The sequence below is a fragment of the Monodon monoceros genome, unplaced genomic scaffold, assembly GCF_005190385.1.
Source record: "Monodon monoceros isolate NGI ecotype Baffin Bay Population unplaced genomic scaffold, NGI_Narwhal_1 Super_Scaffold_8, whole genome shotgun sequence".
Lineage (NCBI taxonomy): Eukaryota > Metazoa > Chordata > Mammalia > Artiodactyla > Monodontidae > Monodon > Monodon monoceros.
In genome coordinates, this window is record NW_021703785.1 from 71,976,538 (window position 1) to 72,048,079 (window position 71,542).

A 71,542-nucleotide genomic window follows, 5' to 3' on the forward strand; every position below is an offset into this window, starting at 1 on the left:
GGTTAGCTTATAAGTCTCGGGGACTCCTCCGTTGGTACTGTAACTGGATTAAGTGACCTGTTTGCGTAAGTAATGTGATAACGACAGCAGAAAATACTTAATCTGGTAATTTTTACTGATCCAACTTTTTTAGGGAAGGTTAGAATTTAGGGACACTGGTGCACATAGAGGTCCTCTTAAATTGGACCCTATGCTTTATGAACATTAGTAAGAATAAAAATGAGTCTCAGTGAACAAAACTCTTCTCCTTTATAGTGTCTATTCATTTCCCTTGAGTGAACCCACCCCTTCGTAGTGACAGAGGAATTGGGGCTCTTTGTTATGTTGTAGTTCTCACCAGGGGGAGAGCTAGCAACAGAGAAGCAGATAGTCTGGATCATTTGCATCCTGTGTGTGGTGTCCAACTGGGGCTTCTACTCAGGCTCTGCTACTGCTGCTAACAGGACATCTGTTCCCAGGGCTCCTCGTGTCCATTCCCATGCACAAGACCTTCAAGTTGTGATGTGCGAGATCCCCAATAAGAGTGCCACATCGCCACCCCATCATTCTGTAGCAATCCTGGCCAATTATCAAGCTCTCCAACAAAGATTGTTCTCAATTAACATTTTACTACTTGAAAGGATGATCAAAGATGATCAGATATTAGAGGAAAGTTCTGACATGAAAGTCAGAAGCCAAAACAACAAACCTAGAAAGAAACCTTGAGGGAATGGAGATAATTTGGGAAGCAAAAACAAACAGTCAAACAAATACCTTATGTACCTAGAGAGATGAGATCCACAAAATCAGAACAAGGTGATAGGAAAAGAAAACAAACAAACAGAAAATGTATATAAACAAAAAGAACTCTTGGGGCTTCCCTGGTGGCGCAGTGGTTAAGAATCCGCCTGCCAGTGTAGGGGACACGGGTTCAAGCCCTGGTCCAGGAAGATCCCACATGCCGCGAAGCAGCTAAGCCCGTGTGTCACAACTACTGAGCCCGCGAGCCACAACTACTGAAGCCAGTGCGCCTAGAGCCCGTGCTCTGCAACAAGAGAAGCCACCACAATGAGAAGCCCACGCACCGCAAGGAAGAGTAGCCCCCGCTCGCCGCAACTAGAGAAAGCCCGTGTGCAGCAATGAAGACCCAACGCAACCAAAAATAAACAAATTAAAAAAAAAAAAAGAGCTCTTGCTAACATTCCAGTAGGAAAAGGCATACCTAAGGCCCAGATCTTGGATTCTAATATCATTCTTCAATAAAAGAACCAGAGCTCTTTAGAGAAATAGTTAATTCTAAGGGCTGGGGTGGGAAAGATGCAAAATGAGGTGGGAGCTTCCTGTAGCGCCAGAAAGTAAGGAAGTGCTAAAAACAAACAAAGAAAACCCCCAGTATTGATGGGGGTATGTCAAAGGGACAGAGGAGCCAAGTGAAAGAGCTGCTAATGGCCAAAACCGGAACAATTTGAGCACGAAAATAAATGAAGAACTATCAGAATATAGCCTGAAGTATAAAATGAATATTCATGAGCCCATACTGATACAAACAAATGATGGAGTAAATAAGAAAATGGGAGAGAACAGAAAATTTTCTTGTGCAGAAGAATTTCAAACAACTTATGTAGAAACTCAGCCCTCAAAGATGGGGAGTATAACTCCTTCCTCCTTAAGTATGGACTTTGAAGAGTGAGCTCCTTTGAGAGAGGAGAGGATAGAAATGGGGGAAAATAGTAACTTTACAGTGGAGAAGCTTGACAAACACGACCTCAGCCAGGCGATCAAGCTGTACAACGACAATGATAAGTCATATTGACAATATGACTTGATATTGTTATGATGTGATAAGAATGGCATTGTATCTGTCTGGTCTTCTCCCGCAAAGCCCTTAACCCGGGTCTAACTATGAGAAAAACTTTAGACAAATTCCAGTAGAGGGGCATTCAACAAAATACCTGACCAGTATTCCAAAAAACCGTCAAAATTGAGTTTTCTGTTCTGTAAACAAAGTACATCTCTCCATTTATTTAGGTCTTCTATGTGTGTGTGTGTGTGTGTGTGTGTGTGTGTGTGTGTGTGTGATATCTATCCACCTATCTATGTATCTATCTCTTTAACTCTCTATCTCTCCATCCACCCATCCTTCCATCCATCCATCCGTCCATCCATCCATGTAATTTTATAACATGCTCTATAGAGATCTTATACACATTTTGCTAAATTTATTTATTGATATTCTTTTTAAGCTGTGGCAAATACATCTTTTTAAAATTCCATTTTCTCCTTGTACTAACTTGGAACTTATGTGCTGTTTCTATATTTTAGCAGTTACCCTAGAAATTAAAACATATGTAAATATAACTTTTTAAGGCTAAAATTAACAAACACTCCTACCATCTTCCAAGAGAATACAAGTATTTTAGAGTATTTTATCTCATGCCTAGCTCATATATTTGAATTCTTTTCTTTTTAAACTTCTTAAAACTTTATTAAAATTTTGTGCCATCAATATTTGTTTACATTTACTAATTTCTTTACATTAAAAAAACTTCAGGGCTTCCCTGGTGGTGCAGTGGTTGAGAATCTGCCTGCTAATGCAGAGGACATGGGTTTGAGCCTTGATCTGGGAGGATCCCACATGCCGCAGAGCAACTAGGCCCGTGAGCCACAACTACTGAGCCTACACGTCTGGAGCCTGTGCTCCGCAACAAGAGGCCGCGACAGTGAGAGGCCCGCGCACCGCAATGAAGAGTGGCCCCCGCTTGCCACAACTAGAGAAAGCCCTCGCACAGAAATGAAGACGCAATATAGCAAAAATAAATAAATAAATAAACTCCTACCCCCAACATCTTCTAAAAAAAAAAACTAAAACAAAAAACTTCATTTCTTTTTTATCTTAGATCTTCCATCCGTGATCATTTTCCTTATCCTTAAGTATACTTTTGAATAATTTGCTTTAATATGGGTCATGGCAAACTCTCTCAGTCTGTATTTTTTGTTTGAAAATGTCTGGGTTTTTTTTTTTTCATCTTCATTTTTTGAAAGATAGTTTGGGAAGAGAATTCTAGATTGTCATTGTTTTCCTTCTGCATATTGAAGATACTATTCCAATGTTATATGGCTTCCTCAGTTGCTGAGAAGTCAGCTGTCAGTTTAATTGTTAATCAACTGGAGGTAATTTGTTCCTCTTCTAGTCTGGATGATTTTAAGCTCTCCAGTTTTGTCTTTGGTGTTACCATAGTGAATTCACCATAGTGATTGGATTTCTTTTTATTTATTCCTCTTGGAATTCGTTGAGCTTCCATATTCTGTGGATTGGTGTCTTCCATGCATTCTGAAAAATGTCAGGTATTATATTATCTTTGCCCCAGTCTCTCTCTCCCCCTTCTCTTCTCATGAAACTGTGGCAAGACTTATGTTAGACCTTTTCGTGCTATCCTCCATTTCTCTTAATTTTTGTTTCCTATTTACAATCTTTTTGTCTCTCTGTATTCCTTTCTGGGTAATTTCCAAAAGTAACTTCCAGTTTTCTAATTCTTTCTTCTACTGTGTCTAATCTGTTAAACCCATTCAGTGGGTTTTCCATTTCAAGTTTTGCACTTCATTTATAAAAGTCCTATTTGGTTCTTCTTCATGTCTGCTCATTAAGACACTGTTTTCCCCAAACGCTGCAGATGTTTTCATCATGTCTCATTTCTTTAAACATAATGAGCATTGAGCATAATTGTTTTATAAACTAAGCCTGATAGTTATAAAAGCTCTTATTGCCACTCATGCTGTTCTTGCAAACTATCTCTTGAGAATTGTTTCCTTGTGTGCTAGTTATCTTTTATTGTGACTAACAATTTTCCTTGGAAAGTTAATTGTAAGAATTATTTAAAACCTATTGTAGAGTGGCATTCCACCCAGAAAGGATTTGAGTTTGCTTTAATAACATTCCTAGGCACTACCAATCCCAAACTTTTAAAACTATATTCACAACTTGAAGTTTTTCTGAAAGTGTTTTAGGTGGTATGAATCTAGGTTGCAAATTCATCTAATAACATTTTTGTGGTTATAATATTGGCAAGACAGGAGATTATTGCCCCCCTCCTGTTTCTTAACGTCAAGGGGAATTTCCCACAGTATTCTGGGCGTTGGATTGGTTGAGTTTCCTTCTGGCCCAGGCTTTATGTAGGGAGAGTCCCCCATTGTACTTCCTCCATGCGGTGGGTTCTGGACTTTAAGTCCTGTGAGAACATCAAAACAGGTACTAAATTCACCTGGTTTGGAAATGGCCCTCTTGCAGGAATTTCCGTATCCTGCTTACCTTTCTGGGTACACACTTTCCCTTATATTTTGCACTTGTGAGTCCTCACTCTCTTCTCAGTTACATTATAGGTGCTTTATAGGACTTGATTTTCTATTTTATTTTAATATATTTTATTTATTTATTTATTTTATTTCTGGCTGCATTGGGTCTTCATTGCTGCATGCGGGCTTTCTCTAGTTGTGGTGAGCAGGGGCTGCTCTTCATTGTGGTGCTCGGGCTTCTCATTGCAGTGGCTTCTCTCATTGTGGAGCATGGGCTCTAGGTGCATGAGCTTCGGTAGTTGTGGCACGCGGGCTCAGCAGTTGTGGCTCATGGGCATAGTTGCTCCATGGCATGTGGGATCTTCCTGGACCAGGGCTCAAATCTGTGTCCCCTGCATTGGCAGGCACATTCTTAACCACTGCGCCACTAGGGAAGCCCTGATTTTCTATTTTAGATACTATTTTAGTTTTTAAAAAAAGCAGAGTCATTTCCTAGCCTATCATATTACCATAACTGAAACTTTTATATGGATTTTGAAAAACAAATCAATATAGAATAGTACTAAGAATACAGAATCTAGAGTCAGACTGTCTGGCTTTATCTCATGAATCTAGGCTTTATCTGCTGTGTGATATTGGGCAAGTTACTTAACTTCATTGTGTTTCACTTTCCTCATCTTTAAAATGAGGAAGGTAATAGTATTTTCCCCATAGTACAGGTAAAGCACTTAGTACTCTTTCTGCCACCTGGTAATCATTTAAGTGTTAGTTATGATTATTATTACCCTTCTATGAGAATTGGTAAAAGAGACAAAGTGAGAAATGATAAGGGACGAGGGAGATAATGTTGTGAGGATAATGTGTTTGGGGATGTGGAATGGAGAAAATGACAAAAATCTGAGGGAAAATAATACAAAAAGAGGTTTTATCAAGGAAGTCTTGATGTATGTTATGCAATATAATTCACCCTTTTCTGCTTTTTCAGAAGATCTGCTGGAAAAGACCTGCTTTAGTTTTCAATTTTTTTTTAGCCGGATTTGTGTCTTTTGGATGTGATACTGTACGAGGCTGTTTTCTAGGTCGTGCAATCTTATCCTCATTATGTATTCCCCGTGAGTATCTCCATTGCTTTGAAAATCTGTCTGAAACATAGCCTGCACTCAAAACAAAGCAACACCAAGACGACTTGAATAAAATAAATGAATGAAACACTGGCAAAATAAAACATAATTTTTAATTAGAAAAGAAAATCTAGAGGGTAGAGAGGTCTTTGTAGCACCAAACATAGTAAGAAAGATGATGTAAAAATGGTGATGATGTTTTAAAAATAGCATTTTCTAGTTACAACAGAGTGAAGCGGCTTAGGACAGAACACTTGGAGAACATAGAGCAGGGCTCCTCCGCCTTGGCACTACTGAGATCTTGGGCTGGATAATCCTTTGGTGGGTGGTTGGGTGCGGGGTGTGTCTGGTGTATTTTAAGGTGCTCCCCAGCAGACCCAGCCCCTACCCACTGGATGCCAGTAGCACCGCCCGACACACACTCCTAGTTGTGACAACCAAAAATGTCTCTAGATGTCCCAAATGTCCCCTGGGAGCAAGATCACTCCAGGTTGAAATCACTTCAGCATGGCTGAAACAGAGGGATTACAAAACTCACCTGTTATCCTAACCATCTAGAAATGTAAGTATTTCGGTTTGTTTTTTTTTTTTTTTGCGATACACGGGCCTCTCACTGTTGTGGCCTCTACCGTTGCGGAGCACAGGCTCCAGACGCGCAGGCTCAGCGGCCATGGCTCACGGGCCATGTGGGATCTTCCTGGACCGGGGCACGAACCCACGTCCCCTGCATCGGCAGGCGGACTCTCAACACTGTGCCACCAGGGAAGCCCCAGTATTTCGTTTTAAATAAATAAAAATGACCCAACACACTCACATTGAACCTACCATTCTATAGCCGCTTTATTTTTCACTCAGTAATTCAGCATCAACACTTTTGTTATGTACTGTTCCTCTACAGCATAACTTGTTTTTGAAGTGTGAGTACTTTCTAATAAACTAATCTTAGCTTCTCCCTCCCGCCCCTTGTTTCACTGTTGTCATTAATTTCACTTATATGTAAGCATTTCACAGGGTACGAAATTCTAGGTTGGTGGACTTCTCTGTTAACCCTTTATTTCACTCCCCTCTCTTCTTGCTTGCACGCTTTCGGATGAGAAGTCAGATCTGATTCTTTTCCTCGCTCCTCTATAGATAAGGGTTTCTCCCGCCCCTGCCTTCTTCAGGATTTCTGTTTGTAATCTTTGATTTTCCATGGTTCGAGAATGATTGTAGTTTTTCTGGCATTTATCCTGCTTGGTGTTCTCTGAGGGTTTGGTGTATGACATTAATTGGGGGGAAATTTCCAGTCATTATTGTTTCAAATATTTGTTTCTGTTCCTTTCTCTCTTTCCTCCCCTTTAGATATTCCCATTACATGTATGTTACACCTTTTGTAGTTGTCCCACAATCCTCGCGCATTCTGTTCTGTTTTTTTTCAGTCTTTTTCCTTTCTCTTTTTCAGATTTGGAGGCTTCTATAGAGGTATCCTCAAGCTCAGAGATTCTTTCCTGCGTCACATGTGTTCTACTCATAAGCCTATCGGAGGCGTTCTTCATTTCTATTGTAGTTCTTTTTACCTGTAGCATTTCTTCTTGGTTCTTTCTTAGACTCTCCATCTCTCTGCTCACATTGCCTGTGTGTTCTTGCGTTCTGTCTACTTTACCCATCAGAGCCCTTAGCCTATTAATCCTAATTGTTTTAAATTCCCAGTCTGATAATTTTAACATCTAGGCCATAGCTGAGTCTGGTTTTGAGGCTTGCTCTTTCTCTTCAAACTGTGTTTTTGCCTTTTAGTATGTCTTGTCTCCTGGATAGTCGGACACTATGTGCTGGGTGAAACGACCTGCCCGGCACTGGTTCCCAGGGAGGTTGCTGCTGGTGGGTTTCTGCTCCCATAAGGTGTTGTTCTCTGTACTTGCCTGTCTGTCTGTCTCTCTCTCTCTCTCTAATTTGGGGGTCAGTGGTTTGCCCTGTGACCTCAGTTCTCTCATAGATCTAAATAAAGTTGCTGATTTTTTAGTTTATTCAGCTTTTACTTTTAGTCACATAATTTTTAAATAATTAATTAATTAATTTTGGGCTGTGTTGGGTCTTTGTTGCTGTGCGTGGGCTTTCTCTAGTTGCAGCGAGCGGGGGTTGCTCTTCGTTGTGGTGCACGGGCTTCTCACCGTGGTGGCTTCTCTTGTTGCGGAGCACAGGCTCTAGGCACGTGGCTGCAGTAGTTGTGGCACGCAGGCTCAGTAGTTGTGGCTCGCGGGCTCAGTAGTTGTGGCGCACAGGCTTAGTTGCTCCACGGCATGTGGGATCTTCCCGCACCAGGGCTCAAACCCGTGTCCCCTGCACTGGCAGGCGGATTCTTAACCAGTGCGCCACCAGGGAAGTCCCTACTCACATAATTTTTAAGGTATGCTGATATCAACAGTGTATGGACATACCACACTTTACATAACAATCCCATAATATTGGAGATTGTGATGGATTCAAATAAGGCTACAATAAATACATCTGATTATTTCCTTAGAGTCGATTCTTGTGAGAAGAACTGCAGCTCAGACAAAAGACGAAGTACTGAAATTTGGTGTCACCCTGTCTCGCCCTCACCCACCGAATTCTCTTCTCACAGCACGTCCACACGACCCTGTCCACGGGGGAGAATTGCTGGCCAGTTTCCTAGGAGAGGACCGCGCTCTCTCGGGGATTGGAAGGCCTCCACCGACAGGAGGCGCGGTGTTCTCACGGCGGCCCCAGGCGATACCGTAGCCGCTCTCTCAGCGCCGCCGCCGCTCTGCCCACCGCGCAGCGCCCTCTCAGCGGCCCCGGTTTGCGGAAGTGTTTCCAGGAGACGACGAGCGAGCTGCGCGTGCGCGGTGGGCGCGGCCGGCTGGAGGTGGTGCCTGCCGGGTCAGGGGCGCCGTGGCCCGGGATATCCGCTCTATGGTGCGCAGGTGCTGCGGCCGCCGGCGGACGCGTCTTCGGGATGGAGCACATCCGTACGACCAAGGTGGGCGAGCGGAGGGCCGCTCGCCGCTGGGCGGTTTGACTGGCGTGGGCGGCGGGACGCGGCTGGCCGGCGGACGGGCCGGGGACGCGGGGCGGCCTGGGCGGACGTGAGGCGGGGTTCTGGTCCGGAGTTGGGTGCGGAGGGTCTGGGGTCCGTTCCGTGGGGCTGGCGGCCGACCCCCAGCGCTGCGGCTTCCCGGGCGGAGTCGGGGCTGCTGCGGCCTGGTAGCCCGAAACACACCTGGGCGTCGGTGCACCTTCCCTGCTCGGGTCCTGCGGTCCCGGGTCACGGATGCTCGGTGCAGGCGTCGGGGGAGCTGGGACCGGCGCTGGGCTCCACCTCACTTCCCTGGGGTTTTGGGGTTTCCGGCTCCGTTTCACACTTGGGTGTCTTTAGTGGCAAGTCAGCTGGGCAGACGAGTTACGGAGGACGGCTGATGGAAATGCTCTCCAGCTGAGCTGATTAAATCCCGTGCTTCAGTTTTGTGTGTGATTTTCAGTTTTGTGTGCATTTACTCTGAGAACAAACATATTCTTATGATTCTGGTACAACTGTGAACACGGATGGAAGTGACCTCAAAATATTGCCAAGTTACTTTACCGACAACGTTGAAGTTCAGCTTCCGCTTTGAGAGGGCAGGAAACAAGTCGAGATCAGAACTGAATAGCATGTTTTTAAGCTCCGCGCGGAGCCTGACAGAATCGGGACGAGGACCACTGTGAACCTTGACTCCCCGGGTTTTGCGGAAACCATCGGTCAGTTGCTGCCCATCCTCAAGTTATAGCTCATTTAGGGAAAGAGCAGACATCCGTCTTCTTCATTTGTTCCAGGGAAGACGTGAGATCTATGTCATTCAGATGTTTCACAAACTTTTTTAAGATGGACATGGATTTATATTAAAACTTTTCTTTTAACATGGCACGTACTATATCTAATAAAAAGTAACCCCATTTAAAAAGCTTCTCTTTGTGTCTTTAAGAGCAGAAAAGTAAAGTAACTCTAGAATTCAAGTTGCTGCCGCTTAAAGTTTGAAGATAGAAGGGTGATTAAGTAAATAACCGAACTATTAGAAGGTGCAGCGGACTAGAGTAGGCATCAGATCAGGGTCTGGTCCTGGTTCCCAGGTTCCAGATGTCTTTGTACTATCTTTGCACACAGATAGGAGCTGTATGCACGTGACTTCCTTCTGTGCCAAATTAAACCCCATCTTTGCACCTTTCATCGTGCTTGCTACAGTGCAGAACATGTAATAGGAAAACAGTAAAAGTGAGCTGAATTTAATCAGAACAAATCCCATTCCTCGGGATTGGTAAGAGGGAACAGAATGTTAGAAAATCTGTAGTCTCCCTTGGCTTATTTTAAGTCTTTCCATCTGAAATTTATGATGAGTATATATCTTTGTTTTTATTAATATAGTCATAGCAGCCCTCCCTTATTCCCTTACGATTCTTTCTGGTGACTTTCATTTGGCCTGATGTTCCTCTGTAACTACCAGTTGATGGACTTCTCTTTAGTTTTCTGATTTAGTCTTACCCTTTCACAGTGGGCCCATGCTGGTGGTTTAGTAAGGTCTTTTTATGATGTTTTTTAAGGACTAAAAGATTTCTGACTAATTTCGTATTAAGATTAATTTTCTACTGTGCTCCTTTATTACTTTGGGTTATTTTTCTAGCATTAGACCACTCCTGCTCTCTTAAGTGGCTGTATGTAGACTGCAATTAAACAAATATTTACTAGGTACCTGTTATGTGTCAGGCACTTTACAGACACTGTACAGGCACACAGCAGTGAGCAGGGCAGGCATGGCCCTCACAATGCATTCTGAGAATTGTTGTGTAGACTAATATTTTCCTAAATTATAACTTATTCTTAAAAGATTGATTTGAACATAGCCAACTTTTTGTTTCTATTATGCATAGCCTTCACCTGGACAGTTAATTTGCTGCAAAAGTAATTGCATTTGAAAACTAGAAACGAATTTCTTTCAGTTTATTTAGCTGTTTTGAACTCTGTGTAGTTTAGTCACAATCAAGAGTTGACTGTAAGTAGTGCTGTGTAACTAGTGACTTGTTCTGTGTTGTTCAGACCACTGTATTTGAAAAGTAATGATTGCCATTTATTGAGCAACCGTATGTCAGTATAGCCAACTCTACAGTATGATTTCACAGTGTTTACAGTTCACAAATATGTTAATTTGTACAGAATTATCACTAATTTCTTGACGCTGCCAGTTGGGACATTATGTCCATTTACAGATGAGGAAATCGGCTTGAGTGCCCACTTAGCTCATGGGGGGTAGAGGTTTGTCTAACTCCATAGTCTACATAATGACTTTTCCATCATCTCTCTGCTTTCAGTTTGTTTTGTTCAAATGTATTAATATTAATTCAGGAATCTTAATAATAATTCTAAGAGCTTTTCCTTCCCCAAACCTCTTCTTGACATAAGTAAATCATATTTATATGCTGTTGTTTTTTTGTACTGTTTTTTAGTCACTTTTAAAAATTATTGCTTACTAACCAGAGATATATCAGATAAAGTATTTTAGTTGACTACTAATTAAATGACTTTATAGTTCTAAAATTCAGGAACAGATGTATCATCGTGTTTTGGTCACATTTGGTTTACAACTGTACAGCGTCAATAAAGATGTCAAGTCTGAATTGGCAATTTTGAAAGTGCATTTCCAGGCTATATGTATCAGCAGTGTAGCTGCTGCCTCTCACTTTGAGCTCAAACTTTGCCATAGGAGAGAGTCTTGCCAAGAAACAATGGGAGCTGTGTGTCTTCCTCCTTTCCCCGCCAGGCTCCGGTGCTTTGGCTGACATCATGTGTTGATGCCGATGGTATTGTTCTAATATGAGTGGAACTTTACGGAATGGAATGGAAGGATGTTTTCCTCAGCTATCCGCGTATGAAAGACTGCTTCCTAGAGCTGGTTAAAGCATGGACTGTCCCATGAAAATCTGACCCCTTTGGGACTCAAATTGAGTTTTTTCAACAGTAATGCTCAGTTTGTTCCTGGCTTGCTCCCCCTTTTTGTCGTTGGAGTGTGAGATCGGTCATATGTTTGTGTGTACAAATATATGTTACGTGTCATGGAGAGCGAGAGTGTGCAAAACTAAGAATGGATCAAGAACAAGGAGACCGGTGATATTTTGTCTTTGAAATAAGAGCCAGCACGTTTTCAGGAGCACCTGAGTGCTCCCCACGCAGAGTGCTACGTTGACTGCCACTGGTATTATCCCCTTATACAGCTGGGAAAAGTGACTCTTTGCAGAGATCAAATGAACTAGCCTGTCCCGGCTCAAACAGCTGGCTCCACCGAGGAAGAGGTGGAGCTGGGAACTTGAATCCAGGTCTGTGCTGTTCTCTTAGCTGTCACACTCCCCTGCGTCAGGTCAGGAGATTAGAGGAGGGAGGTGGGTCGGTGTGAGCAGGCAGGGAAGGGAGGGATGGACGAGCCCTGTGTCTAGCAGGTGGCTGCTCACGAGGGTCTGGGGTCAGGGAGAAGGTGTACCCCGGAGATGTAGGCTCGGGAGTGGTGGGCGTTTAGGGGATCACTGAGATCTTCCGTTGAGGGTGCGTTTATGCCGGGAGAGCATGCAGAGACTGGAGAAGACCGTGAAGGCCGAGCGCTGGGGATACTCATCAAGGGGCCAGGGAAGGAGTGTTAGGGACAGAGGGGAGAGGAGAGTCCCAGGTGGGCGGGCACAGCCCTGCCGGTTCTCGTTTCCTTCTTTGCTTCCCCCTGCCCCCCTGCTCCCGCCTCTTGCTCCTTCCTTTTCCCAGGGCCAGGCACTGTTCTGGGTACTGAGGAAATGGTGCTGAATCAACCACAAAAATCCCTGCCCTTTGAAAACTCATTTTCTAGCTGGGGAAGACAGAACAATCAACAAAGTAATGAGTCAGATATATACCACGGTGGATGGTGGTAAAATCCTGTGGAGCGTGCTGGGCCGGGCCTGGGAGAGGACAGCTGGAAAGAGGTGGTTAGGGACGCCCTTCCAGAGCTGGTGACCCCTGAGTGCAGCCCGTCCAGTGCTGCAGGAGAGCAGAGTAGGCCGGGGCTGGAAAGTGCCCCTGGGTTTCTGGTCTGTTCCATTTGGTGAGTTATGCAGCCAGACTGTGTCGTCGGTGCTGGGGAATACGTGGCCAGAAAAAAGGTCAAAAGCCTCTGCCCTTTTGATGCTCACCTTCCACTTCACAAAGGCAACGTGACGCCCTTTCTTTTTTTAAAATTTTATTATTTTCATTTATTTATTTAAATTGGAGTATGGCTGATTTACAGCGTCGTTTAGTTTCAGGTGTATAGCACAGTGATTCAGTTACACGTATGTGTATATGATATATATATATATTCTTTTTCAGGTCCTCCCCCTTAGAGATTATGATAAAATGTTGAGTGCAGTGTCCTGTGCTGTGCAGTAGGTCCTTGTTGCCTATCTGTTTTATATATAGTAGTGTGTACATGTTAATCCCGAACTCCTAGTCTATCCCTCCTGGTGCTCTTTCTTTCTGATAGCTAATTCCTGGCACGGTGTCAGTGCTCTGAGTGTGGAATAATGATTACAGGAGTCCCAGGTGGAGGCCTGGCTGTCAGGAGGGACCAGGCGGAGCCAGAGAGGCCTTGACAGGGCGTTTCCTGCTTCACTGGCCTCGGCCTGTAGCTGTAGAGGGGGTACATACAGCTGGTGGTCACAGAACTTTGGGGGAGGCCATTGGTCCCTTCTGTCCCAGAGGCCCGCTTATCCCTCTTAGGGGCAGATGGGTGTCTTGCATTTTCAGAATGTGATTCCGTGTATGTGTGACTCCCTGTGCTTTTCATGTCCAGCTTTGTAGTCAGCTGAAATGTGAACTTGCCGTAGACACCATTAGGCCACCTTTTATTGCAGGCCCAGAGTTGGCCACAGTTCCCCTAAATGGCCCATAAAGTGATGTGCTGGCATTTCCTCAGGGCTAGTGATGACGGGGGGGGGGGGGGGGGGGGGCGGAGAGAGACACGTGCTGCCTAAATGTCTGACTGAGAACACTTCCAGGAAAACACTGGGAAGAATCTGTAGCGACATCTGTAAGGTACTTTCAGTTCCTCGGTGAAGGGGGGAAATAAGCAGCAGTTGGTGTTGAGAAACTGGCTAAGTCTGTGGTTGGAAATTTGTATGCTGATGGTTTTAGCAAAGAAAAAGATCCGATTTCTGTGTTTTTAATATTTATCTTAGGATTTTCAGCCAAGAACAGAATAATCTGTGTTTTCTCAGAACATCTTTTATATTCTCCAGACCTTTAAGTAGTAAATAAATGTTTTTGAATAATTTCAGATTTATTATCTGTCACATGCGTATAGAGGTTGCCATATGGAAGGAGAAATGTAATGATTTTCTGTTATATGGCCTTGATTTGAGTATAATCCTCCATTTACTAAGGTTACGAATAATCCTCAGATTATTATAGTTGAGATAGACTCTCTTTCCCTCACACTTACATTCCCTTTGATCCTCTGTCCTAGCGAATGGCCGCCAGTGACAAGCTAACATCTCAGGAAGCCCCTGTTTCTCCTCCTTTACTTCTCACATCCGTTAGTTATTGCCCCCAGGGGGGCTTCCTCTTTATCCTCCAGGCCCGTGTCACATCTCTCCCAGGCACCCCTAGGTTATTTCAGCAGCCTCTCGCCTGGCCGCTGCATTAGCAGACTCTTCCCAGCGCAGCGTTCTCTCCATGTTGCCATTGGAAAGATCTTCTTAAAACCCCCATCTGAGCACAGACTGCCGTGCCTACAACCCTCCACTCGTGTCCTTTTACCTGCCGCAGTTTCTCTACCTTTACAGGTGTTTCTTTTTCATCAGGTAAAATATTATGTCTCCCCTTTTACATTTTTCCTCCTGTATTGAGAATTCTGTGTTTTCTCTGGATTGGTCAAGAAAATTTTGTTGATCTTTGCTTTTGACACTTACATTAGGAAAGCACAGATTTTTCTGCGCATAGAGCACATTAGAATAGTGCGTTTGCTTTTGAAGTCCATGTCCCTCTTCCTTCCTTTCTCTGTTTGCCCTTCACTGGGCAGTAGTTTAATACAGAGGACTGTCAGGGCTCGACTTAGCTTATCAGCTTACTAACAATAGTAATTTGTTAAACATCTATTTGAGCACTTTATTGCTTACTATCTGTCAAGCAGACTTGGGGTAAAGTACCTGACATTTGTTATCCAGCCTTTCTGCAGCCCTTGAGGTTGAGATTATTGTCCTTATTCTACAGATAAAGAAAATGAAACCCAGAGAGATTGACCTCCAGCTGATAGCCAGTGTATTTTTGGGCGAATTAGCAAACTCTCTTTCTGTATATTTATGTGCACCTTCTTCCCAGGCTCTTCAAAGATGTGTGTGGGGTGTGTGCATGCACACGGAACGCAGTGGTATATTTTAAATGGCTGAAGTTGTAAGAAGCTCTTTTAACAAGTGGGAGGATGAGGCAAGCCGGAGCCTTAAATGTTTGGGGAGAGAGTGCAAAGATAGAGAAGGAACAGAGCCTGATGTGAGTGAAGAGCAAGAGGGATTCATTTGGAGTTGACGTTAGAAGGAGTATCAGGGGCACAAGAACAATCTGGTGAGTTTCTTAAAAATACAGATTCTTGGTCTCCGTGTCCTGAGACGATTCTGTGGTGGGAGGTGGGAGGTGGGATTTGTACTTTTGTAAAGTTTCGGAGATGATTCAGATGAACAGCTAGGCTTTGAAACTTGTATGTTTAACCCAAATTAAAGCTCTAACCAAGGGAATTTCAGAAAATTTTGGATGTAGAAATTAGGAGGAATCAAGAAATAGGCTTAAAGCGTTAGGAAGAGTATTATCAACCTGAATTTCCAATCTCGACAGACACCCAGCCAGAAAGAAGCATGGAATATTGTACAGCCCTAGAGGAAGAAATAAGGAGTGGGGTAGGGGGCTGAGAGTCCACACTTTTATTTTAAAAAAAGGAACTGAACTGTAACTGTACACTCTGTTAGTCATTTGTATACTTGCTTTAGATTTGTTCATAAGTTACTGAATGGGTGTCTACCGTTCACCTACTTTGTAGGGAAAAGGTGGCAGAGAGAAGTGAGGAACAGTATAATGTTATAAAGAACTCTATTTAATAAATGCCTTGATGACTTCAGCAAGAGAGACCACTGGTAAATTTCGGGCACCTTCTGTTTCTCCCCGTGGGGAATTTCTCTGTGGCAGTTCACCCTAGTTCCACAAACATTTTCTGTGTCCGGTGCTATGCTAGCCATTAGGTATTCAGACACAAATAAGAGACAGTCCTGGGACTGGGACATGTTACAGCCTTGGTGGGAGAGATGGACCCTTGAACAGACACTTCCATTATAATGTGGGAACACTTGAAAAATGTTGGATGGGGCAGAATTTAAACATATTTAGGCCGTGGGACGTCCCTGGTGGTCCAGTGGTTAGGACTCCTCGCTTCCACTCAGGGTGCAGGCTCGATCCCTGGTTGGGGAACTAAGAACTAAGATTCCTCATGCTGCACGGCACAGCCAAAAAATATATATGTGTGTGTGTGTGTGTGTGTGTGTGTGTGTGTGTGTGTGTATGTATATATATATATATATTCAGGCCATAAAATTGGTAGACGTTGTGATTCACTGAATGTTAGGGGTCAGGAAGTCATAGGATGGATCTGAGGTTTCTAGCGTGGGTGACTGGATGAGGATGGAGTACCATTAACTCAGGCCAGAAATACAGCAGTAGGAACATATTTGTGAGAGGTCAGGGGAAATCCATTTCGTTCTCAGTATGCTTAACATGCCCCTTGAGATGTCCAAGTAGAGCAGAATAGAGCGGCGGGAATCAGACCTATGATGTAGGGTTAAGACTGGGCTGTTCCACTCACCAGCTGACGCTATAGCACATTTCCCTAACCTACCTCTCAGTTTCCATGGGGATAGTAATAGTACTTACCGCACGGGGGTTGTGACATTAAAAAAAGTCACGTCTGTTCATTTAAACACTTATTGTAGTGCTGAGCATATGCTAAGACCTCAGTACTACGTCAGGAACTCTTGTTGTTGTGTGCAGCAGACAGTCTGAACTCAGGAGAGATCAGAGCTGGACATTCGGTTTTGGGAGTCGTTAACATACAGACTACGACAGTGACAGTGGTTGAGATTGCCTATAGAGAATGGCGCCCTGAAGAGTAGTAGTAGCAAGTAGGGGGTGGGCAAGAGAGGGTCAAGATCCAGATGAAGAGGGTGTGATTGTCTTGCTTGTAGAGAATCGTGTGTACACGGTTTTGTGCCTTGTAGAGAAATTATTATTTAAGCCTTGTGATTGGAGGACAACAAGAAATATTTACGATCTTTCTAAAATCCACAGATTTAAACCCTTCATGTGGACTTTTTTGTAAAAAACAAACTTACTGTTGAATTCAATGGTAATAAAATCAGCCCGCCACCCCCCGCCGGCCCGCCTTTGTAAACTACTTGTCAGTACACTTTTGTCTCTTCTCTGGGGGTATCCGAAGTGCTGCAGAGTGATGTTGGCACAGATTGTTTGCTTGAGTAGAGTTGATACCTTATAACATTTATTTCCATATATATTCATCAGTTTTCTTTTCTCTAGAGCCATTAACACTTTGTTTTAATTGCTGCAGGAAATAAGACAGGTGAGATATATATTTCTGGGGTCGCTGTTGGTTGGCTGGACTTTCCCTGCAGCCGAACCTCATACAGTTAACGAGTCAACAGTAGTTGATCCCATTGTTTTAACAGTGTTTTAAGTTTTGATGAGAAGTATGCGGTATAATAAAGTTAGATTTTTATTTAAGGAAGAAATGGTCCTGAGCAATGAAATAGATGTTGATTTCCAGTCTTCATTCAGGTTTATAAGAAGGACGTTTTCCTGTTGTCTTAAAGGACAGTGTGTGACGATCTGACAGTTTTTGTCTCTCAAATCAGCTATTGGACTGGAGCTAGAATACATTAAGTTAGATCATGTCTCTAAGTTTCCAGAGGAAGGTGTTAAAACTCAATTCATTGCCGTACCCATGCAGATAAAGTTTTGTATCAAAACCAGATATTTTAATTTTACATTTAAATTTTAACTTATTTGAATGGGTACTGTTATAAGTAAAAAAAAACTATGGCATTGAATATCTTGGAGGAGGAGCTGATTAGCCTTTTATTTTTTTATTTTTCTTTCTTTTAAATTTATTTATTATTTATTTTTAGCTGCATTGGGCCTTCATTGCTGCGTGTAGGCTTTCTCTAGTTGCGGTGAGCGGGGGCTACTCTGCATTGCGGTGCGCTGGCTTCTCATTGCGGTGGCTTCTCTTGTTGCGGAGCACGGGCTCTAGGTGCGCAGGCTTCAGTAGTTGTGGCACACGGGCTCAGTAGTTGTGGCTCGCGGGCTCTAGAGCGCAAGCTCAGTAGTTGTGGTGCACGGGCTCAGTTGCTCTGCAGCATGTGGGATCTTCCCGGACCAGGGATCAAACCCGTGTCCCCTGCCTTGGCAAGTGGATTCTTTAACCACTGTGCCACCAGGGCAGTCCCTGATTAGCCTTTTAAATGATAGTTATTGATTATTTTGGAAATCATAATTTCATAATGGGGGCATTTTTTTCTTCAGTTTTAGTAAGAGAAAAGAAAATATATATGAGGTAAAGGCATAGAATTAATGAGATAATGGTTAGCTATGTGGTTTTGAAAACACACAATTTAAAGAACTGTCTACAACCTGCTGCTATAGCTGTGGATTAATGTTTTTAAGTTGGTAATGGTTATTTTACTCCCCCCCCCATAAGAATGAATCGTAATAAATACTGTCGTTTCAAAACAGTGGCCTCCTGCACATTCTTGGCCAGCTCTAACCCCTCTCTCCAGTGGCACCCGTGTGTGTGTGTCTGTCTGTCTATGTACTATCAATAAAGATGTACTATGTACTTCACTGCCTCAGCTGTAGAGGGCGAGGGAGCAACATGCAACATAATCTATGCAAGGGAGTCCAGAGCCAGGAAGAAATACAAAGCTGACATTAGTAATTAATTAATTAACTGAGAAGCCTTCCTGTTAAGAGACAGGACATCAGTGGGCCCTGAAGAATGCCTCTCACTTAGCTGAGCAGGAGAGACTGTTGGCAGGGAGGACTGGGTGAGTAAAAGCACAGAGCTGGACACAGAACAGTATCCTGGGTGCAGAGGTGAGCAGAGTAAGTTGTAGGTTGCAACCTATTAACTGTTTCCTGATTGATTTTTTTCTGGTATTTTAGTTTCCTAACTCTAGATAATAACCTTATTTACTTCTTGACTTGCCAGCTTTAAGTAAAAGATACTGATTCTTGGATACAAAAAACGTTTATGCTTATTTATACCATATCCTTGCTGTTCCCTTCCATATTCCTTTTTTTCATAAATTCATTTATTTATTTTATTTTTGGCTGTGTTGGGCCTTCGTTGCTGCACGCGGGCTTTCTCTAGTTGTGGTGAGGGGGGGCTACTCTTCGTTGTGGTGCTCGGGCTTCTCATTACGGTGGCTTCTCTTGTTGCAGAGCACGGGCTCTACGCGTGCGGGCTCAGTAGTTGTGGCTTGAGGGCTCTAGAGCACAGGCTCAGTAGTTGTAGCGCACGAGCTTAGTTGCTCCGCGGCATGTGGGATCTTCCCAGACCAGAGCTTGAACCTGTGTCCCCTGCATTGGCAGGCGGATTCTTAACCACTGCGCCACCAGGGAAGCCCATTCCCTTCCATATTTATGTTACCTTTTTTACAGAGTTCTTCTCTATTGGTTATATTTGTCACTGTAAATATTAGTAATACTTATATTGTTGGTGGTTTATATGTTCCCCAAGATATGTGCAATTTAACTTTCAATCTTAAATAAACTTATGTTTTTGAACAGAAGGAGAAAACATTTTGAAAATGTACATTTAAATGCTGGGATAACAGGAAAAGAATTTATATGACTTTTGAAATGAGAAATAACACCTTTCTCTTTTTCAGGTTGAGCAAGTGAAATTGCTCGACCGATTCAGTACGAGCAACAAGTCGTTAACAGGAACCCTGTATCTCACGGCCACACATCTGCTGTTTATAGACTCTCATCAGAAAGAAACCTGGGTAAGGAAGACCTCTGCTGTGCTGTTTACTGTAATTATATTATTGGACATGGTCTAGCTCATGTTTTATTTTGAATATGCACAAAAAATTGTAATCGTTGGCTATCTGTCTCAACCAAAAAATTTTCAAAGTCACGTGTTCACACCTACCCTCCTATTTTAATAAGACAGTGATGTCATTGTGGAGTGGCATTCTTTCTTGGTGATGAATTTTAAGCAAAGGCCAGAAATAACACTAGAAGTTCCTGGGTGAAGAGGTAGGATTACCGCAGTGCTGTGTAAAGGAGCTTGGTGCATTGGAAGAGCCAAAAGAAGGCTGTTGTCACCAGAACTTAGGGATGTGGCAAGGGACCTGAAATGAGGCTAGGGAGGCAGGAAATAACATGACTAGGTGGCTTTTTTATTGTTTATTTATTTACTTTTATTTTATTTTTTTGAACGTCTTTATTGGAGTATAATCGCTTTACAGTGGTGTGTTAGTTTCTGCTGTATAACAAAGTGAATCAGCTATATGTATACATATATCCCCATATCTCCCCCCTCTTGCGTCTCCCTCCCATCCTCCCTATCCCACCCCTAGGTGGCTTTTTTTAATTGCTTTTTATTTTATTTTTATAAATAAAATTTTAGAAAAGCAATTAAAAAAGAGCCATCTAGTCATGTTATTTCCCACTTCCCTAGCCTCGAGTATTATTGATTTACAATGTTGTATTAATTTCTGCTGTACAGCACAGTGACTCAGTTACACACATATATATTCTTTTTCATATTCTTTTCCATTATGGTTTATCAAAGGATATTGAATATAGTTCACTGTGCCATGCAGTAGGACCTTGTTGTTTATCCATCCTGTATATAATAGTTTGCATCTGCTAACCCCAAACTCCCACTCCTTCCCCCCCCTTCCCCCTCCCCCTTGGCAACCACAGGTCTGTTCTCTATGTCTGTGAGTCTGTTTCTGTTTTGTAGAAATGTTGATTTGTATCATATTTTAGATTCTACATATAAGTGATATGTGATATATTTGTCTTTCTCTTTGTGACTTACTTCACTTAGTATGATAATCTCTAGGTCCGTCCATGTTGCTGCAAATGGCATTACTTCATTCTTTTTATGGCTGGGTAATATTCCACTGTATATATGTACCACATCTTCTTTGTCCACTCATCTGTCGATGGGCATTTAGGTTGCTTCCATGACCTGGCTATTGTAAATAGCGCTGCGGTGAACATTGGGGTGTGTGTTACCTTTTTGAATTAGTGGTTTCATCTTTTCTGGGCATATGCCTAAGAGTGGGATTGCTGGATCATATGATAACTATTTAATTGTTTTTTAATGGTCACTCCTCTGCCTTGTAGAAAATGGCTTAGAGAGGGTCAAGAGTAGGTGTGGAGAGAGCATTCGGGAGGCTCTTTACAGTAATTCAGGTGGGAAACAGTGGGGACATTGCAACTAGGGCCGTGACAGTGGAGATGGAGAGAAGGAGATGGTGCAGAGGTATTTAGGAGATGCCGTTCTTGGGGTCTGATGGTGTGTGGAACATGTGCAGCGATGGGGAAGTATCAGGGTGTGTTTCCAGCTTGGGCATTTGGTCATTTAAAAGTTTAAGTTTGAGTGTGTAGCGTATAACCTCTGAGACTTTATTTGAAGAGGGCGTTTCTAACATTTACGCACTCTGGGAAGTGAGTAAGATACTTAGTGCTTGTTTATAATGACGGTCAAGTGTTTTCTCATGCTGTAGATACTGCACCACCATATTGCCTTGGTGGAGAAACTAGCTCTCACGACTTCTGGATGCCCTCTCGTGATCCAGTGCAAGAACTTCCGGACTGTGCATTTCATTGTTCCCAGAGAAAGAGACTGCCACGATATTTACAACTCTTTGCTACAGCTGTCAAAACAAGGTACTGTTCTTCAGGGCCAAAGCTTACTTGATCAAATGAGGTGGATTATCTAAGATACTTTTAAAATATCTCATTATTGTTATTTTGTACTTTAAGTACTCTTAAGTCAAGGTCTTGTGCACTCTGTTCCAAAAAGTTTGGCCTAGAAATAATGAGAAACTTCTGATCTGAATTGTAAGAAGAAGGGGTAATAAGGAGGAAAGAAGGGATAATAAGAAGGAAAGAGCGAAACATTTATAGTAGTACAGACTTGAAAAACCATAGATTTACGTGGATGTCTTTAAAGTTGATAAAACCAGTGGCACAGCTTTTTTTTTTTTTTTTTTAAATGGTATCCCACAACTGAGAGCAATGACTTGGAAATTGATTCCTGAACGAGAAGTTAAGGACGGTCAGGCTCCTCTGGTAGCAGTGGGACTAGTACATTTAATCTGAGGGAGTGGAGCCTGAGGGGGTGAGCAGAGGGAAGAGAGGGTGACCCCTGCTATAGCAGAGGTGGCAGTGAGGGCGACATGGCCCTAGAGAGGAGTTGCATCACTGCTTACGCCCCTGAGATCTTACGCCCCTACGCCGACGTGCTGGACTCCACAGCTCTCTCTGGAGGCAAAGCGCACCGGTTCCTGAATGTTCCTTTGTGCTGAACACCTGGGTCACAGTGGTCTGGGAGCAGGTCCACGCACACTCTGCTCTCCTAACCCTGGAAGCCTGTGCTGTTGGTCCCACTGTCCCCAGGGCAGCCCTTACAGCGGGGATGGTTCTGTGACTTTGGAGCTTGGCCTTGTTCAGAAGCGGGTGCTCTCTGGAGCTCTGAGCAGCCTTTGACGATTTTGGCCCACGCTGTCCTGTTGGGGTGTATGCGATCTCAGGTTCTGTGTGCCACCTCTAGCTTTCCATTAAAGCGCTGGGCTTCCACTTCACATCTCATTTGGGAAAAGTGGTGGGTGGGAAGGGTCTACTTGTATCTTTAAATTTTTACTTTTAAGAAAAGGAAATATTGCAGTAGAGTATTTAATGTATGAGTCTGTACTGTTTGCTAGCTTTTGCCGATGGTGTAACTTGAATCTCAGATCAGTATGTGTGCCTTTAGGTATAGTCATCTGCGTCAAAGAACTGAGAAAATATTAGGTTCAAGTGCGTTCAGGTGTTAGCTGTCTCTTTGAAGATTTTTTTTTAAATGGAGGGCTAAAACTGAAAATTTTCTTTCATTTGTAGTGTGTTAAGTCCTATAAATTGCATTTTGACATTCATGTGTTTTGTATACCACAGCAAAATATGAAGATCTCTATGCATTCTCTTATAATCCCAAACAAAACGATTCAGAAAGGCTGCGAGGTTGGCAGCTCGTCGACCTCGCTGAAGAGTATAAGAGGATGGGCGTGCCGAATTCCAACTGGCAGCTGTCCGACGCCAACCGCGACTACAAGGTAAGGGGCTCAGAAAACGTTGTCACCTGTTGGAGGGGCTCAGAAAACATACTGGAGGGGAGGGTCAGAGACCGTCATAGCAGTGACTTGTCTATGTACTGCCAAGTACTGTTCTTGCATTTAATAAGTTTTAGTGGTTTTTAAAGGTGATTTTTAACCTCTTGGTTTTTGAACTATGAGTAGAATGGTTATATTTTATTTGATTTTTTACAGATTTGTGAAACATATCCCAGAGAACTTTATGTTCCCCGAATAGCAAGCAAACCAATCATTGTTGGTAGTTCCAAGTTCCGGAGCAAGGGAAGGTTCCCAGTTCTTTCCTACTATCATCAAAATAAGGAGGTAGGAAGCTGTCTTTTGATTTTACAAATGGAGTGTAACCCCTCTTCAGATTGTGTCCAAAAGAACACTCATTTTTACATTTAGAGGTCATTGTTACAGTGTTGCCGATAGAGAAATGCTGGCTTTTCCCTTGATTACATTTTTGAAATTTTAAAACAAAATTGTCTGAAACACAGAAACTTTCATACTTGTCATCTTCCTCCCCTCCCTCTCATCCTTTCCTTCCTTCCTTCTAGTAGTGACTTGAAGATAACAGGATTTGTGAACAGATAGATTCTCCTTCCTTTCCTGTGCTTCTCTTTTGATCCTGCTTGTTTTGGGGGAAACCAGATAGTTCTGAAAAGCCAACTATTGAGAAAAGGGAGAGAGAGCCAAGGGTGTTTCAGGCTCCCATTTTAATAGTCAGCTCTTCAGATCAGAAGGATTTTTGCTGTATGAATAGGTGGAGGAGTCTTTTCACTGAGATTCTGTAATCGGGCTTGCCCGTCCCAGTACAATTTGCCTTTGTGGTCTCCACAGAAGGCCAGGAGGTACTGCATATTTAGTGCCTTATACGCATGGGATCCTCATATAACTTTATAAGGTAGTCTCTGGGTATTATTCCCTGTACCTTTCAAATGGGGAAGCTGTGGTTCAGAGAGGGCGAATCATTTTCCTGTCCTCACAGCTGGTACCTTGAGGGATGGATGCCAGTTCTGACTCCCAGTCTTTTGTGGCCTGATTTTTTTCCTTGAGAAGGTTTTAGAATTTTCTTTTCCCCCAGTGTCCTGAAATTTCACAATGATTTCAGGCTTTGGCATGTTGTTTTAAATTCTATGTGGAAACTCAGGACTCAGTTTTGGGAAATTGCCCCTCTATTTCTTTGGTAACTTCCTCTCTTGTGTTAATTTTCTTTGTACTTTTGTGTGTGTATGTGGACAAGTGGGCTTCCTAGCATAAACTTTCTATGCTAGGAAGTTAATACCCTCTAAATTCTCTCCTCTTTATCTCATTCTAGAAGATTCCCTCAACCTTATCTCCAGTCCATCTCCCGGCTCCTTTATTTTTGCTATAGGATTTTTTGTTGTTTTTTGATTTTGTTTTGCTTTCTGTTTTCGTTTTGTTTTTGTTTTTTTGGCTGTGCTGTGAGGCATGTGGGATCTTAGTTCCCTGACTTTTAAATAGATTGCATGCACATTTGATTTTAACTGTGGGTTTTTTTCCTTTAAGCATGTCTCTGAGGTGTGTTTTAGACATCTTTGGATAATCTATTTCCTCTCTTTTTAAAACTAGGCTGCCATTTGTCGATGTAGTCAGCCACTGTCAGGATTCAGTGCCCGGTGCCTGGAGGATGAACACTTGCTTCAGGCCATCAGCAAAGCCAACCCAGCCAACCGCTACATGTATGTCATGGACACCAGGCCCAGAGTATGTGTCTTAAGTCTAGTATGGTCTGGCAGTTCACTTGTCTCTGCTAATTCAGTTAGTGGGAACTGATCACTTCGTCCATATTTAACATATCTGAATCCTAGTTGTAAATTAACCGAGGCTAATGATACTAAGGAAATCAATCTTTTAAAGGATACCAACTTAGGGTACCAATTTCCCAAGAACCCAGGTGGTGATTTCTTATGTCTTCTGATATATATACAAATTTAGGAAACCTGAATTTTATATTGGGACCTCTAGGTGATATGTAAGCCTTATGTTATTGTGAAGAAATACTGAAAAGTATGTGTTGTGAAAATTAGAAATTCTTATTACTTTTTTTGGTGGAATTTTTAATTGGCAAAACGCTGTTAAAATAATGGACTGTAATTTGGAATATTCAGGAAAATAAGGAAAATAGATAGTGAGCTAACTTAGGAAATATTGAACTAGGGAATTATAAATAGTGAACAGTAAATAGTTGTTCTGTTAGGTATCTATAATGTCAGGATAAATTTTTATCATTGGAACAAATGTTAGAATCCCTTTTTCTTTTTGTAAACACAGTTAAACAACCAATTCATGTAAGATACTGAAACTAAAGTAATTAAAATCCTCAATGGTAATAGCTAACATTGCTTTTAATTTTTATTATAGCATCGCATGCAGAGCTGGTGGGCTACACAAAAGGACATTGGCAGAATTATAGTGAGAATTTCTTCAAAAATCTGGAATGATGAGAAAATAAGAGAAAGCGATGGGAAAAAGCGAGTGAGCGATATAGAACACAATTTTAGGCAGCTTTGTTGAAAGGAATGGTAGTTGTTTTAGAAGTAATTCTCATCATTATGCAATTTCACAAAAGATAATGGAGAAAACAGAAGATAAGATTAATTTGCATAAATTAACAAGTATTAAAAATTGATAATTTGATATTCTTTTGTTTTAAAAAAGACTTTCTTAGAATTCAAGGGTGTTGGTGATACCTCTTGTAAGAAAAATTTTAGTTTACTTCCTTGTATAATCTGGGTGGGTTAATTGCTTAGAACTATTTTTAGGTAATACTAGATATAAAAAGATGATTGTAACGTAAGACTTTCTGAACATGAGGTCTGAGGGTGATTTGTTTCTCAGGCCCTCATATCTCTTACTTATATAATTGACTCCTACACAGAAAATAGATCTTTCTTTGATTGGTTTGTTTTACTAGTTAAACTCAAGTGGTAATAATGTGGAAGCATTTAAACACCTAACTCTTGCCTTAGCCATCACAGGTGCTGAATGACCAGTGGGTCAGTAGACACAATTTAACTATACTTCTTACCAACCTGGGCCCCAATCCACTGCATGAAAAGCAACTTTTTCTTCCAACTTAGGTTCTGTTTCATCCAAGTTTGTAAGACTATTTAGCAAATTATCATGACGTACCATATGAAATCCTAGTCTGAAAGAATTAAACATGCCAAATCTTAACCTCTGATAGCATTTGATCTAATAGCCAAAGACCGTGGGCCTATAGGCAGTCTTCTCTCCCTAGAAACTGGGCTATTTTTGACCCAGCTCTTGGAGATGTATCAGGCTAGCTCATCATATGCTGTGTCGTGTAGGGTGTGGTCTTCCAGTAACCCTGAATATGGAGGACCTGGACCAATCTAGTGCATGTTTCAGATGTGATTTTTCAGGGTCCCTGTGGCTTTCTGAATGATTAAGTGCTCCAGGCTTGTTCTGAAGTGAATCTTCTAAGTTCATTCTGTAAAAACTCCCCAGCTCTGCTCAACACTGAATCATACAGGGTTTGGACAGGAGACGTTTCTTTCTTTTTTTAAATCTTAAAATATTACAAACATATGGAAGACTGACTAAATACATATGTGAATTAGTTTCATGAATTATATGTGGGGAACTTCTTATCTGATTCTTATATAGCAATCATTTTGTTACTTTATAGGATCCTTCTGTACTATGAATAATATATATGACACTTTTCACTTATTAAAAAATGGTAGTATATTCAGTTTTGATGCGTTCCTTTAAACTCTGCTAGCTAAATTGTGGTTTATTTAGTGTTTTCATGATATTTTGGTAAACTGAAAGATAAAAGCAATTTGTCTCTAAATTTCTAAAATTTAAAATTTTAGCTGAATGCAATGGCCAACAGAGCAGCTGGAAAAGGTTATGAAAATGAAGACAACTATTCTAATATTAGATTTCAGTTTGTTGGAATTGAAAATATTCATGTCATGCGGTCCAGCCTTCAGAAATTATTGGAAGGTACGATTATTGCTTACCTTCTAGGCAGCTTTGTCCCACAGAAGTGTAATGCTAGTCACATTATAAAATTTAAAATTATATAATTAAAAATTTTCTAGTAGTCACGTTCAGAAGAGTAAAAACCAGTTGAAATTAATTTTAATAATATACTTAACCTAATATATTAAAAACATGCTAACATGTAATCAGTATAAAAAATTAGTAATGATATATTTTGCTTCTTTTCCTTTAAGTCCTAGAAATTGGCTAGTGTGTCTCTTATACTTACTGTGGACTACCCACATTTCAAGTGTTTAATAGCTGTATTTCAGTAGTGGCTACTATATTTATTAGACAGTATAATTCTACTGGTTTTACAAAAGATTGCTATTGTTAGATATTCTTGATTAGTCAGTACAGTGAAGATTAATTTATGACAGTGTTCCATTTAAATATTAAGCTATCTTTCCAGTTTTGGTGTGGAACTTAAAAAACTGGAATCTCAGACTTTTTTTTTTTTTTTTTTTTTTTGCGGTATGTGGGCCTCTCACTGCTGTGGCCTCTCCCGTTGCGGAGCACAGGCTCCGAATGCACAGGCTCAGCAGCCATGACTCACGGGCCCAGCCGCTCCGCGGCATGTGGGATCTTCCCAGACCCGGGCACGAACCCATGTCCCCTGCATCAGCAGGCGGACTCTCAACCACTGGCCACCAGGGAGGCCCCTCAGACTATTTTTAGTTACACATTTGTGTTGAAAATTTTTTTAAAAAGGGTATTGGAGCAATTTTTTTTTTTTAAACACGAGGAATGACAGAAAAATGTACCTAAAACTCCATTATTGAGCTTTTAATAGCATGTGTTCATGTATAAAGAGTCTTGCCTGTTTGTTTTGTCCTCTTCTCTTCTTCCCCACCTCGCTCCCCAGGGGTCTCTTGAATAGAAGTGGGCACTCAAGCTCCTTTCTAACTGAAATGTCTTTCCCCTTGCAGTCAACGGTACCAAAGGGCTTTCCGTCAGTGATTTCTACTCGGGTCTGGAGAATGCAGGATGGCTGCGCCATATCAAAGCCGTTATGGACGCTGCAATCTTCTTAGCCAAAGTAACCCTTCTTCACTCATGTTTGATCTGGGGTTTCACTGGTTGGGAAGGAATGGATTTATTCTGTTGGGTGCTGGTATCCTTTCCTGCCAGATAACTTTTATTATGTTTTACCTCTTTAATGAGGTTCACTTTAATATGAACCTTGAAAATATCATGTAGCACTTAATATAGGAACTTCAAAAGAAATTCCCCAACACATTGAAACGGCATTTTTGTCTGTGCTTTTTGTTTGTTCGCTTTGTGTTTTGTCCAGTTCCTTGGAGATTATGCTGTGACAACATAATCATTGCAATCCTAGTTCTTCTTTATAATGCAATACCTGCTACTTTGGTTTTTGAGTAAATAGCACTTACTGATTTACCTAAAATGGATTTTGCTGGAATCGAAGTGTGTGGTCTTTCTTTTCAGGCAATAATGGTTGAAAATGCGAGTGTGTTGGTACATTGCTCTGATGGCTGGGACAGGACTTCCCAGGTCTGTTCCCTGGGCTCTCTCTTATTGGATCCCTACTACAGGACAATCAGAGGATTCATGGTAAGGACTTGTTTGGCCAGACCACTGGTCTCAAATAGGAGTGATTTTGTCCCCCTCCAGGAGTCATCTTGATCGTTACAACTAAAGGAAAGGGTGTACCTGGGATCCAGCTGGTGGAGGCCAGCTGCTAATAACCTATAATTCACAGCACAGTCCCTACAACAGAAGATTACCTGGCCCAAAATGTCAGTACTGCTGAGGTTGAGAAACTCTGAGTTAGATTAATTTCCACTTGTGCCATCTCTTTGACAAGAAGTTTTAGATTAAAAGGTTTTTTTCCCCCATAAAATGTTGCAATAGAAATATTCAGTATTTCTCCCTCATTTTTATCTAACAAATGTAAATATTGTAGTAAGACAAGACATAGATAAGAGTACTTATAAATTATATTCTAGAGGAAACTTTCTATTTAATGCACCTTCACTTGTTAGTTGTAACTACACTTTAGGGAGCATGTTTTAAACCTGAAGGTGCGATTTCTAGTTGAGCAGATTCCCTGCTTTGTGGTGCCGAAGCCCTGGCTCCTGGGTTTTGTGTGCTTTTTAATGCACGAGCATGGTCAGATTAACTCCTGTTTTCACAATTTGTCTTAACTCAGGGCAGGTAAAATAAATGAAGAGCTGGTAGGCAGTTTTTATTAGTTTAGAATTATGAAGCACAGTGCTGTCTTAAAGCAGGGGAAGGTTTAACACAGCCAGACCCCTTTCAGAACCATTGTTTTCGTGGTGCCAGCATGTTGCATCTGGGACAGGTCAAATGCAAGGGCTTCTAATAAAGTAAGGTTCCGCTTGCCTTGGGCGTGTGAGATAGGGGTGTTTCCTTGGCCCTGTTTGGCTTTCACTGTCTGCCGGGCGTCCAGATGAAAGCGTGCAGTAAGTGACCGGCAGCCGTGTGGGAGCCTCGCAGGCTAGAGGAACGGTGAGGACTAAAGCGTGGCTCCTGCAGGTGACTGCAGCCGGCGGGTGATGGGCAGGGTGCAGGCTGTGTGAGGGGTGAGGCTGGCATAGAAGAACGGGGTGAGCTAGGGCCCGAGGAGGAGAAGTCTGGCAGGCAACTGGACGTCCCCCTGCTGGGGGGTGAGAGCCAGCAACGGGCTTTTTTTTTTTTTTTTTTTTCGGTACGCGGGCCTCTCACTGCTGTGGCCTCTCTCGTTGAGAAGCACAGGCTCCGGACGCGCAGGCTCAGCGGCCATGGCTCATGGGCCCAGCCGCTCCGCGGCATGTGGGATCTTTCCGGACCGGGGCACGAACCCATGTCCCCTGCATCGGCAGGCGGACTCTCAACCACTGCGCCACCGGGGAAACCCAGCAACAGGCTTTAAACGCGGGAAACGGGAACATGCTCAGAGCTCATCTTTTTAAAAAGATGGTGTCTGGAATGCAGAGCGGTGGGAATGGAGGCTAGGAGACCCGCATAGAAGCCGACAGGATGACTTAGGAGAGAAAAGAGGGCCAGAACTAAGGCAGTGCCCCGCGGATGGAGGAGTGGGCGACGGGCCCCTCCAGGGAGGGCGAGACAGCGGAGTAAGCGTTGTTCGCGGACTGGGTGTGGGTGGGGGAGAAGACGCCTCTTCTCGGATTGCTTCCAGGCTCTGCGCTCGGTTGCCAGGATGGACTGTGCTGAGAGAAGCGACGGAGTGAGTTGAGTGAGGACGGTGTTGAGTTTCCAGACGTGGGTGTGTGGCAGGATGGCAAAGGTCCCACGGTAGAAACCGAGGCTACAGCCCAGACCACGTGCCCGAGGTTGCCGGGTGTGGAAGTGGGGAAGCTGGGATTTGAGCCCGTGCACTGTGACTCCAGAATCTTCTTTACCCACACGTGCCACGGCCTTTTAAGACAAAGTCAGAGGAGCTAAAAGTGGCAATTTTGACATTGAAAAGAATGTACTTGGTGATTATATAATGAAATTAGAAAGTATAGTAAATACTAAGAAGATAATGTTGTTTAGATTAGACCGAAAATAATTAGAAACCTATTATTTCAGTAGAGTTGTAACAGAAAAGAGTGCACTCAGGAGGTCGCATATCAACATTTGAATTTGGATATAAACTTTTCATTGGTTTCTTTACCATCCTTTTTTTTTTTTTAAAGTATTACAGAAGTAACGTACAAGTAAGCCAAAAGGTTTAAACATCCACCCCAGTTTGCCACCCAGTAACCACTGGTAACCTTCTGATTTTCATTTTCCTAACCTTTTTTCTGTGCATATATCATCGTACATACAAAAAATGTAAATGCAATAGTGTTTTATAACATGCACTTTTCACTTAAAATGTAATAAATGCAACTGAAGTAAATTTAAGTCACAAGACCTACTGTATTTCTTTTTATGTATCATTTTCACTCCTTGTTAAGCCAGCCTCTAACTCAGGTTCTTGCTGTCTTTTGCCTGTAATTTAAAAAATTTCATTTTGTTTGCCACCATAAGTGAAAAGTGTAAATGCTGTTTTTAAGATAATAGGATTTAATCCATTCTAAACAAAAAAAGAATTGTGGTTACAAAATGGATTTTACTTTTTCTCGTTAAGGTTTTAATAGAAAAAGATTGGATCTCCTTTGGACATAAATATTCGGAGAGGTGAGTCACAGTTATACATTTAGGCACTTGGTAAAGGTAGTAGAACTAATTTAGAGTACCTGAATGTTCCTGTTCTTCATGAACTCCCATGTCTGATGGGAGGTGAGAGTGGTATTTTTTTGTATGAAGCCCGATTTAATTCTTTTTCTGTCATTTTTTTCAAGTCTGATACTTTTGTTAATTTTCATAGCAGTTTATTACCTTCCGTTTTGTCTGCATTGTAGTAGTTAGAATGTAACAGACCTGTTAAAATTGTGGTTGAAAAACTCATAGGTGTAAATTGTTTCAATAAAAACATGACAGTTTTTTTTTTTTTAATGCCAATGTAACAATGTTTTACGATTTTTTTTGGCGGGGGGGGGTGGGATATGTATTTAAATTTAACAATACCCGAACAGTTGACCTCTTTCAGTGGCATTTTCAAAAGCTTGTACTTTCTGGGGGGTTAGGTGTGGCCATTTGGATGGTGACCCAAAGGAAGTTTCACCGGTGTTTACTCAGTTCTTGGAATGTGTGTGGCATTTGACTGAACAGTTTCCACAAGCCTTCGAATTCAATGAAGCGTTTCTTCTTCAGATCCATGAACATATTCATTCATGCCAATTTGGAAACTTTATTGGAAATTGTCAGAAGGAAAGAGAAGAACTCAAGTAAGACAGTTGATTGAAATAGGCTTTCTTCTTTCCTATTTAGCTGAGGTCTAACATAAATCACAGTTGAACTTAAACTATCTTGACAGTATGATATAGAACTGAGTCTTATTGTAAAGATTTTATTGTCTGTTTTTCTGAAGCTGAGTACCCCTCACACTCTCGGGTTAATAGTTAAAATTTGTTTTGAAGTGTAGCATACATACAGAAAAGTATGTACAGTGTTAAGTGTGAAGAATTCAGAGGTGAGGCTAGACTGTGAATAGAAGTAAAAACTAAAACTTAAATCTACATGGGAAATGACTGCCTGCTTTATAAAAATGAGCGTTAGCGTCTCTGGGAAAGATCTTCGTGTTTTTCTCATCACATTAGGTTAAAGGAGAAGACTTACTCCCTGTGGCCGTTTCTTTTGGATGACCAGGAGAAGTACTTCAATCCTCTCTACAGTTCCACGTCTCAGAAATTGGCAGTTTTGGAGCCAAATACAGTATCTTTCAATTTCAAGTAAGCTGGCATTATTGAAGTATTTATACTCAATTTTTCTCCAACACAATTTATTGAAGTATTTTTTTTTCTTTTTTTGTCATAAAGGTTTTGGAGAAACATGTACCACCAGTTTGATCGAACATTGCATCCTAGGCAGTCTGTGTTTAATATAATTATGAATATGAATGAGCAAAATAAGCAGTTACAGAAAGATGTTAAAGACTTAGAATCTGTAAGTATTCTGAAGTATCTGATGTAATATATTTGGAATATTAAATTAGTTTGTTTCCTTACTTGGTGCTCTCAGTGTAAATGTAGTATACGTATCAATAGAAATCTTGTAAGTACTCATGGTTGCTTCAAAATCAGGTCTCCTCTGCTTTGAACAGGTTAGTTTAAATCACTTTCTCTGAATTTTAAAATATATTGAACTATTTGAAGTATAATATATAGAGAAATAGAGATATAGTATCAGGCTATTCACCACCTGGCTTTGTGAGGTTTTAAGATTTACGGTATTTGATTCAGACCTTTCATGTTTCTGTTTGAAGGGAAGACACATTATCGATCTATTTGCAGACCCTGTGAGCCCTACTGAGTCTTCCCCACTACACTTGCTGCGCTGAATCTGGTGTTAGTCATTCCTGTGCCTATTTTTATACTTCCTCTATATATGTTTATATCCACAAACAATTTATAATATTGTTGCATATGGTTTGAAATATTATTTTTATTATATATTGAAAAAAGAAAGTAGTTATGTATAAGATGTAGAGGGCAACAAATAACATGAATGCCCAGGTACCCTTCACTCCGCTTAAGAAACCACGTTTTAAAGCTATACAAAGGCTGTCACATTGTCATGCTTCACTTTGCTCTACATTGTTTTGAAATTTATCCACGTTGATACACGTAGCTTTAATTCATCTGTTTTATCAGTAGCTACTGTATCGTATTCTCTTGTGTGACTGTATCACAGTCCATCAGTTCAGCTATGCTAGACATTTCAGTTATTTGCAGTTTCGGATTTCCATGACGAGTGAAGTTGAATTTTTCCCTTTCTGCGAATGGCCTATTCAAACCATTTTTTTGTTGGCGTATTTGCCTTTTTCTTACTGATTTATAAGAATTCTTTATATACCACACACTAATTCTTATTTAGTTAAAGGTATCACCAATGGCTTTGTCCAGTCTTTTCTTATCTTTTCCATTTTCTTTATGGTATGTTTCATATAGTTACTGTGAATTTTAATATAGTCAAATTGCTCAGTCTTTATGTTTTATGCCTTTTTGTATATCTTGTTTAAGAAATCCTTCTCCACCCTAAGACGTTTCTTTACCATTATATGTAACAAAAAGGATCAGTAAGTCCATGTTTTAAGAAATCCTGGCCAATTGTTATAACTCAGTGAGACTATCCTGTCTGCCTCTCAGACAGGAGTGTTGCTGGTCACCTCTCAGATAAGGAGGTCATGACTGCCTGAGTGACCTGTAGGAGAGGCAAGCCCAAGATATAGATGGTACAAGAAGGTTGTCTGGAGATCAGTCCAAGGATCTAGAGAGTGTGGAACTCTGCCAAAGAATCCTTTTAAAATCTCTTAAAATCAAAAAAATTCTGTTGTATTCTATAGCCTGTCGTGCTCACCTACCAAACCATTGTAGGAAAACCACATAAGAAAGCTCTTCAGGCCGTCACACCTTCAACTAAATGAGTGTGTGTTTGTTACATTATATAGCTGTGATTTCAGGGTGACTGTCTCACATATATATTTCTCTCATTATAAAATGTTTACTTTTTATAGTTTCTAGGAAATGTATGTGCTTTTCAGATATGAAGGCCTAGTGATCTTCTGTCAAATATGTTTTCCATCGCAAAAGTTGTACACAGTTGGGATTCTCAACCATGTCTCACCTACACTAGATTTTAATTTTTTGAGATTTAATTTTGCATCGTACATAAAGAGAACATTTGCAGAAGCTCGATTTTTGTGTACTTTCATCTAACATATATTGAACCTGTAGTGTGTACAATTTGTAATTTTTTTTCAAATTTGGATTTGTTTCTAGCAAATTAAGCAACATAAAAATAAGCAGACAGATGGAGTTCTCACCAAGGAATTGTTAAATTCAGTTCGTCCTGAATCACCTGCCCTCAGAACCTCCTTGTGTCTCAAGGAGCAGACTCTAGAGCTGCCTGTGAACGATGCTCTCCGAACTGTAGAGGGCAGCAGCCCCGCAGATAACCGCTACAGCGAGTATGCGGACGAGTTTTCCAAAGCGGAGCCTGCTGTGGTCAGCTCGGAGTATGGCGTGGCCAGAATGACGTGTTAGGCTCAGAGAGACTTTTCTGGCTGCCTGCGGTGCGAGAAGTGGATTATGGTGAGGATGGTCTGTGTGCGTGACCCAAGGAATTTGCCTAGTGATGATCTTAGGGTTTACCAGTAGGTTGGTAGTTGAAGTCAGGATGCTAACTGCTCTTGTGAGAGAAGGCAGTTCAGCTGCCTTTCTAGCAAGAAATGAATGGCCTTCGGCTCTTTAAGAAGCAGGTGGTACTGGCCGGTTTACTGCACTGCAGTTTGTACTGTACACTAGTGAGCCGACATGTCTATGAATTACATGTTAATTACAGTCAACTAGGAATAGCCTTCCATAAGTATGATTTGACTGCCAGAAAACAAAACTGACAAAGTGGTCCCTTACTTAATAATTGACATGGCATGTACTTTCAATTGTGTAACTATGAATATTTGCAAAATTTGCCTATTAGTGGTGTTTATTGTTGAAGTGCCATGAAAAATATTTCTAAGGAAGCCTTAAAGTCTCAGTTTATTCATTGCACTACTCTTCAGCTTTAGAGCCTAGAGCAAGATGGTTGGTCGTGTGTTTCCCTTGGTCGGTCCGGTTGTATCTGTGAGCAGCTGCGCTGGCCTCCACAGGAGCTGCATGCTGCAGTGCCCCTGTGGAAACAAAACGGTGGTCGAAGGACACTGCCAAGCTCATGTCTGGCTGGTCCCACTTTCGTGGTCAAAATTAACGAAACCGACGGTTTTGTTCTGCTTATAATTTGTTTAGTGCTACATTTGACGACTTATTATTTACAACTTACCTTGTTGATTTCCTGTATGTGTGTAAGCACATTTGACTGTCTTTTATGAATGGATTACTGCATCCTGTTGATTCTTGTTTTGTGGTTGGCTTTATTCCTTTGATAAGTATGGAAGTTTACGAAGCTAAAGCCCTAAACTGTTCTTAGAGACAATGAATAGTACATATATGTATATTTTTAAACTGTTTTCTCTCTCAGTGAATTGTTCTTCCTAGAAGAAACTTTCAATTTACCCAAGAATTTTGGGGTCAAAAAAAGGGAATACGGATGGTTTAGATTTTGCTTGGTTGCATGAATTTTTCTCTGTGAAACATTTTTTTCTTCTCTGTTAACATAGAAGAAAAAAGAAAAAAAGGAAAATTAAGGATAGCCTAATACAAAGTTAATGTTTAACAAAAAAACTTAAATGCTAGGAAGAGTTTCATTTTGCCACGTTATTGATAACTTTATTCTCTGTACTAGTACATATTATTAAAGCACCAAAAAAAAAAAAATAGAAAAGAAAGAAAGAAAATGACTTTCAGTTGACGATATCACCCAGCTGGCTTTAAAATGGACAATTTAACATGGGTGGCACAAGATATGATTGAAGGGTACTAGGAAATCTGCATAGCATCCCTTATGCTTCTTTTTATTACACCTACATCGGTTATATTAATTTTGAACATAAATAACTTTTTCAAATGGAAGAAAAGGCTTTATTGTATGAGCTTATCCTATTTATTTTTCCAATGCTTTTCTGTAATGCATTATGTAATAAGAAAAATACTTCTTTTTAAACAGTGACCGAAATGCACTATAAAATAGAGTTTGTGATTTAGCCATGTCTATTTCCATATTTAAGCACTGGGACGAGAAACTTAAGCCTTGTGACCACAAAGGGAAGCTATTGTGCCTTGTTACTTGGTTCCAGTGACTGATTGTGGTTTTAGCATCTTCCACGGCAGACTTCTTACATTCAACTCTTTGGTTTATTATCTTAATCTTCAGTTTGAGGCATATATATATGTGTGTTTATATGCTCACACCTGGGCTGAGAAACCAGCTAACATCCTAAGTGACCTACAGGGTATATGTTGGCAAAAAGTAGTTGTGTATATGTCTTATAAGATTGCATTTGTGTTCAGTGTGTTTGGGATTGTATAGCATGTACATTATTACATACATTGTTTAAAGGTAATTAAATGTTCATGTTTTACATTGAATTATTATTTTTTTTTTGAAAAAACAAATGGGATCCAGTTGTGGTGGGGTTTTTTCTCCCTCGTGTAAGCAAATGGACCTGCACATGACACCGTGAGTCATCACAGTATAAGGTTTGAGCAGTTAATTTTTCAAAAGGGGATGTTGATAAATAATCATTATTATATACAGAAGTAATTACCAAAATATTAAAAGAAGCATAGTGTGCTAAAAGGTTCAGCAGATACAGTTGATAATGTCCCTACATTTTCTGTGTGATCCTGTCACTTCCTGCTGTCATATCAGTATTTTATTGTGTCCTTCTCAACTTGTTGGTAGAAGGTGGTATCCAACAAATTTGTACGTTTAAGGTGCAGTGTCTCTCCAGAGACAGGCCTGGATGTGATCAGACACAGGAAGTTGCCTGGCAGAGAGGACTGTGACTTTATTTGGGGGTGTTTTGAACAAGTTGCTTAGGCTAGAAGCAGCTTGGGGAATCATGGCTAAATAAAGATGGCTGGAAGACCTCTCTTTTTAAAAAAAAATTATTTGGTGGGGTAGCAGGGCAGGGGGTAGTGTCAGGTTAACATCTTTTAAGCTCATTATTTTTGGGGCAGTTTTAGGTTCACAGCAGAATTGGAGGGGAGGTGCAGAGATTTCCTTATATACCCCTGCCCCACACACGCATAGCTTCCCCCATTATTAACATCACTCACCAGATGGTACATTTGTTAAAAGCAATGGACCTGTACTGACACATCATAATCACCCAAAGTCCATAGTTTACCTTAGGGTTCACTCGTGGTGTTGTATATTCTGTGGGTTTGGACAAATGTATAATGACCTTTACGTATCGTACAGAGTATTTTCACTGCCTTAAAAATCCTCTATGCTCCACCATCCTTCCCCTTCCCCAACCCCGTGGCAACCATCGATCTTTTTACTGTCTCCATAGTTTTACCATTTCCAGAATGTCATACAGCAGGAATCATACAGTAAGTAACCTCTCAGATTGGTTACAGATTCTCTCACTTAGTCATATACATTTAAGGTTCTTCCATGTTTTTTCGTGGCTTGGTAGCTCATTTCGTTTTAGCTCTGAATAATATTCCATTGTCCGGGTGGACCACAGTTTATTTATCCATTCACCTATCGTAGGACATTTGGGTTGCTTCCAGGTCTTAGCAGTTATGAATAAAGCTGCTATATAAACATTTGCGTCTGTGTTCAGATTTTTGTGTGGCTGAATACCAAGGAGCATGATTGCTGGCGTGGATGGTAAGAGTGTGTTCAATTTTGTAAGAAACCGCCAATCAGTCTTCCAGAGTGGCTTTACTGTTTGCATTCCCACCAGCAGTGAATGAGAATTCCTGCTGCTTCACGTCCTTACCAGTATTTGGTGTCGTCAGTGATCCGGATTCTGGCCATTCTTACGGATGTGTAACCAGTGTTTTCTGACTTTTTTTCCTTGTGCAGAAGGTCAGCTTCAGAATACTGGACAATTTCCAGTTGGCATTCCAAGTTGGAAGAAATGCCTGCAGTCACCTGCAGTACTACACAGAGCAGTTGCAGACTATGAATGACATCGGTCCATTTTCATTACCCAGGTTTGAGATATTTTGTTGGCTGCTCTGTGTAGTTGTCCATTTGGCATTAGCATACCTCGATTAATTAAATAAAATGTAGAAGCTCTTTTTAAAAATGTCACTATACCTATATGGGGAAATAATCTGAAATAGAGTGGATATATGTGTACGTATAGCTGATTCACTTTGCTGTACAGCAAAAGCTAACAACATTGTGAATCAACTATACTCCAATAAAATTTTTTTTAAAAGTCACTGTAAGCTTTAGGAACCTGTACTAGAAAAAAGCCTGTAATTTAGAATGGTTGATTGTCTCTAAAAGAGTATACTATAGTGCTTGCCATCTTATTAAAAAAAAAACAAACACGAATTTCTGCCATTTTTATAAACAGTATTAATGCTACTCTAGTTATCACCGAGCAAGTAAACTATCCTTTGCACAGCAACTTTTAGAAAATAGTGGGATGTGTAACTGAAAGCAGCCTTCAGGAGCTATAAGACTTAGTGTAGACTCCTAAGGCCCTAGCTTTGAGTTTCTGATTCAGCAAGTGTTGGTTGGGACTCTGGGGTTAAAAAAGCATTTACATAGCGATAAAGCATTTGCATTTTAAAATATCTTGGAGATTCTGATGCAAAATGGCAGGAGAATCACACTCCAAGGCGCACTGCCTGCAACCACCTTCCCTGATCAGTAGGAGTCTCTCATTCTCAAAGGAAAAGCTGAATTCGTCTTGTACAAAGAGCAGTAGATCGGGGAGCATCTTACTTCTGAAACGGTGCTTCACGGGTGGGAGTGAGAAATAGACCTTCGTCCTGAGCCACTGAGAGTTTGAGCTCTTTGTTACTGTGGGTAACCTGGTCCATCCTGAATGATGAAACCACGGGCACACCTAAGAGGAGAACAAATCTGATTTCATCTAAAGACCAGTCCCTCACCGTCCTCAGGTGGCCTGTTACTTGTGCTTGCACTCGTGTCTGGTTACGGGTCATTGTGTTTGGCCAGAGCTCTTTCCTCTCTTTATCTCCAACAGTCGCCTCCCCTCTGCCCCTTGGCATTGACTCCTTGAGCCAGACCAGCTGTGAAGTACCACCCCGCCCTCTGTGCTTGTCTAGCTGTTTCCTCGTGGTGTAGTTTAGCTTGTTCCTCTATCTGCTATACCTCCTGTAAAGTAGGCACGAGATGAGATTCAGATTAACATTTCAGGAAAGATGCTGTGTACTTCACATTGAATCCCTCAGGAGGGTATCATGTCAGGCTGTTCACTTTTAGGTGCTGAATTTGGTCACTTGGTTGATCTCACCGATATAAAGGTACATTTTTTCCCTTTGGACTTAGCAGGTGCTCTGCAGGGTAATGTTTTGGCATCACAATGAACATCCTATTCCCTGACAACCTATCCACTGATATTTGCCTAGATCAGTTATTTCATTGGGTGTTTCAAAATTGTGATTTTTTAATTTGTTTTTTTACCCAAATAGTTCAAAATGTGTGTGTATTTGTGTGTGAGTGTGTGTGTGTGTGTGTGTGTGTGTGTGTGTGTGTGGAGATATTGATGGGTAAGGCATCGATGGGTAAGGCATCGATTTTTTTTTCTTTTTCCATATATTTAAGGTCATTTTTACTTTCTCCTCTCATTTTTTTTCCCCAGCAGGTGGTAGTGGTTTTTTTCTTTATTTAAGATCTTTTTTTATATTTTAGGGAGACTGACCCTTTCCCTGTGATATAATGTGCTGATGTATTTTATCATCAGAATTTCAATTCATTCATTTATAATCAACATGGACTCGTGTCTGGTGTTAGCTCTGCCATATTTTACTGTCTTTATTGTGAGTATATTTAGTGTAACTTTGTATAATTATACTTTATAATTTTTGTCTTTATACTATGTAGTCTTATTTTTAAAGTATTTTAGAACATTTCTTTTGGTAATTATATATTTGGATTTGTATCCCAGTAGTTGCCTTTTTACTCTTTGCAAGATTGTTTTGGTTGTTCGGGATCTGTTGGAATTCCATATGAATTTTTGGATGTGCTTTTCTATTTCTGCAAAAATGCTGTGGGATTTTCGATAGGCATTGCATTGAATCAATAGATTGCTTTGGATACTGTTGACGTCTTAATATTCCGTCTTCTTGATCTGTGAACAAGGAATTTCCATTTATTTGTGTTTTGTAAAATTTCTTTCAGCAACATTTTTATAGTGTTCAGAGTACAAGTCTTTGCCTCCTTGGTTAAGTTTATTCCTAAGTATTTTGTTCTTTTTGATGCTATTAGAAATGGAATTATTTTCTTAATTTCCTTTTCAGATTTTTCATTCTTAGCATATAGAGACACAGCGGATTTTTGTGTGTTGATTTTGTATCCTGCAACTTTTCTGAATTCATTTATTAGCTCTAACCATTTTTGTATGTGGAATCTTTAGGGTTTTATACATGTAAGATCATGTCATCTGTGAACAGAGATAGTTTTACTTCTTCCTTTCCACTTTGGATACCTTTTGTTTCTTTTTTCTTGCCTGATTGCTCTGGCTAGAACGTCCAGTCCTATGTTGAATAGAAGTGGTGAAAACAGGCATCCTTATATTGTTCTTGATCTTAGGAGAAAAGATTTCGATCTTTCGGTATGAGCTATGGGGTTTTCGTTTATGGCCTTTACCATATTAAGGAAATTTCCTTCTCTTCCTAATTGGTTGGGTATTTTTTTTATCATGAAAGGGTGTTGAATTTTGTCAGATGATTTTTCTGCATTAATTAAGATCGACTATGTGGGTTTTTCCTTCTTTCTGTTAATGTGGTATATTACACTGATTGATTTCTATACGTTGAACCATCTTTGCTTTCTGGGAATAAATCCCACTTGGTCATGGTCTATGATCCTTTTAATGTGCTGTTGAACTAGTTTGCTAGTATTTGTTGAGGATTGTTGTATCAGTGTCCATAAGGGATATTGGTCTGTAGTTTCTTTTCTTACCATGTCTTTGGCTTTGGCCCAGCTGTTGTTTATGGTTGACTTTTGACATGCATTGGTAAACTAGAAGAGTGACCACCATGAAAACCTGACACTTCAGCAAGGAAGAGGACAGAAAAGCATTCCTCAGACTCATAAACCGAGCCATCATCCTTCAGGTCATCTTAAATTTTTCTTTTGATGTGGTTACCAAAAATGTGAAAATTAAAATCAATGTGGCTAAAAGGGTCATGTAAAATATATGAGAAATTCTAGACTCACTCCAGCCATCTGAAAGCAAAGGCAGAATACTGTAAAAGACATGGAGTTGGAGACGTGTTCAACACCATGAGTGTGAAACTGGGCAACAGGGAAGCTATTATTCAGATTTCCAGATTGCCCTACGTTTCTATCAGAGGGTGTTCCCGTGGTAAAGCAGTGACTGAAGACGGTGGTGAGGGGTCCAGGCCAGTGCTCTCTAATACAAGTATAGTGCGAGCCAAGGATTTAGTGTTTCTAAGAAGCCACGTTTTAAAAAGTAACAGGTGATATATTTATTTTATTTAACCCAATGTATCCAAAATATTATCATTTTAACAAGTGGTTGAGGTAAAAGTCATAAATGTGACATTTAACGTATTTTTTGGTACTCAGTCTCCACAACCTGGTATACTTTCCGCTTACAGCACGTACCAACTTGGACTTGCCGCACCGTACGAGCTCAGGAGCCACAAGTGCCTACCTGTTTGGGGCAGCAGAAACCTAAGCAGTGGGGTCTCGCTTGTCCAGTTCTGTTCCTCTGTTTACTTTCCCAAAGCTTCCCAGATGAAGTGGATCACTTTCCTGCCCTCAGTTCTTAAATGATCCAACCGCAAGACAGTTCCTGTAGGAAGGTGTAAATCCTGAAGCCTTTAGTTTGTGCGATGACACGGTCTTTAGAAACAGCAGACTTCGGGCAGACTGTCAAGAAACAAGCCCTTGGCAAGCGGTCTTGGCCTCTGAAGGGGAAGGAGGGCCGTGGCTGGGTCGTTTGTGGCAGATGAGGGCCGGGGGGGATTTGTGGAGGGTCTTAGGCCCGTGGGAGCCAGCGGGGGCTGGGGGAGAGTTTGTGAGCAGCTGGTAGACGGGAGAGAGAACATCAGGGAGTCTGGGGACAAAAGTCGATGGGCAGAGAGGCTGGCCTTACCTTCTCTCTTGCCCGCGTGTGAGCGCGAACGAGAGCTCTGTGGGGTGGTGAGTTGGGTCGCACGTCACCAGCTGCTCACACAGGCCGTGGTCTCGTTCTGTGTGACCCGCTCATCTCCCTTGTATTCCTTCCAGTCCCCGCAAAGCAGCCATTTAATGTAGCTAACGTACCTCTCAGGATGCTCGCCCTTAAAGTGTGTGTGTGTGTTTTAAACTTACACAGATGTACTCCGCCCACTTTCTGCCCTTCTCCCTGCCTTCTCTCACTCATGCTGTCTTCTGACTTTCTCCCCTTTGATGCATTTTCCCCGGGTCTCGCTTGGCCCTTCTTGAGTGCCTGGTGCGTGCCAGGTAGGGTGCTGGGTGCGTCACAGGCACTGTTCCCTTAAAGTCTCATGGTGAGCCTGCGAGGATGGTGGCGTTTTCCTCATTTTGTGCAGGAACCAACTCAGAGCAGTTGGGGAACCTGCCCACCATCACACAGCCAAGCAGTCTGGACTCACACTTCCGTGTTTTGATTCCAAAATCCACACTCTTTCTGTTACTCCTAAACCCTTCTTATGCTTTAGAAAAAAATGTACACATCCCTCTCTTAATGAAAAAATGATGCAAATTACTTTGGCTCTCTCTTGGGATGCAGGTAGTCTAGCTGTTTGCAGATTTGGTGATGACACCAGCTAACATGCGTTCGGGGCTTATGGGAGGCAGTGGAGAGCAGTGGTTAGGTTCCCAGCTCCACCCCGAAGCCCCTCCGTATCTGTGGACTTTGGGCAGGCTGTCAGCCCCTGCCGGGGGGAGAAGCCAGATTCTCTGTGCCGGAACGAGTGGATGGTAAGAAACAGGTTGCGTGCTTCCCACGCATTCATTCGTTTGGCAAATATTCGAAGGGCCTGCCGTGGGCAGCTGGGGAGATGGGAGAGGACAAGGCACTGAGGGTCCCCGCCCTGCTCTCAGGGAGCTTACCTTCCAGTGCGGCAAGTAAGAGGGCTGACACGACAGGAAGGACGGGGACCCCCAGCTCGAGGAGGGAACAGTCACGGTAACTGCGGCACACTGCTGTCGGCCTTCTGTGTGTTTGCGCTCGCTTCCCACTTTGCCCCACTCTCTAGGGCAAGCTTCCGTTCTTAACAGCTTTATTGAGGCCCAGTTTACCTACTCTAAAATTCACCCGTTTTAAGTCCACAATGCAATGATGTTTAGGAAATTTATCGAGTTGTGCCACCATCCCCCCATCCGGTTGTAGAACATTCCCATCGCTCTATAAAGCTCATCCTCAGGAAGAGCCAGACATTTTGTCCTGTTGGTTAGTGAGGGGAGGCTGTCTTTTGTGTGGAAGGGGCACCGGCCTCAGGCCAGGAGAACCAGGACCTCGTCCTGGCTCGGCCACTGTGCCCCCAGGTACGGCCCTTCCCCACGGAGCCTCGGTTTCCTCACCTACGAGGTAGAGGGCCATCTTACCAAGTCCTCGATACTTGTGAGATCTTAGGATTTTATTTAAGGAAGAGCTGAGTACTTGTGGTAGTTAAGAAGGCATTAGAGAAGAGATTTACAATATAAGAGGAAAGGAGATGTGGATGGGAGAATTATCAGAGGGCATTCAGGGCGCGGTGTACTGGGAATTAGGAGCTCATCTTTTTCTCTCACCACTTTGCCTGGGACATTAGGAGGAACCCTCCAGTGTCACTACATTCCTTAGATTTCCAAAACTATTTGAAAGTATCACGTACAGCCGTTCAGCTCCTTGCTTCTTATAAGTGGTTGATTGAGCATATGCAGTGCAGGTACTTTGCATATCTCTATAAACAGTTCACCCCATGGACCATCAGTGCTCTCTTTACTACTGGAAATAGACTCATTAGCATCTTTAAATCTAGTCAGATGAGAGAGAAAATTCCAGAATCCTAAGAACCAATTCAGAAAACTTATCCTTAAAATTCTGTTCCTCTAGAGTCGCTCTCCGTACCAAAATCCGTATTGTTTCTCTGGAGAACCAGAACCGATGTGGTTCACACACCATGGCAGCCGACATGTCCATCCCCAAGATCTGTCATCTCCAGGCTGGAGAACAAGGGAAGCCGCTGGTGTAATTCGATCCAAGTCCGAAGGCCTGAGGAAGGGGGAAAGGTAGGCTGAGGGTGTAAGTCCCAGTTGAGAAAGGGGGAAAGGCAGGCTGAGGGTGTAAGTCCCAGTCTGAGTCCAAAGGCCCAAGCTGATGTCCAAGGGCAGGAGAGGACGGATGTCTCAGCTCAAAGAAGGAAAAAAAGTGAATCCACCCTTCCTCCACCTTTTTGTTCTATTCTGGCCTCAACGGATTGGATGGTGCCCGCCCACATTGGGGAGGGTCACCTGCTTTATTCAGTCCAAGGATTCAAATGCTCATCTCTTCCGGAAGCACCCTGAGACACACCCAGAAATAACGTTTTCCCAGCTATCTGGGCATCTTTTAGCCAGTCACGTTAACACATAAAATGAACTATCACATAGGGGCAGCCTCTTAAGCGTCTTCAAATCCAGGTCAAGGATTTGAGGCAGCTGACTGTCATGGGGACGCCACTGAAACTTTTGGTGATTGCTTTCATATAGTAGTGAATGACCCAAGATGGTCACCTGGAACGAGGCCCAAGCTCGACCCCTGTCATCCCCATGCGTGAATCTGATCCAGCTAATCTTTTGTTCCTTTATGTATAGATAATACCAGCCTCACTGGGTTTAAGACAGTTGACAGGTACGTGTGAAGCACATAATCGTGTTTGGTGCCAAGTACTTGATGTTTTAAAATTATAAAAGCTATTTTATGAATATCAATTAGGTGGCAACGTTTTGAGTGAATTGCAGGGGAGCCAGTAGTTCAGTGTTTTTCAAAATATCGTTCCTGGATCAACTGTGTCAGAGCCGCGTAGAATACATCGTTAAACAGGTAGATCCCAGATCCACACCGGCTGAATCTGAACGTTGGAATTTAATGTATTTCCAGGTGCTTCTTATGCACGTTTAGGTCTGAGAACCCCGGGACTGATTACCCGCAGTAAATGTTAGCTGTTGTTTTGTTATTTTTTGCTGCAACTGCTGCAAATTATTACCGTTACAGCCTGGAGGAATCCTAACCCAGCTTGGGGAGGGGTCGTCAAGGGCTTCCTTTTGAACTGTTTGCGCACCCGGAGTAGGCTTGGGGTGAACCTGTTGGTTGTGGCCAGGTCAAGAAAAATGTTATCCATTTAGAACAAGAGCACAGAAATACGGGAGATCATGGCTTTTGTGGGGAATTGTAAGTAGCTCAGAATGTGAGCGAAATGAAAAGCATGATGAGAGACTAGTAGGAGGTGACGTTGAATGTTATGTTGGCGAAGATGGAAAGGCAGTTTGAGGCACGAGTGACATGAGGTCGGATTGGCATTGTAGAAGGATTGCTCTGGACTGGAGGGGGTCAAAGGGAGGCTGCTGAGATCACGCAGGAGAGCAGTTATGAAGGCCTGAAGTCAGACTTGGATGGTGGAGAGGGTGGGGCTGAGCAGGTGAAGGGCTGGGAGAGGCAGGGCTTGCTGAGGGCCTGGGCTGTGCACAGATGCGAGTCAGCGTGACTTCCAGATTTCTCGTAGGGTCCCTGGGTTGGAGGGGACCACCACTCACCCAGGTAAGGAGAAGGAGAGGAGAAGAAGCAGGTGTGTGGGGGAAAGAAGCTCTTGGTTTTAGGTATATTACGTTGGAAATGGGACATCCAAGTGGAGATATTTTATAAATATTGGACCATGGGACTGGTGTTAAGGGAAGAGAGCTCAACTAGAGAGGGAAGTCTGGAAGCCACCGGTTCCTAGTGGAGGATTAAGCTAAGGGTGTGCCTACAATTTATCGGGAGGTCTTAGAACGAGATAGATCTGAGAATGCCACCTTGAGAAGCAGACAGAAGGAAAAACAGCAAGAGGGAGAGAGCACGCTCTGGAAAACCAAAGAGAGACAGGCTCCAGTGAGAAGAGTTTCAGAAAGTTACTCACTATGTCAGATGCCACACAGAGGTCGTTTAATTTAAAGAGTAGAAATTCTCTGTGCCATTGTCATCTGGCAAGAGCAGTCTCAGTATCAGATGGCAGAGGCAGAAATCAGATTTCAGCGACTTTATAGTTGAAGGAGAGAGTAAGTAGAGACCATGGATGCAGACTGCGCTTATGACTGGGAAGAAAAGAAATTCTTTATCTATATAACTTTTCCATTAAAGGAATGGAAGTATATTAAAGACCAACAATTTTAAAAACCCGAGCACACAGCCTATGGAATGGACACAGAAAAAGAACGTCTCCTAGGGGGCCTTGGTCCCGGACTGTCAGCCTTTAAAACGATGGGGCGTCTTCCTCTTTTTATCCGCCGTTCAGGGCCACGTGGCCGGGTAGCAGGCAGCTGGGCAGGAGAGCTTTATTGATTGGATGGTGGATGGAGATACAAGCCCAGCCTTTTTACGTTTATTTCTTTCTAGTTTCAGATAGAGTGAAAAGGAAGGGAATTAAACAGAATCATGTTAAAATATTGATACGTACCAAGAACAATACTTTTAGTTTTCAAATAGCCTGTCATTTTCCCCAATTTGCTAGGATGATGCTTTTTCTCTTTTAATGTGCTTTCCCTTCCCTTCCTTATAATTCTAGCAGAGTAGTTAAATATTTTAGTATCTTACAGAGCTTGGCAATGGGTTAGGATTTTAAAACCTGAGTGTTGTTACCAGATAATGAGAACATAGGATCCTAGCGGGAATGTTTCACCACGGCCCTGAGCCCCTGTGCCGTTTGACAGCTTCCTCTTAGTCAAAAAACAAGACAAAACAAAACAAGAAACCCCAAAAAACAAAAAAAAAACAGTGATGGGAAGAGTGGGACGCAGGAAACAGGGGTGCCCTATACCGCACCTCGCCCTTGCCTTCAACAGTGTGGGGAGAGAGCTACCTAGGGTATTAGACACTGAGTTTGGCGTCCTCTCCTCCTTAGGCCTGGGAAGTGTGCTCTGAGGGCAGCCCCAGTAGCCGAAGGGCCGGGGCCACAGCTTCAGAAGGCAGGTCAGGCGCTCTCAGCCAAGTGGTTTCTGAAGACGGGCAACGTTAATAGACGTTTAATGCTCCCCTTCCTTAGCAGCTGATACAAAGCGCTGTCCTCTTGCGGAGAGCTTGTGTGTGGGGCTTTCTTCCTTGGTCGCTGCCCCGAATGCTTTACCCTGATTTCCTATTCTCCCTTCATTTCCCCTCCCAGTTCTTTCTCTAAAGCATTTTCAGGTTCCTGGGGATTTTGAACTCACACAGTTTACAGTAGTTGCTCTCACAGGACTATATTTTAAAGGGTAAAACGTGAACAGCATAGCGAGAAAGCTGCTGTCTGTGGTGGAAAAGACAAGCGGTAGAGGGATGGGGGTCTTCAGCTGTTTGCATGTGCCCGGTCATGTTTGCCTGCCCTGCCCAACTGGTGGTGGCCTCCCAGGTGCAGTTTACTTGGGCAACTTTTTGATTCCCGCCTGCCTTTAAGTGACATACACATCAACTACTTAGCAAAGTGGTTGATTCATTATAAGTGACAAATTCATGCTGTTGTTCAGCAAACACTGTGCATGACCTATGGGCCAAACCCTGTTTAAGGCACTAAAAATACAAAAATAAGACACAGGAGTTCCTGCCCTCAAGGGTAGCTGGTAGGGGAGAGACGGGCATGTAATCAAGACAGTGGACAGGTGGAATTTGAGTTGTGTGTGTTATTCCTCGTAACTGTGTTATAGGAACAAGGTGGGCGGAGCCTTAGCTGATTCTCTGTGGGCCTGGCGCGGGACGTGTGTAGAAGCCAGGAAGGTTCTACGGGAGACGTGGCAGTTGGGTTGAGTTTTAGACGATGAGTGGAATCCACCAGGTGGAGGAGAAGAGGTGGACGGATGAACAAACACGAAGGATGGACAAGAACGACAAGTAGTGCAGGCGATGCAGGTGCTCTGACACGGAGCCGGGGCGGTGGGTCTGGGGGGAGGGGCGAGGTGGGGAGGGCAGTGGTGGCCAGACCAGGCAGCCTTTATCCTCTAGTCCAGTGGGCGTGGTGCTGTGTTGTGAGCCTCAGTGAACTGGAGGGCTTTATGAAGGGAGGCTGTGTGAGCAGGTTTCTATTTTAGGAAGACGTTGGGAAGGAAAGTGGATGCGATTGGGCGGGGGTCCGATGCCCCTGGTGCCTCGCTCCACTCCCCTTCCCCGCGCCTCCAAAGTGCAGGGTTTCACACCCTAGTGGTGAAGGATGGGAGCCACTGGGTCAGTGTGTCTCCTGGTCCCTCCTGGGCGGAGGACAGTCAGAGAGGCAACCTGCACATGCCTGATGAGTGGGAGGGGCCCGGCTGCCCAGCCAGGTGACCTCAGGAACTCATCCTTGTACTGGCTTTGCTCCGCCCACCTCCCTCCAGGCTCCCGTGAGCACCTCCCAAAGCCGCGTCCCACTCAACAGGTGTCAGTCAAGCCTCTATCAGGGGGAAAGTGAGGGGATATCCAGGCTGGGACAGCAGGTCCCAGTGAGGAAGCCGGTGCAGTAGCTCAGGTGAAGATGATAAAGGATCCGCTCAAAACGTTAACCTCCAGGCCATCAACAGGGGAAGGAGTGGGGAAGGTTGTAGGGGGGAGAAGGGAAAGGTCTCAAAGGCCCATCCAAGTGCGGTTGGGGGAGGGGGAGGGGTTCTGCTGACGGGGACGCTGGTGGTGGTATCAGTTTCAGTTGAGAAATAAAGCTGCAAGGGTGGGGTGTACAGGGGAGGCCACAGGTTCTACTTTGCACGTAAGAATTTAAGAGGCCACCGTGGGAAACGCAGGCAGAGGTGGCCAGTGGGAAGTTGGATCCGAGAGCCTAGGGCTCAGGAAAGAGGTCTGCGCTGGGCAGTTTGTGAATGAGCAGTCGAGCCGTGGAGGGCACCCGCTTAGCGTCTAATCGCCTCAGGCGTGGCTCTCTCCCCACACTGGCGGAGGGAAGGGCGAGGCGCGGTGCAGGGCGCCCCTGTTTCCCGCATCCCACTCTTCCCATCACTGTTCTGTCACCTTTTTTTTTTTTTTAAACTAAGAGGACATTCGTTCATTAAAATTCATATTATCATAGTCTTATTTTTAAACTTGGTCTTCCTAAAAAGAGAACTCAGGATAAAGTAAAAAAAAAACCTTTATCATGTGGGAGGGTAGCGCGGGGAGGAGAGGTGGGCAGGTAGGCGCAGCCCCGGGTGAGGTCCTTGGATTTTACTCCAGGTGTGCTGGGGAGTCATTGGACGTGGGCTGGGGGTTGAGGAGACCCGCCCTGCGGCTGTGGGCAAGTTTACTGGTTACTAGTGTAACCTAGTGCTTCTTTTGGGCTAACTTCTACTCATCCTTCAAGTTTCGTCTTAGGCCAATGAATTCTTGAATTCATGATCAACAGGAGGACTTCCCTTCACTCCCAGTCGGGGCTGAGTGGTCCTCTTGTGATCTCCCAGCAATTCAGAGAGATCTCTGTTATCTTGAGCGTAGCACCGTGGGGTGAGATGTTTGCACACCTGCCCCCTCAAACATGTCAGCTCCTTCAGGACAAGGACTCAGGCTTATTTCATCTTTGTATCGTCAGCGTCTGACATGTAACAGGTGGAAAATCACTCGTTGTTGAAAAGAACTGACGATGACACCCCAGGGAACTAGAAGGTATGGCTGGGGCAAGAGACACTTCAGGAGACTCAGAGGGGGCTGCTGGGGAGGAAGAGGCCATCAATAAACTAAGACCGTTGAGGACATCGCTGGTGGCACAGTGGTTAAGAATCCATCTGCCAGTGCAGGGGACATGGATTCGAGCCCTGGTCCGGGAAGATCCCACATGCTGCGGAGCAACTAAGCCTGTGCACCACAACTACTGAGCCTGAGCTCTAGAGCCCACAAGCCACAACTGCTGAGCCCTGTGCTCTAGAGCCTGCGAGCCACAACTACTGAAGCCTGTGTGCCTCAACTACTGAAGCCTGTACGCCTGGAGCCCATGCTCTGCAACGAGAAGACACCGCAATGAGAAGCCCGTGCACTGCAACGAAGAGTAGCCCCCGCTCGCTGCAACTAGAGAAAGCCCGCGTGCAGCAACGAAGACCCAACGCAGCCAAAAATAAATGAATTAATTAATTTAAAAAAATAAATAAGACCATTGAAAGCAATGTGTATGTATGGTAGAAACTGAAGGCTGCGAAGATGAACAGGGCTCAGGAGGCTGGGAGGCTGTGGGTTGCACAGGGTGACCGTGGTGGGCTTCCTGGAGGAGGTGGCATGGGAGCCAAGATGGGCAGGGGAACGGAGTTAGCCATGGGGTAGAAAGGCTCTTGGGCAGAGCTGCCTGGGAACTTCCTGGAGGAGAGTGGACAGGAGCAGACTTGGGCCCGCCCTTTGGTCCACTTGCAACACAGCTCCAGAGAGATCCTTTCATTTTATTTCTTTTTATTTTTTGGCCGTGCCACGTGGCTTGCAGGATCTTAGTTCCCTGACCAGTGATTCAACCCGTGCCCCCTGCAGTGGAAGCGCGGAGTCCTAACCACTGGACCGCCAGGGAATTCCCTGGAGAGATCCTTTTAAACCGTCAGCGCCACGAGTGAGGACAGGGGCGTCGTGTGTGATGTGACTCAAGGGCCTGGTGCACGGTGGGCGCTCAGTGACGGGTCAAATGCAGGACTGATGCCGGGAGTCCGGGAAGATTTGGAAAGGAGAGGGATTACAATGCAAAAGGCAACAGAGTCACTTAAGAAAATAGGCCCCGGGGACCTTTGACTTTGGGAAGCTCTCCACGAGGACAGGTCACTACAGAGAAGAAACCCTTTGGATACAAGGCGAGTGCTCTGCGTGGCTCTACAATTAATCCATGCTCATCCTCCCCCCGGCCAATTTATGTGCTCATGAAAGGCCATCTCTTCTGGCTCTGCCTCTTGATTTGAGTTCAGATGGGCCCTGTTAAAATAAAAGCTATAAAGAATTTTTTATTTATTTGGATTTTCATCATCTGTTTATGGCCTCAAAGGTTGCCCTGCAGGATGTTCAGTTGTTCAGCACAATGTTTTCCTAGTGGGTTTGGGAAGAGGATGAGTATGAGCTGTTTAAAGGGTTATCCTAGAGTCTGTCCAGGGCTCCGATGTAGCCGATGCAGACATCCCCGCTCGATGGCGAGCTTCACGTCCAGAGTCAAATACAGTCGTTCATCCTCGGAACACAGACCCTTTGTGTCTATTTCTTCCTAGGTAGACACCTCGTGGTTAACAAAGACAGGAAAATGAATGTGGGTCAGGTAGTCAAATATCCTTTTGTAAATAGGAATAGGGTGAAAGCCCTTTAATCGAGGATTCTAGCATCTGGCATTCACTCTGTAGATTCAGTTTAAAATTAGCTGTCTGCCATGGGGACTTAACATTGTACGTGTGAGAGGAGACTCTTACTCCTGGAAAAGGGAGGGTCAGTCACCAGAAAGCCAACGACAAGGTTACAAGTGTCGTCTGGGGCGTGCGGGCTCCAAGGGAAGATTTTAAGGTCTGGGATTCACTTTTGGTGGTAAAGTACAGCATTTTGACAGGGAAAGCCTGCTTTTAGCCTCATCAAATATTTTTGTTCTTGACTTCTTTCCAGCTCGCCCATAGGATGGGAGTACCTTCAAAGATAAGCATTGGTGGGCTTCCCTGGTGGCGCAGTGGTTGGGAGTCCGCCTGCCGATGCAGGGGACGCGGGTTCGTGCCCGGGTCCGGGAGGATCCCACATGCCACGGAGCGGCTGGGCCCGTGAGCCATGGCCGCTGAGCCTGTGCGTCCAGAACCTGTGCTCTGCAACGGGAGAGGCCACAACAGTGAGAGGCCCGCGTACCGCAAAAAAAAAAAAAAAAGATAAGCATCGGTGGGGCTTCCCTGGTGGCGCAGTGGTTAAGAACCCGCCTGCCAACGCAGGGGACACGGGGTCGAGCCCTGGTCCAGGAAGATCCCACATGCCACGGAGCAACTAAGCTCGCGCACCACAACTACTGAGCCTGCGCTCTAGAGCCCGCGAGCCACAACTACTGAGCCCATGTGCCACAACTACTGAGCCCACGAGCCACAACTCCTGAAGACTGTGTGCCACAACTCCTGAAGCCCGCGTGCCTAGAGCCCATGTTCCGCAACAAGAGAAGCCACCACAATGAGAAGCCTGCACACCGCAACAAAGAGTAGCCACTGCTCACCTCAACTAGAGAAAGCCTGCACGCAGCAACGAAGACCCAATGCAGCCAAAAATTAAATTAATTAATTAATTTATGAAAAGATAGGCATTGGCCCACGGAGGGAAGCAGGGGTCTCGGATGGAGACAGCTAAAACATGTGCTCACGAGGAGGGTGATGTGCTGTATTCAGCAAAAGCAAAATGGGGTTTGTTAGATGGCCTCCACCAGCTTTTGCAGTTATAAAGCTATATTGGAGGGAAAAAATATATTGGGCGTCCACATCAGTGAAATTCAATTTCCAAACATATGAAGTCCAGTTTCCTGATGGAAGATGAGGCCATATCTAGGGGATGGTTCTGCTTTGCTCAGGACCAGAGGGATCACAGTCCTGAATTTCCCTCCGTAGACCCTGGGACCCGGGGACCTTTCTGGCGACCCACGGTTCTCTCTCCTCATACTGGCTTTAGACTAGGACGCAATTTATCTAACTTGTATTCTTGCATTCTCTGAAACAAACACACACACACACATGCCATGGAGATTGGCTGCTAAAAAATTTTCAGATGTTCAGAAAATCTGAAAAAGTTGGCAAGCGCAGCAGAGGGCGGTCTCTTTCCAGGGGGTTCTCACAGCCTCCTTCCCGCAAACCTCCGACTTTCCGTGGTACCTCCTTCCTCCAGGTGATGGCCGGCCTTCCCTGTTCACACCATCGGAAAGGGCTTCCCCTCCCGTGGCCTCCCTGTTGCCACCTCCAGTGGCCAGTTCTCTTTGCCCCCCTTATCTGGTCTTCTAGGGACCTTGGACGTGTTTGGTTGTCTCTCCTTCGTGGAACTTTTCTTCCCATCAGCTCTCATCAGCTCCTTGGCCCCTGTGTGTGATGGTGGCCCTTGCTGCCACATCCCAGCAGGTGTGCGCAGCCCTGGTTCTCCCTTCCCTGGCTCCTGACTTAGAGTCTAACGCCCGTGTCCTGGCACAGGGGACTGGGAAGGCATCTGGGATTATCATTTAATATGGGTTAGGCAGGCTGTGTTCCATAGTGTAACCCAAAGTGGGGTCTGGCAGCTCGCTGCTCAAAAGCCAATAAAGAGGCAAGGTTGGTGGAAAGGAAAGTTTGCTTTGTTTCGGATGCTGGCAACCAGAGCGGGGAGGGCAGACTCCTGTCCAAAGGCTGACTCCCCCCACCGACAACCAGTGGACAAGAGCTTTTATAGACGGAGGGAGGGGCTACCTGCAGAAAACAGCACAGTCGGCTCTGACCGTCATCTTGAAATTGGTCACTGGTGGTCTGATTGGCGTCATCTTGATTGTTTTAAGTACCCTTAGTCTGCAGTTCCAGGGTCGGTTTGTGCCCATTTCCTTGAAGCCAGTTCTCGGAATTGTGGCAGCTTCTGTCATGGCTCCAGTCTGGTCATCACGTAGTTAACTTCTTTCACCTGGTGAGGGTTTCTGTATCTACAAGACAGCTCACAGGATAGGGCTCAGAATATTCCTTGAGGAGGAGCTAAAGGTCCCTGACTTCACTTACTGACTAAACTATTATTATTTTGTCTTGTTGGGCTGTTTTCCTTTGTTTCTGCATTTTCTCACTTCTCTGATTTAAACTTATTCTTTGCCTACAGTTTTTCCACAGACAAGAGGAAGGCTGAGGACATGGGGGCCGAGGACCACAGGGTCCTGCTCTGTTTCAGTAGGGTGGAGAGTTACTCAAAGGGGGGAGGGTTCAAAAAGAATCACAGTTGTCCATGTTGGACCTTGATCTAGTGAACTTTGGATCCCTGATGTTAATGCCCTAACTGGCAATGTCTGCTGAAACTAAGGTTTTGCTATCTATCAGATTTATAGGATACACTGAAATCTCTAAATGTTTTTGTTTTTAAAGAAAGCAAAACACGAATGAGCTAAGACTCAGAAGAGAGCAAAAGGAACAGAATGTCAAAAGAAAAGTAGACAGAAGGCAATCACAGAGGCTAAAACACCATTAATGAATTATCGATAACAGAACATCAGAAGAGTGAGTACATCAGGAAAGCCAAGAGCTGTTTCTTAGATGAAAGCGATCAAGCAGGCATACTTCCAGAATATCTACTCAGGGGAGGAAAAGAACAAGCAAAATGAGAGGAGGGACATGGCCACACCCTCACCTCCTGCCCATGCAACGCCTCAACCCCGAACTAGTCTCCCCGCAGCCTCTCTGGTTCTCTGCCCCAACACCCCTACCACAGCCAGACTGCCCTTCTGAAAGTGTGCGTGGATCCTGTCCAGCCATGCGAAAAGTCCTCCAGCATCTTCCCGTTGCCCTTAGCAATCCATCCAGCCTTCCAGAGATACCCAAGAGGGACTTCATCTGTGCCTGTCTCTTGGCCTCCTTGCTCATCACCTGCCTGCCTTTCCTTCCTGCCCTTCTGTTTTTTTTAATTTTTAAATTTCCTTTTGGCTGCCTCGGGTCTTCGTTGCTGCACGTGGGATTTCTCTAGTTGCAGCGAGCGGGGGCTACTCTTCGTTGCAGTGCGCGGGCTTCTCATTGCGGTGGCCTCTCCTGTTGCGGAGCTCGGGCTCCAGGCCCGTGGGTGCACAGGCTTCAGTAGTTGCAGCACGCGGGCTCAGTAGTTGTGGCGCACGGGCTCAGTTGCTCCGCGGCATGTGGGATCCTCCCGGAACAGGGCTCGAACCCGCGTCCCCTGCATTGGCAGGCGGATTCCCAGCCACTGTGCCACCAGGGAAGCCCTTTCCTGCCCTTCCTTTTGTCCTTTAACCTACCACGCACGTTCTGGCTTTGGAGCCTTGGCATTGCTGGCCCTTGGCCTTCACAGGCCTGCTTCCCACGAAACCCCAGCTCCTCTGAGCACTGTGTCCCAGGCAGCCACGTTCTCCTGTCCCCGTCACATGCCCTCGCTTTGTCATCTTCCTGTCACTGTCTGCTATCAATTTGTTTACCTCGTCTATGGTTTCCCTCACTAGGATGGAAGCTCCATTAGAAGAGATCTCTGGGTATTTTCATGACTGTATCATCAGCACCTAAATCAACACCAGGCACAGTGATTTAATCCCTAAAATGTCAAGTCTCCCTGGCAGAGTCCTTATTATGAATTGAGTTTATAAAGTTAAACACAATATTTATTGAAGGAAGGAATGAATAAGTATGGAGGAGTTTTAAAAGATTATAAAATACAATAAATGCTAATAAATAGAAAAATTTTAACCGGACAAAATGGAAAACTTGAATAGTCCAATAATTAGAAATTAAAAAAAAATTTGTTAAAGATTTATTTTCCCCAAACTTCAGAATAGAAATCTAGATCAACCCGACCTTTTAACATAGGTGTGAAATCCTACATAAGATACTAGCAAATTAAATTTAATAGCACATTTAAAGAATCATTTATTATGATCACGTAGGATTTACTACCGGAATACAAGAATAGCTACACTAATACTAATATATTAATAAATCAAATCGGTAACTTAAAAGGAAAAGTTCATTAGATGCTGAAGAGATTTGTGAAGTTCAAGGCTCTTGCCCTATTGAGATAAGAAAAAGCCTTAAAACACTAGAGATAAGAAGGTGCAAATCTGGGATAGAATATGTAGCTTTATTGAGCAACAGCTGACTTAAATGTGAAACCCTAGAAGTATTTCCACTAAAACCGTGGGTAAACCAAGGATGTCTGATATCGTTATTATTACTCACCATTTCCTGGAAGCTCTGGGCAATGCACTTAGATATCAAATGGAAATAAGATACATAATTACCTAAAAGGAGGGGGAGAAAAGCACAGCCCATATTGTTGACTACCTAAGAAAACCCCAGACAATCAACTGAAGAAGCATTTCCTGATAAAGAATCAGCAAACTGGCTGGATGCAAGATAACTAATATCTAAAAATTGATAGCTTGCTTCTACACCAGCGTGCTGCTGCGTTCTTTATCTGGTCTGAACCAAACTGTTGGTCTTAATTCAGAAATGGGACCAGAACCTTCTTCATTAAGAAACTATTATAGTTTCCCATCGATGTGGTTCTCCCTCTTCCTCACTCTGGGAAGTCTACCGCACAGCACCTGCCCACGGGGAAGTGCACAGGCTGAGGAAGCTGCCCCGCTTGAAACTGATCTTAAAGGTGAGAGTCACTTGGATAAAGCTGGGGTGTGTGCAGGGGCGGGTGAGGAGTGGGGTGATGAACATACGGCACGGTGTTCTCGTGCTGTTTAAAGGGCGGCTTGACAAGAGAATTACTCAAGGGGTCAATATCACTTGGCGCGAGTTGAATAATTTAAAACCTTTAAGCTTTTCTTTTTGGAAAAGAAATTAAGAGTTAATTGGTCTCTGGAAGTGATGGATCGCATGAGTGGAACCGGACGGGAGAAGGGAGTGCAGGTAGGTGGCAAAGGCATTGGGAGATTGTGGTGACTTTAAACACCCTAACCTCTCCCGGCAGCGACATCCCAGATCAGAGGCTCAGCTTCCACGGGAAGAGCAACACACACGCTGGGTACAAAATTCTGTCAAAGGGTTTCTGCCAGGAGGGTCACCTTCTGGCCCAGTGGCTGCAGACACCTGTGAGCCTATGGCTGCTGCAGGCCTCAGGCCATGGTAACGCTTTGGCAAAATGAATGGAGGGCAGTGTAGTGTGTACACGTGTTGGGATCAGGTACTTTACTGTCTTCTCTTGGGATGGATGATCTTTGTTTCTGAAAATCGCTACTTATTTTGCTGTTATATTTTCTTTGTGTGTGTTTGTTGATTGCCTAATGATCTTCCTTGGAATGTTAGAGTGCTACTGTTCTGTCTGCCTAACTCTGCTTCCCCTTTTGTGCTGGTATCAGGTTGTTTACAGTCTTTGGCATGGATAATTCTGAAAATCTCTACATTTTTTGCTGTTATAATATATTTTCTTTGTGTGTGTGTTTGTTGATTGCTTAATGACCTTCCTTGGAGCACTAGAATGCTACTGTTCTGTCTGCCTAACTCCCCTTCCCTTTTTGGGCTTTCCAATACATCTTATTGTTTTATTTTATTTTTTGTTTGTGTGTTCATTTATTCTGTTATTCCACATATATTAACCACGTACGTGGAATTTAGGGGAACTTAGGCCAAAACCATGAAAACAACTTTGCCCCTCATTGCAGCACACTTTGAGCTTCATTAGTTCCTTAAATCTCGGTGTGGGTTAAGTTTCAGATTCTTTTCCTGAGAGGATGGAGTGGGGAGAGAGAATGAGAGATTTTGGAATCCTCAAGAGAGTGGAAAAGACATAGAAAGATGAACAGGGGGGTTCACCAAATCAAACTGTGAGTGCCCCAACTTTCCGGGCACCTGAGTGGGTGGGTGTGGACCTTGGTTAATTCACTAGCGCCAACAGAAAGAGTTGTTCTTAAATCACAGACACTTTAAAGATGCTTGAAGGAGTGTTCACCACGTAAAGAGCTGCAGGATCTCAGTACCAGGGAAAATGTGGGTATCATTCTGTAGATGTTTCCACTTGGGGTGAGTTAATAAAACTTATCAAAGCCAGGTGAAATTGGAGCAAATCTTTTCCAACCAGTACCTGTTACTGCCTCTCTCCAACACCAGGCTACAAGCATCTTAAGGGCAGGGGCTGAGTCTTGTTCACCATTATTCCTAGTACAATACCAAATCAATATTTATTAATTAATTAATCATGCTATGTGATGGCCCAGAGTGCCAGGACCCGCTTCCCAAATTAAAAGCTGATTCCATCTTACCGTGGGAAATTGTTTCTTTTGACCCTAATTTTCTACCACGCTATGAAAATTTATGAGGGAGAAGATAGAGCTCATAAACTTTCCCCCAGTTCCAGGCAAGCCTCTTGTGTTCCAGAGCACACACCGTCCTTGAATGGCTGCACCTCCCAATGACTGCCCAGCTCACTTGGAATAAAATTTCAGCCCCTCGCTGGGGATGTAACCTCTTCCCTGCCAACCTCCCCAGAATGGGATGAAAGGAACCTTTGTCTTCATCACAAATCCTTTCTTAGGAAGACAAAATCAAACACACTGTCAAAACCCTGATGTTACCACTTTTAGCGTATGAATGCTTGCTTACTGAAGGCGATGGGAAATGGAACAGCGGGATGCCTGCCGGAAAGAGGGCAGTTTCACAGCACCCGTGGCCTTGCCCCTCCCCCTTCCTCGGGAGGCCTGGGAAAAGAGCTGCGTGTATTCCTGCCTCAGCCTTGAGGACCAGGGCTTTCATTGTGCTGAGCTGGGTTTCCCACTGAGCTGCCACTCAGACGCAGCGGGACTGGAAGTCGGCAACCCCGCTGCCAAGGCCCAGTGAGCATCCAAGGACCATCTCCGCGGAGAAACGGCCGTGGGAAAATGCGGCCCCTCCCAGCATCACCCACGTCATCTTCACCAGCACCTTCCGAGTTCAAGCTCCAAAACTGTAAATCCTCGTTCAGCTCCCACAACCTAGGATTCGCTGCTGCTGCTGCCGGTGGGTTAGGTCCCATCAGGTAGCCGAAAGCAAAGAGAGGAGAAGTGCGGGCTGGTCATCCCTTCCTGGAGGAGAACTTTCTGATTCAAATTCCTCGGGTGTCACTGCCAATTCAATTCACAGTTCACAGAGAGATTCAACCGGGATTCCCCAGGAGAAAAGGCAGCAAGATTTGAAACTCAAGTTTATTTTTAACATCTTTATTGGAATAAAATTGCTTTACAATGCTGTGTTAGTTTCTGCTTTATGACAAAGTGAATCAGCTATACATATACATATATCCCCATATCCCCTCCCTCTTGTGTCTCCCTCCCACCCTCCCTATCCCACCCCTCTGGGTGGACACAAAGCCCCGAGCTGATCTCCCTGTGCTATGCGGCTGCTTCCTATTAGCTATCTATTTTACATTTGGTAGTGTATATATATGTCCATGGCACTCTTTCACTTCGTCCCAGCTTACCCTTTCCCCTCCCCGTGTCCTCAGGTCCATTCTCTACATCTGCATCTTTATTCCTGTCCTGCCCATAGGTTCTTCAGAATCTTTTTTTTTTTTTTTTTCCTTCGGTACGCAGGCCTCGCACCACTGTGGCCTCTCCCGTTGCGGAGCACAGGCTCCGGACGCGCAGGCTCAGCGGCCACGGCTCACGGGCCCAGCCGCTCCGCGGCATGCGGGATCCCCCCGGACGGGGGCACGAACCCACGTCCCCTGCATCGGCAGGCGGACTCCCAACCACTGTGCCACCAGGGAAGCCCTCTTCAGAATCTTTTTTTTTTCTTTTTAGATTCCTTATATATGTGTTAGCATACAGTATTTATTTTTCTCTTTCTTAATTACTTCACTCTGTATGACAGTCTCTAGGTCCTTCTACCTCACTACAAATAACTCAATTTCGTTTCTTTTTATGGCTGAGTAATATTCCATTGTGTATATGTGCCACATCTTCTTTATCCATTCAACTGTCGATAGACACTTAGGTTGCTTCCATGTCCTGCCTATTGTAAATAGAGCTGCAATGAACATTGTGGTACATGACTTTTTTGAATTATGGTTTTCTCAGGGTATATGCCCAGTGGTGGGATTGCTGGGTCGTATGGTAGTTCTATTTTTAGTTTTTTAAGGAACCTCCATACTGTTCTCCATAGTGGCTGTCTCAATTTACATTCCCACCAACAGTGCAAGAGGGTTCCCTTTTCTCCACACCCTCTCCGGCATTTATTGTTTGTAATTTTTTTGATGATGGCCATTCTGACTGCTGTGAGGTAGTCTACCTCACTGTTTTGATTTGCATTTCTCTAATGATTAGTGATGTTGAGCATCCTTTCATGTGTTTGTTGGCAATCTGTATATCTTCTTTGGAGAAATGTCTATTTAGGTCTTCTGCCCATTTTTGGATTGGGTTGTTTGTTTTTTTGATATTGAATTGCATGAGCTGCTTGTAAATTTTGGAGATTAATCCTTTGTCAGTTGCTTCATTTGCAAATATTTTCTCCCATTCTGATAGTTGTCTTTTTGTCTTGTTTATGGTTTCCTTTGCTATGCAAAAGCTTTTAAGTTTCATTAGGTCCCATTTGTTTATTTTTGTTTTTATTTCCATTTCTCTAGGAGGTGGGTCAAAAAGGGTCTTGCTGTGATTTATGTCATAGTGTTCTGCCTATGTTTTCCTCTACGAGTTTTATAGTGTCTTCCCTTACATTTAGGTCTTTAATACATTTTGAATTTATTTTTGTGTATGATGTTAGGGAGTGTTCTAATTTCATTCTTTTACATGTAGCTGTCCAGTTTCCCAGCACCACTTATTGAAGAGGCTGTCTTATCTCCATTGTATATTTTTGCCTCCTTTATCAAAAATAAGGTGACCATATGTGCGTGGGTTTATCTCTGGGCTTTCTATCCTGTTCCATTGATCTATACTTCAGTTTTTATGCCAGTAGCATACTGTCTTGATTACTATAGCTTTACAGTATAGTCTGTAGTATGGGAACCTGATTCCTCCAGTTCTGTTCTTCTTTCTCCAGATTGCTTTGGCTATTCGGGGTCTTTTGTGTTTCCATACAAATTGTGAATTTCTTTGTTCTAGTTCTGTGAAAAATGCCATTGGTAGTTTGATAGGTATTGCATTGAATCTGTAGATTGCTTTGTGTAGTAGAGTCATTTTCACAACGTTGATTCTTCCAATCCAAGAACATGGTATATCTCTCCATCTGTTTGTATCACCTTTAATTTCTTTCATCAGTGCCTTATAGTTTTCTGCATACCGGTCTTTTTTTCTCCTTAGGTAGGTTTATTCCTAGGTATTTTATTCTTTTTGTTGCAGTGGTAAATGGGAGTGTTTCCTTAATTTCTCTTTCAGATTTTTCATCATTAGGATATAGGAATGCAACAGATTTCTGTGCATTAACTTTGTATCCTGCTACTTTACCAAATTCATTGATTAGCTCTAGTAGTTTTCTGGTAGCATCTTTAGGACTCTCTATGTATAGTATCATGTCATCTGCAAACAGTGACAGTTTTACTTCTTTTCCGATTTGGATTCATTTTATTTCCTTTTCTTCTCTGATTGCTGTGGCTAAAACTTCCAAAACTATGTTGAATAATAGTGGTGAGAGTGGACAACCTTGTCTTGTTCCTGATCTTAGAGGAAATGGTTTCAGTTTTTCACCATTGAGAACAATGTTGGCTGTGGGTTTGTCATATATGGCCTTTATTATGTTGAGGTAAGTTCCCTCTATGCCTACTTTCTGGAGGGTTTTTATCATGAATGGGTGTTGAATTTTGTTGAAAGCTTTTTCTGCATCCATTGAGATGATCATATGGTTTTTCTCCTTCAGTTTGTTAATATGGTGTATCACATTGATTGATTTGCATATATTGAAGAATACTTGCATTCCTGGGATAAACCCCACTTGATCATGGTGTATGATCCTTTTAATGTGCTGTTGGATTCTGTTTGCTAGTATTTTTTTGAAGAATTTTGCATCTATGTTCATCAGTGATATTGGCCTGTAGTTTTCTTTCTTTGTGACATCTTTGTCTGGTTTTGGTATCATGGTGATGGTGGCCTCGTAGAATGAGTTTAGGAGTGTTCCTCCCTCTGCTATATTTTGGAAGAGTTTGAGAAGGATAGGTGTTAGCTCTTCTCTAAATGTTTCATAGAATTCACCTGTGAAGCCATCTGGTCCTGGGCTTTTGTTTGTTGGAAGATTTTTAATCACAGTTTCAATTTCAGTGCTTGTGATTGGTCTGTTTATATTTTCTGTTTCTTCCTGGTTCAGTCTCAGAAGGTTGTGCTTTTCTAAGAATTTGTCCATTTCTTCCAGGTTGTCCATTTTATTGGCATAGAGTTGCTTGTAGTAAGCTCTCATGATCCTTTGTATTTCTGCAGTGTCAGTTGTTACTTCTCCTTTTTCATTTCTAATTCTATTGATTTGAGTCTTCTCCCTTTTTTTCTTGATGAGTCTGGCTAACGGTTTATCAATTTTGTTTATCTTCTCAAAGAACCAGCTTTAGCTTTATTGACCTTTGCTATAGTTTTCTTCATTTCTTTTTCATTTATTTCTGATCTGATCTTTTTTTTTTTTTTTTTTTTCTGTGGTACGCTGGCCTCTCACTGTTGTGGCCTCTTCCGCTGCAGAGCACAGGCTCCGGACACGCAGGCTCAGCGGCCATGGCTCACGGGCCCAGCCGCTCCGCAGCATGTGGGATCTTCCCGGACCAGGGCATGAACCAGTGTCCCCTGCATCAGCAGGTCACTCTCAAACACTGCGCCACCAGGGAAGCCCTCTGATCTGATCTTTATGATTTCTTTCCTTCTGCTAACTTTGGGGTTTTTTTGTTCTTCTGTCTCTAATTGCTTTAGGTGTAAGGTTAGGTTGTTTATTTGAGACGTTTCTTGTTCCTTGAGGTAGGACTGTATTGCTATAAACATCCCTCTTAGAACTACTTTTGCTGCATCCCATAGGTTTTGGGCCGTCGTGTTTTCAGTGTCATTTGTTTCTAGGTATTTTTTGATTTCCTCTTTGATTTCTTCAGCGATCTCTTGGTTATTTAGTAGTGTATTGTTTAGCCTGCATGTGTTTGTATTTTCTACAGATTTTTTCCTGTAATTGACATCTAATCTCATAGAGTTGTGGTTGGAAAAGATACTTGATACGATTTCAATTTTCTTAAATTTACCAGGGTTTGATTTGTGACCCAAGATATGATCTATCCTGGAGAATGTTCCATGACCACTTGAGATGAAAGTGAATTCTGTTGTTTTTGGATGGAATGTCCTATAAATATCAATTAAGTCCATCTTGTTTAATGTGTCGTTTAAAGCTTCTGTTTCCTTATTTATTTTCATTTTGGATGATCTGTCCATTGGTGAAGGTGGGGTGTTAAAGTCCCCTACTATGATTGTGTTACTGTCGATTTCCCCTTTTATGGCTGTTGGCATTTGCCTTATGTTTTGAGGTGCTCCTATGTTGGGTGCATAAATATTTACAATTGTCCTATCTTCTTCTTGGATTGATCCTTTGATCATTATGTAGTGTCCTTCTTTGTCTCTTGTAATAGTCTTTATTTTAAAGTCTATTTTGTCTGATATGAGAATTGCTACTCTAGCTTTCTTTTGATTTCCATTTGCATGGAATATCTTTTTCCATCCCCTCACTTTCAGTCTGCATGTGTCCATAGGTCTGAAGTGGGTGTCTCGTAGACAGCATATATATGGGTCTTGTTTTTGTATCCATTCAGCCAGTCTATGTCTTTTGGTTGGAACATTTAATCCATTTACATTTAAGGTAGTTATCGATATGTATGTTCCTATTACCATTTTCTTAATTGTTTTTGGTTTGTTATTGTAGGTCTTTTCCTTCTCTTGAGTTTCCTGCCTAGAGAAGTTCCTTTAGCATTTGCTGTAAAGCTGGTTTGGCGGTGCTGAATTCTCTTAGCTTTTGCTTGTCTGTAGAGGTTTTAATTTCTCTGTGGAATCTGAATGAGATCCGTGCTGGGTAGAGTAATCCTGATTGTAGGTTTTTCCCTTTCATCACTTTAAATATGTCCTGCCACTCGCTTCTGGCTTGCAGAGTTTCTGCTGAAAGATCAGCTGTTAACCTTATGGGGATTCCATTGTATGTTATTTGTTGTTTTTTTCTTGCTGCTTTTAATATTTTTTCTTTGTATTTAATTTTTGACAGTTTGATTAATATGTGTCTTGGCGTATTTCTCCTTGGATTTATCCTGTATGGGACTCTCTGCACTTCCTGGACTTGATTGACTATTTCCTTTCCCATATTAGGGAAGTTTTCAACTATAATCTCTTCAAATATTTTATTAGTCCCTTTCTTTTTCTCTTCTTCTTCTGGGACCCCTATAATTCGAATGTTGGTGTGTTTCATGTTGTCACAGAGGTCTCTGATACAGTCCTCGATTCTTTTCTTTCTTTTTTCTTTATTATGCTCTGCGGTAGTTATTTCCACTATTTTATCTTGCAGGTCACTTATCTGTTCTTCTGCCTCAGTTATTCTGCTATTGATTTTTTCTAGAGAATTTTTAATTTCATTTATTGTGTTGTTCATCACTGTTTGTTTGCTGTTTAGTTCTCCTAGGTCATTGTTAAACATTTCCTGTATTTTCTCCATTCTATTTCCAAGATTTTGGATTATCTTTACTATCATTATTCTCAATTCTTTTTCAGGTAGACTGCCTATTTCCTCTTCATTTGTTAGGTCTGGTGGGTTTTTGCCTTGCTCCTTCATCTGCTGTTTGTTTCTCTGTTTTCTCACTTTGCTTAACTGTGTTTGGGGTGTCCTTTTCACAGGCTGCAGGTTCATAGTTCCCACTGTTTTTGGTGCTAAGGTTGGTTCAGTGAGTTGTGTAGGCTTCCTGGTGGAGGGGACTGGTGCCTGTGTTCTGGTGGATGAGGCTGGATCTTGTCTTTCTGGTAGGCAAGACTGCATCTGGTCATGTGTTTTGGGGTGTCTGTGACCTTATTATGATTTTAGGCAGCCTCTCTGCTAATGGGTGGTGTTGTGTTCCTGTCTTGCTAGTGGTTTGGCATAGGGTGTGCAGCACTGTGGCTTGCTGGTCATTGAGTGGATCTGGGTCTTAGTGTTGAGATGGAGAGCTCTGGAAAAGCTTTCGCCATTTGATATTGCGTGGAGCTGGGAGGTCTATGGTGGACCAATGTCCTGTACTCGGCTTTCCCATGTCAGAGGCACAGGCCTCACACCCGGCTGGAGCACCGAGACCCAGTCAGCCACATGGGTCAGAAGAAAAGGGAGAAAAAAAGGAAGAAAGAAAGAAAAAAATAAAATAAAGTTATTTAAAAAATAAAATAGTTATCCAAATAAAAATTTTTTTAAATTATTAAAATAAAAAAAAATTTTAAGTAATTTAAAAAAAAGAAAGAAGAGAGCAACCAAAGCAGAAAACAAATCCACCAATGATAACAAGTGCTAAAAACTATACTAAAGAAAAAAACAAAAAATGGGCAGACAGAACTCTAGGACAAATGGTAAAAGCAAAGCTATACAGACAAAATCACACAAAGAAGCATACACATGCACACTCACAAAAAGACAAAATGGAAAAAAATATATGTATCTATTTATAAAAAAAAGCAACCAAATCAATAAACAAATCTACCAATGATGATAAACTCTAAATACTAAACTAAGATAAACATAAAACCAGAAACAAGTTAGATGCAGAAAGCAAACCCCAAGTCTACAGTAGCTCCCAATATCCACCTCCTCAATTTGGGATGATCCGTTGTCTATTCATGTATTCCACAGATGCAGGTACATCAAGTTGATTGTAATTTAATCCGCTGCTCCTGAGGCTGCTGGGAGAGATTTCCCTTTCTCTTCTTTGTTCGCACAGCTCCCAGGGCTCAGCTTTGGATTTGGCCCCGCCTCTGCGTGTAGGTCGCCGGAGGGCATCTGTTCTTCGCTCAGACAGGACGGGGTTAAAGGAGCCGCTGATTCGGGGTCTCTGGCTCACTCAGGCCGGGGGGAGGGAGGGGCGCGGAGTGCAGGGCGAGCCTGTGGCGGCAGAGGCCGGCGTGACATTGCACCAGCCTGAGGCGCGCCGTGTGTTCTCCCGGGGGAGTTGTCCCTGGATCCCGGGACCCTGGCAGTGGCGGGCTGCACAGGCTCCCCGGAAGGGGGTTGTGGATAGTGACCTGTGCTCGCACACAGGCTTCTTGGTGGCGGCAGCAGCAGCCTTAGCGTCTCATGCCCGTCTCTGGGGTCCGCGCTGTTAGCCACGCTCGCACCGTCTCTGGAGCTCCTTTAAGCGGCGCTCTTAATCCCCTCTTCTCGCGCACCAGGGAACAAAGAGGGAAGAAAAAGTCTCTTGCCTCTTCGGCAGGTGCAGACTTTTCCGGACTCCCTCCCGGCTAGCCGTGGCGCACTAACCCCCTGCAGGCTGTGTTCACGCCGCCAACCCCAGTCCTCTCCCTGCGCTCCGACCGAATCCGGAGCCTCAGCTCGCAGCCCCGCCCGCCCCTGCGGGGGAGCAGACAAGCCTCTCGGGCTGGTGAGTGCCGGTCGGCACGATCCTCTGTGCGGGAATCTCTCCGCTTTGCCCTCCGCACCCCTGTTTCTGTGCTCTCCTCTGTGGCTCCGAAGCTCCCCACCACCACCCCCGTCTCCATCAGTGAAGGGGCTTCTAGTGTGTGGAAACCTTTCCTCCTTCACAGCTCCCTCCCACTGGTTCCGGTCCCGTCCCTATTCTTTTGTCTCTGTTTTCTCTTGTTTTTCTTTAGCCCTACCCAGGTACGTGGGGAGTTTCTTGCCTTTTGGGAGGTCTGAGGGCTTCTGCCAGCGTTCAGTAGGTGTTCTGTAGGAGCGGTTCCACGTGTACATGTATTTCTGATGTATCTGTGGGGAGGAAGGTGATCTCCACGTCTTACTCTTACGCCATCTTGAAGCATACCTCGAAACTCAAATTTTAAATTGAATCATAGTCTAGTTAATCTTTATAATTAATTACTCCATGTACAGCCACTGATCATTTCAGCATCCTAAGTCCCAAATCTGAGGTAACTGACGTTTGGCGAAGTTGTTATCTGCTTTTGATTCCATCTGTGCTGTCTTAACTGCTCTTTGAAATTACAGGGTCCAGGTGTCGTGCAGGTTAGACTTTGTTTTTTTTTTTTTTGCGATACGCGGGCCTCTCACTGTTGTGGCCTCTCCCGTTGCGGAGCACAGGCTCCGGACGCGCAGGCTCAGCGGCCACGGCTCACGGGCCCAGCCGCTCCGCGGCATGTGGGATCTTCCCGGACCGGGGCACGAACCCGTGTCTCCTGCATCGGCAGGCGGACTCTCTGCCACTGCGCCACCAGGAGAGCCCTAGCCTTTTTTTTTCGTCTCTTTGTTAGTCTTATTTATATCAATGGGTTAATACTGTTTTAGTTGTGACTCATCTAATTTTTTAGAAAGCAGCTAATATTTGGATAGCCTTAGGTTTAGGTCAGAGTTTACAGAGATACAGAGAGTTCAGACACACCGTTCCCGTTTCCCCCGTTGCCGACATCTTACTACAGCAGGGTCTGCCCCAGGAACCAACAGTGGTACGTTACCAGTAACCTGCATTCTGTCGTCAAATTTCATCGGTTTCCCCCAATGCTCTTCTCTGTTCCAGGATCCTGTCTAGGTTCCTAGATTACATTTAGGTGTCATGTCTCTGTAACCTCCTCTGGTCTGTGACAGTTTGTCAGGCTTCCCTCCCCTTGTGCTGCCCACTGACCAGGAACCCTGGAGGGCTTCACGGAAGAGGTCACATCCAGGATCTTTGCTTTACAGCATCCTTTTGATGGCAAACTGATCACTCACTTCTCTGAGAGTGAAAAGGACCCCAACCCTTTGCTTGTCCCAGTCAGCACCACCACCTGTGATAAAGGGAGATGTCACCAGTGTTGATGTCAATCTTCTCTCTTCTGCTGCTAAGAAACAGATGCCTCTTCTGTGAAGCCTGGTCCCCAGTGCAGTTTGTAACTGTCGCTGGTCCCCCGTGTGGCCCCTTCCACTACGGCGTGAAGCTGGGACCCGGCCATGTCTTCATACCCCTGGTAGGGCTCACCGATGGGTGGAAGCCTGTGTGGTATGAGGGATCAGAGCAAGGACCCTGTAGAGGCACAATGCCCCCACTCTGGACAGGCCCTGTAAGTCCTCAGCTGCTCTGGGGTCAGGACCAGAGGGTCTCTGGAGGCCCCCAGGGGAGACGAGGTTGCCCAGCCATCTGGGAGGAAAGCGGGAAGAGGGGATAATATATGAGGACTGAGCCTTTTGCCGAAGGGAATGAGCAGGTCCCTGAGGGTAATGCTTCAATAATCCCATCAGACTGGTTTGACTGAATCCTGGGAAATTCCATCCCCACCGCCTCACTGCAGTGCCCGGGGCTCCTGGGGACAGGCAGCTCAGGGATGGAGAGGGGCAGAGGAAGGGGTGGGGAGGTGGGCGCTGCACGGGCCGTACATGCCCCAGTCAGGTTCATCGTGGGCTGCAGCTGCTGGGGCAGAACCCCAGAGCATCCTGTTTCATGTCCCCAGCACTTCTGTAAGTATTGGAGGATAGATGGGCTTCTGCATTTCCTAGTTATAAATTTCATCTTGAGTCATCACTCCTGCAAAAGGGACTCACTACGGGTTTCCAGATAATCACAGAACAATGTGACAGATGGAGCTGCAGACCTACTTTATGGGACACGAGGACGCTTTGCCTAATGAGGGAGATGAAACATTTATGACCCTCATGTTTCACTTCCAACCCAAAGCCTAGGATATTTCATAAATATTATTTTATATCAAAGCTTGCAGAATCACTATCCCACTTTCCTCTCTGGAAAGGCTCTTGTGAGATCAGAGCCATGTGTGTAGCTACACAGGACACACACGTGCAGTGGGGAGGCCGACTCCCAGTCTGGGCTGTTCAGCTGAGAGCTGCCCCGGGAAGGAAACACCAGGCTCTGCTCTGTTTCATCAGCACCAGTGCTGCGGGGAAGGGCTGAAGTCTGCAATGGAATTTAAACAGCTATGCGAGCTTTGGAGAGGTCCAATCCTCCCTGCGCTCTGGGGCACAAAGAGATGCAATTTTCAGCACCTCGAAAGGGAGAAAAATGGGGGATCATGGCATAGGATGTAAGCGCTGGGGTTTGCCGGGAGGGGGTGTGCTCACGCCAATGTCACCAATGAGGAAGCAGAGTCAGGGAGGTGCCGGGGATTTGGACCGAGGTCCCAGGGCTGCTCTGTGGGAACCGGGGCTCAGAGCAACCTCTGGGCAAAACCAGAACAAACCCCCGACACTTCATCTGTGTAACTTTACCAGGAACTGTACGCTTAGCATCTCCTTTAGTCTTCACTACAACCCTATAGATGATGTATAGCGAGAAGTCTTGTTCTCATCTGATGTAAGGATCAGAAGCTCAGAGGGACCAGTTTCCCAGCTTAGAGCTGGGCTAAGCCTCCTTCTGGCTCCACTGTGTGGTGCCCATTTCCCAAGAGTGGGTGAAGCTGGCCGAGGGCAGCTGCTTCTGACGTTTCCCACCGGCTCTCTAAAGGAGGCTGTTCTCTCCTCCTTCAGGTCATGGCAGTGCCGGGGGACAGGCCTGGTGGACAGTCAGGCTGAGAGCATCCCAACCACCCTCGGATAACCTGACATCGCCAGGCCGACTTCCTGGACATTGTTTGTTACCCTCACCCGCCAAGCCCCAGTTTCCTCCTTTGTCCAACGAGGATGCGTGTAAATCAGTAAACGCACACGCGGGCCCACATGCACACCCACCCTGTTTGCTGGCGAACAACAATGACACAACTTGCAAGACTTTTCTCAGGCTGAACACGCAACAAGCCTCAGTCACCACATCCTTGCAGGGGCCCTGAAGTAGGGTGACCATGATCCCCAGTTTGTGAAGGAGGAGGCTGGGGCACGGGGTCCCCACCTGGGGTCAGCAGAGCTTTTGCCCCCCAGTCCTGCCTCAGGGTGCCCGGCAGGTGGGGACCACACAGGGATGGTGGGACCCACTGTGTCCATAGCCCTGACCACCTACGTGGAACCAGGAGATTCTTTTTTTTTTTTCACGTTTTATTTTTTTTAACATCTTTATTGGAGTATAATTGCTTTACAATGGTGTGTTAGCTTCTGCTTCATAACAAAGTGAATCAGCCATACATATACATATATCCCCATATCCCCTCCCTCTTGCGTCTCCCTCCCACCCTCCCTATCCCACCCCTCTAGGTGGTCACAAAGCACCGAGCTGATCTCCCTGTGCTATGTGGCTGCTTCCCACTAGCTATCTATTTTACGTTTGGTAGTGTATATATGTCCATGCCACTCTCTCACTTCGTCCCAGCTTACCCTTCCCCCTCCCCGTGTCCTCAAGTCCATTCTCTACAGCTGCGTCTTTATTCCTGTCCTGCCCCTGGGTTCTTCAGTACCATTTTTTTTTTTAGATTGCAGGCGATTCTTTGAGTGTAACGTCCAACTGCTGCAAAAAGTAAGAAAAATCATTCCAATCGTTCTTGTCTCCTTTTTGAAAGTGTGCTTAGAGTCCATTTCTCATGTCCGGGTCAGAAGGATTCTGAGCGGGCACATGAATGAGCGGACTTCTGAGTGATGCCACGTCCTCAAAGGATCACGTCAGTGAAGCAGCCGAGCCCGGCGTTCAGGCTTTGATCTTGGCCTTGAATCAGGCAGCCAGTTAGCTGCAGCAGATCCTTCTTAATTATCCAGACTGTAACTGGGAAGCCTTGGTCAACCACTCGGTATAGAAACACCTGGCATCTGACACCAAAGTCACGTGTCCTTCCCTTGGAACACATCTGGAACCCCGGTACACACACCCTCACTCCTCCAGAAAGTGGACAGGCCACTCACAACACTTCGCTATTATAAAATACCTCTACCATTTTTCAGGTTCAAAAGCCAAACACACAGCCATCTCTGTGCAGAGCGCAGGCCTTGTTCTCACCACCTGGTCCTCGGACGCCCCATCCCCGAGGGCACGCAGAGCCGGCGGCTGGGCTCCCTCTGCCGGAAGCCCCAGGGTGCGAGGGGCCTTTCTGCACTGGGGGTGCTGGCGGGATCAGTTCCGGGTTGTCCCCAGGATGGGCTGCCTGTCTGGAGAGGACCGCCTACCTGGGGCCTGAGGTGCACGCCTGGCTGACCCCACGTCCCTCCCACTGCCACCGTGACACGGATGCCTCGCGGCCCTCTCTCCTTGCTTCTTCTTCCCAGGAACCAGTGAGCATCTTTTGTCATCTTTCTTCCTCCAGAGCTCACTTGTTTTTGGTTTCAGTCTTTCCGCGCTCTTCTCTAAAGCGTCAAATATTCCGGATGGACCTGTGGCATTTTGATGCCACTTTGCTCACCCTGGACATCCCCTAATGTGACACCCAGGGCAGATTAAATACATGCTGAACAAACGAATGACCTGTTGCAGGAAGGGGGACCCCTTCCAGGGCCCGAGGGCGGGCTCTTGTCTAACACTCAGAAATGAACTGTCCGAGGAGACACACGTGCTGACAAAACAAAAGGCTTTACTGGGAAGGGGGGCCCGGGCGGAGAGCAGGAGAGTAAGAGAACCCAGGAGAACTGCTCTCCGCGTGGTTCACATTCTTGGGGTTTACGGTGACGGGGTTACTTAACGGGTTGTCTCTGGCCAATCATCTTCCTCGGCCCATATTTGGTCTGACTCGGTCCTTCCTGGTGGCGCGCGCATCTCTCTGCCAAGATGGAGTTCAGCGCGAGGGTTTCTGGGAGGCTGGCAGGACCAATCGTCTCTTCCG

At 43.9% G+C, this 71,542-nt stretch overlaps 1 protein-coding gene across 1 annotated transcript; it reads left to right on the forward strand.

The window, feature by feature from the left end:
* The first annotated feature begins 8,242 nt into the window (after positions 1 to 8,242).
* Positions 8,243 to 35,826, forward strand: MTMR6 (myotubularin related protein 6). The gene is made up of 14 exons (XM_029210236.1): positions 8,243 to 8,370; positions 19,356 to 19,472; positions 21,213 to 21,375; positions 22,642 to 22,799; positions 23,013 to 23,141; positions 24,414 to 24,548; positions 26,687 to 26,819; positions 27,788 to 27,897; positions 28,308 to 28,433; positions 30,961 to 31,010; positions 31,460 to 31,660; positions 32,033 to 32,164; positions 32,252 to 32,378; positions 34,214 to 35,826. Exons 1-14 carry the CDS (start codon positions 8,347 to 8,349, stop codon positions 34,475 to 34,477), a joined length of 1,869 nt encoding a protein of 622 aa, XP_029066069.1. The 5' UTR covers positions 8,243 to 8,346; the 3' UTR covers positions 34,478 to 35,826.
* Positions 35,827 to 71,542: the final 35,716 nt, after the last annotated feature.

What these genes read in the sequence shown, in the direction of transcription:
- MTMR6 (XM_029210236.1), top strand. Translation starts at nt 8,347, where the DNA reads ATGGAGCACATCCGTACGACCAAG. An exon ending in GCTACAGCTGTCAAAACAAG is followed by an intron (nt 21,376 to 22,641) that starts GTACTGTTCTTC and finishes TGTATACCACAG; the next exon opens with CAAAATATGAAGATCTCTAT. An exon ending in ACGCCAACCGCGACTACAAG is followed by an intron (nt 22,800 to 23,012) that starts GTAAGGGGCTCA and finishes GATTTTTTACAG; the next exon opens with ATTTGTGAAACATATCCCAG.